Below are 72,089 nucleotides of genomic sequence, written 5' to 3' on the forward strand. Positions count from 1 at the left end.
AAGTGGAATATTCCGCCGTTTATGGCCGGGAAAGCACCATACAGCTTAACTCTTTATGACCCATTAGTAGAACATATTGGGGGGGGGCATTGACGTGCGCACACTCAGCGCAACGACACCAAAATGACAAGGCTATGTGTGCGTAAATACTCAGATGTAAGGAGAACGTTTACCGAGCGCTCTCTGACACACTTAGATGCTCATAAAAAAAAAACACGAGGCCTGTGAGGTGGACGGTTATTGTCTTTTTTCAGGGCTGGGGAGTCTAGAACCAGAGGGTATAGATACAAGGTAAGGGTGGGGGCGAGGGGGGAAGACGGGGAAGTTTATACCTAGAATAAACTGCCAATGGAAGCTGGCCAGGCATGTACAATTAGAACATTTAAGATGCACTTGGGCAGCTATATGCAGGGGAAAGAGCATGGAGGGCTACAGCTAAACGCAGACAAATGGAACTAACAGGGAAGATTATGTGGCTAGCATGGACCAGTTGGCCGAAGGGCCTGTACCCGTGTCGTACGACTGTAAACCGTGAGTCTCCTTGACTTAAAATGAAAACAGGAATATAAGTATATTCTGAGTCTTAAAACTGCTCAGCTTTACTGCTGGAAGCTCAGCAAACATTATTTGATATAAAAAATATTGGAGTATACGCGGGCTTCTTAAGGATCCCTGCGCATAGAGGTAGGTGTAGAGGGGAATGAATGGATTGATTGTTTAGCTAAGAAAGCTGTTAAAAGTTCAACAGTGGATATTGACCTAACACTAAGCAAATCAGAAGCTAAGGGATTGGTAGGGTTGAGAATTGGGGGTTATGGCAAGACGTGGTATAATGTGCATAATGGAAGACACCTTTATAGAATACATAAAATTGTTGCGTTTACGGGAGAAGGAGGTAAAACAAAAAGAGAAAGAATCATTTAAAGAGCAAACACGAGGAAATCTGCAGATGCTGGAAATTCAAACAACACACACAAAATGCTGGTGGAACACAGCAGGCAGCCTTCGTTAGTCCTGACGAAGGGTCTCGGCCTCGAAACGTCGACAGTGCTTCTCCTTATAGATGCTGCCTGGCCTGTTGTGTTCCACCAGCATTTTGTGTGTATTGTAAGAATCATTTAGACGCGATTTAGAATTGGGTAATTATTCCTTGTATCTTGTTGGAAAACGTCATTCTGGGTTATGTATGTTTTATCATTATATAATAGATGAACAAATAGTATTATTGTGTGAAGCATATAAGGCTGAAATAAATCAAATGCGGGCTTCATTACAATCTTTGGGGGATTGATAATTTTCATTAAAACTTTAATTTACTGGAGTGACTTTAGTTTAATTTACAGTATTGTGTTTCATTAACTACAATCTGTGGGACGGCTTGAGGTAGTTTATGGTTCAACTGAAAGGAGAACGGAGAAAGGGACCCCCACCGATTCGCTACACCACACTCCAGTCCAGTTGGTGGCGGTAATGCACATTAAAGTTGGACTGCCAACCGCCATAAAAAGTCAGAAGAAGAAGAAAAAATATAATCTGTCTTTATAGAAAAGAAGAGACTGCTGGAAAGACAGAAACATGGGAGGGGCTTGAGGAGAAAGAGACAGAAAGAGAGACAGCCTGCCTTTGCAGTGAAGAAACTATCAGTCTTCGGAACTAATAATAAGAGACATAATGCTCCGAGAATGAGGAGCCTCAGAAGCTGACGGACCCATCACAATCAATGCGCGGCGGCGTGGCGGAATAGAGACGGTGGTGGACTAATGATGGTGTTAGTCTGAACGAGTGAGGAAATGACCTCGAAGGTAAAAATTCCCGCAAAAGCGACAGACTTTGTGGGAAAGTGGGAGGGTTATGTCTAATTTATGTCAGCGGGATAGGCTGTTTAACCAGGGAGAGGATATAGTAACTGAGGAGCAATTATGTATAATATCTGTCACGTCTGTGTAACCAGAGCGAGGGATTAGAGATTAAGTCAGGTTTATATCACTAACATACTTGATGAAAATTGTTATGTAGTAGTATAGTGGAGGACACAAAATTGTGTTACAATAGAAATAAGTAGCGGAAAAAGTGAATACTGAGGTAATGTGCGGGTTCATGGACTGTTCATGGACGAATCTGATGGCAGAGGGGAAACGTTAAATTGTAGTTCTTCCGGGTCCTATACCTCCTCCCTGATGGTCGTAATGGGGGTGGGGGGCAATGTTCCGGATGCTGAGGGACCTTAACGTATTCGTGAGGCACCACCTTTTTGAATATGTCCACCTTTCGACGGAAAGGGTTGTGCCCGTGATAGAGCCGGCTGAGTCTCCAACTTTCTGCAGCTTCTTTCCGTCCTGTTATGTGGTGATGCTGCCAGTCAAAATGACTTAACGGTCTATCTGTAAGAATGTGCTGGGGAACAATTTTGTGTAACATCTGTGAGTGGGTCAGGTTTAACTAGGGAGAGGGAATTGGGGACTGAACAAGATATGTTGGTTTATTTATTAATTCATTTGTTGAGCCCTTTAAGCCTCGCTGCCCAGCAATCCCTTCATTTAATCCCAGTTTAAGCACAGGGTAATGAACAATGGCCAATTAACCTCCCATCGAGTACGTCTTTGGGCTGTAGGAGGAAACCAAATCACCAACGTGGTCACAGGGAGAGCATACAAGCTCTTCAGAGGCAGCGGAGGGAAATGAACCCAGGTCACCAGTACTGTAAAGTTATGTGTAATGTCTATCAGTGGGACATCTCTACGTAACCATAGGGAAGGAATAGGAACTGGGGAATAGTTAAATGAATAATACCTGCTAGTGGGACAGATCTGTATAGCTAAGGGGAGAGAATAGGGACTGGGGGATAAATATGTATAATATGTTAGTAGGACTGGCCTGTGCAACTGTGGAGAAGGGACTGTAACTGAGGGACGATTATATATGATATCTGTTAGTGGAAAGGGTTGTGTGAAAGCAGTAGGTACCTAGGAACAAGTATATATTATCTCCACTCTTCCCTGCACTAAGGCTGCTACTGTGGACCTGCTCCGTTTTCGTGTCTGCAAGCTCTGTAACGTTTTGCTTTGCTGTGTGATGAACCGAAGCTGAGGCTGAGGGCCTGCTCTGGCTGCTCAGGGTTTCCTGTGTATGGACTCACTTTTGTTTTAGATGCAGTCGGTTGCTTTTACTGATTGCATGATTTGTGCTTTCTCTCTCTCCCCTCCACATTGGGTGTCTGTCAGGTTTTTTAATGGGTTCTTTTGGATTTCTTGACTTGTGGCTGCCTGTAAGGAGACAAATCTCAAGGTTGTATAATGAGCATATACTTACATAATAAATATACTTTGAACTTTGACTTCTCTGTCAGCAGGAAAGGTTTGTGTAACCAGGGAGCAAGATTAGAGACTGAGGGAAAATTATATATATTATCTGTAAATGGGACTGGTCTATGTAAACAAGAAAAGGGCTTTATAACTGGCAATTACACATAATTTTTATCGGGACTGGTCTATTTTGCCAGCGAGAGAGAGAATAGGGACTGTGGGACAGTTATAAATGGTGTCTGTCAGAGGGTCAGGTGTATGATCGGGGAGAGGAATAATTAGTTCTAAAGTACATTTATTATTGAAGTATCCATACAGTATACAACCCTGAGATTTGGCCTCTCGCAGGCAGCCACGAAACAAAGAAACATCATGGAACCCATTTAAAGAAAACATGAAAAAAAACCCACAGATCATGTAATCAGAATCATGTAGTCATCAAACCGCAGAGTCTCTGGAATGGTCCAGGAGCAACAGCCACCGAGTCTTGTCAATGGCTGCAGAGCCAGTTCCGTGCCAAAGAGCCTCGTTCCAATTGCGCAGAAAGCAAAAAAAAAACAGTAACCAGAAACAGATGGACCATGAACCGCAGGGTACCCTGAAAATGAGCCCACAACTGTGGTCAGCGCTAAGGACATTAAACATCAAAAGTTATATATATTTTCTGTTAGTGCAGCAGGTAACTAGGGATACAAAAAAGCTGGATGAACTCAGCAGGTCGTGCAGCAGTCAACTTTTTGGGTTGAGATGTTGACTGCTTCTTTCAACGGATGCTGCCTGACCTGCTGAATTCATCCAGCTTTTTTGTATGTCCTGATTTGACCACAGCATCTGCAGTGCACTTTGAGGTAACTAGGGAGAGGGGTCTGTAACTGAGGGACAATTCTATATATCTGTCAGTAGGACAGGTGTCTGTAACAATGTTCCCTCTAATTTTTTTTTACGGCTGCGCAGACCAGCCATTGCTCTGAGCCGGGAATTTTCACGCGTCCTGAAAACTGTGGGGCACTTTATTATAAAAGAAAACTCCAGCTGTGCGGCAACAAAGGCTTGGTGCACGGGAGCATTTCAGTTACTGCGCTTGTTACCATGCAACCATGCAGTTTAGAGGGAATTGTGGTCTGTAACCATGGAGAAGGAATAGGGACTGAGTAACAATTACATGATTTCTCTGAGTGGGACTAAGAGTGAATAGGGACCGAGGGACAATTATATGTGATATGTCAGTGTGGGACAGGTCTGTGGGACCAAGGAGAGGGAATAGAGATGGAGGGACAATTAAGATATCTGAGTGGGACAGGTCTGTGGGACCAAGAAGAGGGAGTAGGGACTGAGTAACAATTATGTAAGATATCTGAGTGGGACAGGTCTGTGAGACTAAGGTGAGGGAGTAGGGACAATTGTAACTAATCATGATACCATTAGTTTCAAAGTAAATACGCAAAAAGGAAGGCCTCGTTGTCGGGTAGAGAAAGGCCGATTTTGTTGGCATCAGAAAGGATCTGGCAAGTGTGGATTGGGACAGGCTGTCTTCTGGCAAAGGTGTACAGTAAGTGAGAGGCTTTCAGAAATGGAATTTTGAGAGTACAGAGCTTGAATGTACCTGCCAGAATAAAAGGTAAAGATAACAGCTGCAGAGAACCTTGGTTTTTAGAGATATTGGGGCCCTGTTTTTTTTTAAAAAAAGAGGTAGACAGTAGGTATAGGGAGGGTAGGACCAAATGAGGTGCTTATGGAGTATAAAAATGCAAGAGAGCACTTAAAAAATAAATCAGGCAAACTGAAAGAATGCATGATGTTGCAGACAAGGTGAAGGAGAATCGTAAGGGATTCTGAGAACCAGAGGACCAACTTTGTGGTTGCAGTCCTTTGGAAGATCAGAATGGTATTCATCTGTGGAGCCAAAAGCGATGGGGTTGATCTTAATTTTTTTTTGTGTCTGTCTGTGTAACATGCTGTAAGGTTTCACTGCTGATGTAATGTTTCTCTGAAGCAGCAATGTTTGGGTTATGACTAGAGATAATGGGGGCTTTGGAATGTGTGCTAGCCGATGAGGGGCATGTTGTTCTTTCTTGTGGGTCTGAGCGCAGGGGTTTTGTGGTCTTTTTTTGGTGAGAGTTGAGGGAAGACGCGAATAGAGGGGGTTGGTAGACTGCTGGACGGAGTGCACTAGGAGCGAGGGTGCGAAGGTCAGCGACACTCGGAGGAGGTTGACTTGGGATGAATGGACAAATCTGTGAGCTCCGATGTGCACGTCAGACTGCTGCATTAAAATGGGCCCCCTTTCAGATTAGGATTTATAAAGTTCAGTAGTTTAATTGCATATGGTGTACTGTCTGATATTTTGTGGTTCAGATTTGCAACTGGGCAACACATCATGCAGCATCCACACAAACGAGATTTCTCATTTTGGCTGGGCCAGAGGCTGTCTTCCCCTAGACAAACTTGTGCTGGTCGAACCTCAGGGTCACATCTCTATTTACTCAGGAGATGAACAAAGTGTCTATAGGTAAGGAAACTAATGGTATTATATGAGCTACAGTTGTCCTTGTTCCCTCATCTTAGTCCCACAGACCTGACCCACTCAGAGATATCATTTATAATTGTGCCTCAGTCTCTGTTCCCTCTGCTTGGTCCCACAGATCTGACCCACTCAGACAGAGCACATATAATTGTCCTCCGTTCCAATTCGCTCAATGACTTCATGGGCCCTATACGGATCTCTGAGTGGGACAGGTCTGTGGACTAAGGAGAGGGAATAGTAACTGAGAGATGATAACGTTATTCAAATCTCTCTGGGTAATCAGTCAGTTTATTTACTGAGCTGATTTCTCTTTCACGTTGTCCATTTGTGGACCTTTTGTGTTTTGAAGGTCGATGATCTAAATTAATGTACAATTTTGCAGGTGGATCCACACGTTCGGCTATTTCCTCTTGTTGAATGGAAAGACCCTCGGCCTTGACCATCTGAGGTTCCTTCTCTCCACCGCCTCCCCCCCGCTGTTGACCTTGGACTCTCTGTCTGTGCAGAGGCTCACGCTGCCCTCAGGATGAGCTGTGTCAGGTGTTTCCGGGCACTCCGGAGCCACGTCTTTACCCCCTGGCCCGCTCCTCTCTGTAGACTGCCGGCCTCTGCAGCTTGGAGAGCCACTTCACTGCAGGTGAGTTAAGAACACAGAACACTACGGCACAGGAGCTGGCCCTCCGTCCAACATGTCGTACTGAACCAAATAAATTAGTCATCACCTGGCCAACTAATCTAATTCCCTTTGCCTACACAATGTCCACATCCTTCCATTTTCCTCACATTCATGTGCCTATTTAAACATCTTAAAAGTCTCTAATAGTGCAGGCAGCACATTCCAGACACTCTACTCTCTCTGTGTTTTAAGAAAAACTTGCCTCTCACATTTCCTTTGAAATGACCCCCTTTCACCATAAGTCATTCCCCCTGGTAATGGAGATTTCCACTCCGGGACAGAAAGTTACCAGCTGTCCACTCTATTTTGCCTCTATGAGATCTCTCCTTAGCCTCCACTGCTTCAGAGAAAACAGCCCAAGTTTGTCCGATCTTTCCTTGCAGCACGTCCTTTAATTCAAGGCTGATGAGCCTCTTCTGCACCCTGTTCAAAGCCTCGGCATCCTTTCTGTAATGGGGCAACCAGAACTGTATGCAGTACTCCAGATGTTGGCTAACTAGAGTTTTATAAAGCTGCAACATAAACAGACTTTTGTTAGTGGACATTTCATCTCCTCACTGTTCATCCCACCTTGAACCAGAGGTGCTCCCTTCGTGTGATCGAGGGGAACCTTTGTACTTTTTTTTCCCCCATTGGGTCTTGTATGTTTGCAACCACTTTCGAGGTTTGTAAAGAAGGCATACCTGCTTTCGTCAAACGGGCTTTCATTACAGGAGCCAAAAAGTCACTCACACAAGATGCTGGAGGAACTCTGGAACTCAATAACCGGTTGAGACTGTTCATCAGGACTGGAAAGGAAGGGGGAAGAAGCCAGAGCAGGAAGTTGGGAGGAGGTGGAGGATTACAAGCTAGAAGGTGATAGGTGAAGCCAGGTGGGTCGGGCAGGGGATTGATGCAAGAACTGGGAGGCGATAGGTGGAAAAGGTTGGAGAAGAAGGAATCTGAGCTGAGAGGAGAGTGGACCATGGGAGAAAGGGAAGGAGGAGGGGAACCATGGGAGGTTATAGGTTGATGAGGAGAAATCCTATTCTCCTGTAACCTTTGACATCCTGACTAATCAAGACTAATTAGACCTCTGCTATGAATATACTCAATTGAGCTGGCCTCCACAGCTGTCTGTGGTAATGTATTCCAAAGATTCACCACCATCTGCTTGAAGAAATTCCTGCTCGTCTCTATTCTAAATGGATATCCCTCTATACTGAGGCTGTGCCCTCTGGTCCTAGACTCCTCCACTATAGAGAAACATTCTCTCCATGTCCACTCTATCAAGGCCTTTCAACATTCGATAGGTTTCAATGAGATCGTTCCCCCCCCCCCCACCGTTCATTCATCCAAACTCCAGTGAAAAGTGTTTAGAAACTTCTTCACTCAGAGGATGGTGTAAGTATGGAATGAGCTGCCAGCAGAACTGGTGTATGGGGCTCCACTTGCAACATGTGAGACATTTGGGAAGGGTCATGGATGGGAGATGTTTGGAGGGAAATGGTGTGAGTGGTGAGAGGGGATATCTTGCGGGAGGGGGAATATGGTCTGGGCAGAAGACCGGGTTGGTATGGGCCAGATGGGCTGAAGGGCCTTCTGTGCTGCAGAGCTCTATGACTCTAATCTTCGTCTTAGCATCCTCTCTCCCGTGTCACAATCCCTCCCCCCCCCCCCCCCCCGCAAAGTTCTTCCCCTCTCCTCCCTCCTCTACGTGAGAGATCCTTCCTGGATTCTCAGCGCCCAGCTCTTGTGGATGCCTTGTCTCCCTGACAGCTTAGGGACCCATAGTGGATGACAGGGACTAACCCAATAGAGTGTAAGAGAGACAAGTCCATGTCTGCACAGGAGCAGTGAAAAACTTCCTTGCAGCAGCATCACAGGCCCAGAGCAGAAGATTCACAACAAAAATAGTTTTCAACTTTTGGAAGGAAGAACTTAATTAGAACAAAAAGAAAGCCAAGTGCTCACAGTGTTGCTGTACTGAGGTAGTGATTGATTCAAGAGCAGAATGGTTGAAGGGCTGCTGTTCCTGAGCCTGGTGGTGTGGGACTTCAGGTTCCCCACCCTCTCACCCTCTCCCTCCCTATGTTCTCCCCACCTCATCACCTGTCCTCTCCTCTCCTCTCCTCTCCTCTCCTCTCTCACACGTGGTCTGTTTGTCTCTCTCTCCCTCTCACAGACACTCTCTGTCTCAGGTAATGCATAGTCAGGTACAGTGGCACGTGCACACACATATACGAGAGCAGATGGCAACAGACGTCAGGATACAGCATGGCTTCTGTCTGGCACAGTGCGTGTGTGATGGGATGGTGTGGTGGGAGCCTCACTTTGTGTCTGATGCTGGGAGGGTGTATGGGATGGTGTGGAAGGAGTCTCGCTTTGTCTCTCACCATGGGAGTGTGTGATGGAATGGTATGGAGGGAGATTCACTGTGTCTGATCCCGGGAGTGTGTGATGGGACGGTGTGGAGGAAGCTTCACTCTGTGTCTGATCCTGGGAGTGTGTGATGGGATGGTGTGGAGGAAGCTTCTCTCTGTGTCTGACCCGGGCAGTGTGTGATGGGATGGTGTGGAGGGAGCCTCGCTCTGTGTCTGACCCCAGGAGTGTGTAATGGGACAGTGTGGAGGGAGCTTCTCCCTACATCTGACTCTGGGATTGTGTGATGGGACGGTGTGGAGGGAGCATTGCTCTATGTCTGACCCCAGGAGTATGTGACAAGACTGTGTGAAGGGAGCCTCGCCCTGTGTCTGTTGGGGTGATGTGGAAAGATGCAAGTATTGAGTGGTCCTACACCGGTTCACTAACAATCCCCTCCTGCTCTCTCTCAATCTCCTACACTCCTGCAGGATTCTCCAGGGCTCCGACCAAGCTTCCACTCCGGCCCCCGCCTGGAGAAAGAGCCCTCAGTACCACTCCCTGATGTGGATGGGGCAGCTCGAAAGGAGGAGCACCCTGCCCCGCTCTCAGCTGCCGACGACGTCTTCTCCCGGGCGGCCTCCTCGGCCCAGTGGGACCAGGCCACCTTCGAGAGGGTGCTGTCCACCTACTGCCGACAGGAGGCCCGCCGGCGCGGCCACGTGGAGTTCATCTACGCCGCCCTGCGCCGGATGCCCGAGTTCGGAGTGGAGCGGGAGCTGACTGTCTACAACCGGCTCCTTGACGTTTTCCCCAAGGAGGTGTTTGTCCCGCGCAACTTCATCCAGCGTATGTTCAACCACTTCCCGCGGCAGCAGGAGTGCGCCGTGCAAGTGCTGGAGCAGATGGAGAATTATGGTAAACAGCCCGGGAGGCAAGGAAACAGGGAAATGTTGGTGTGGGGGTAGGGGTATGGTTCTGAGAGCGAGGTGAGGGACGGACGGGATAGAGATGTGGTGAAGAAGGACATGGTGGAAGTGGTGGCTGGGAGTGTGGAGTGTGAGGGGAAAGGGATGGCAGGGAGGTGGAGAAGTGAGGAGGCAAGATAAGGGGTTGGGGGAAGTGGTTGGCGTTAGGGGAGGGGTGGATGGTTGAGAAAGGGTTGAGGCAAGGGACAGGTTTGAGGTGAGGTTCAGAGGGGCGCAAGGAGGGGTCTGGGGTGAGGGGGTGGAGTGGAGCCGGGGCTGGGAGATGATGGAGGAGGATAGAGGGTGGAGTTTGTGGCCGAGTGAGTGATCTATCCCTATCCTCCGCCTGGTGGAGATGTCCCATAGGAAACTGTTATACTTTCCTGTTAGGGAGGGAATACCAGATGGAAATGATCCCACCTGCCTTGAAGGAGGGAGGTTCCACAAGGAGAGATCTGACCATCCAGCACAGGAGGTCACAGTGGGATCAGTCCCCCCCTCCCAAAGGGAAAGGTTCCATCAGAAATCATCCTGCCTTCCTCGAGATGGGGAGAGATCCTAATGGAAATGGCCCCACCAAATCTGGAGGGAGAGAAGCCCCAGTAGGAGCAGTGCCACCATCCAGCTAGGAGAGGAACATCTAAAATAGGATCGATCTCACCCTCCCAGATCTGTCCTGAGGGAGAGGTTCCCATGAGGACAGATCCAACCCCTCATGAGAGTTATAGAGGTTCCACTGAAGGGTGATCCCACCCTACAGCACGAGGAGAGGTCCTATCAGAAATGGTCCCACAATCCCGATGAGGGAGGCATCCTGATGGACAGAAGGAAGTACCAGTGGAGACACTCCCACACTCCCTGAGTGTCAGAGGTCCCACGAGGAATGATCCCACCTTCTTGTGGGGGGGGGGGTAGGTTTGGGGAATCTGGGTTCCACCATCCTAGAGAGACGGGAGATCCTTGTGGACACACCACCATGCTTGAGGGAGCAGCGTCCCACTGACATGATCCCACTTGTCACTGGAAGTGGGGGATGTTTCCAACGGGACGGGTACCAACACCCCCGAGGGAGGAACGTTCCAGTGGAAACAGCCCCAGACACTGTGAGAGGGATAAAGATCCCATTGGGAACGATGTAGCCTCTGTCAAAGGGGAGAGTTTCCACTATGATCAGTCTCACTGTCCCAGCGAATGAGAAGTCCCACTGGGAGTATTTCCCCCCCCCCCCCCCCAATGGGAGGGTAGAGACTGTTCTACTCTTCCTGAGGGCAAGACGTCCCACTGGGACAGACAGATGCCACCCTCTCTGAGATAGGGAGGGGGAGAGAGAGATTGCATCCCTCTCCGATGGACAGAGGTCCCATGGGAATCAATCCCTCTCTTTCCCAAGTGAGCCTACTCTGCCACTAAATGTTCCAGCTCATACAGACTCAGAGGCATCCCAACAGAATGAAACACGGTCAACGAACCTGTTGTACTTTTGTGTCTAAATCCACTATCATTCTTCTCCTCCCTCACCACCTCCTCTGCACCTCTTCCCCTCCCCCCTCATTTCACCACCTCTTCTGCCTGTCTATCCTCTCCACTCCCTGTCTCATCCACCCCTCCCCATCTATCCCACCCCTTCCCTGTTTCATCCACTCCTCTTCGACCCTCCCTTCCCGATCACCTTCCCCTGGTCGTTTGGACCTTCCTCTCTCTTTCCCAATCTCCTCACACACTTCCTCCCTCCCATCCCATCCCTCTTCTCCTCCCCGTCCCCACAGGGGTCCTGCCGGATGTGAACACCAAGGTGCTGCTGGTGCAGATCTTCGGCCACAAGAGCCATCCGATGCGCAAGTACCAGCGGATGCTGTACTGGTTCCCTCGCTTCCGTCATGCCAATCCCTTCCCTGTGGCTGAACCCTTGCCACAGGACCCTGTTGAACTGGCCCGCCTCGCCCTTCTCCGCATCGCCCCCGATCTCGATAGTGAGGTCACCGTCTACCAGGTAAGGGGGCAGATGTAGAGAACTGTGGCACAGGAACAGATCCTCCCACACATTTAGTCTAAGCCCACCTGATCTTCTGCAGAATCCCATCAGCTTGACTCCTCTTCTACATGTACTCTGCGTATTGTTGTGTGTGTATCTTTGTCTTCCTCTCTCTCGTACTCATTCGTAAGCCCAATGATGTTGTGGGGGTGGAACTGGACTCTCTGATGTTGCTGTCAGGAAAGAGGATGCTGTCCAAGCTGTACACCATCTTGGACAATGTCTCCCATTCACTCCATAATGTACTGGTTAGGCACAGGAGTACTTTCAGCAGAGACTTATTCCACTGAGATGCTACACTGAGTGTCATAGGAAGTCATTCCTGCCTGTGTCCATCAAAATTTTAAAGTTTGATGGCCACAGGCAGGAATGACTTCCTATGACACTCCCTCGCAGTGTCAGACACCTGAACCGATAGGCTGGTCCTGGACCTATTTCCACTTGGCATATTTTACTTATTAATTATTTATGGTTTTATAATGCTATATTTCTACACTATTCTTGGTTGATGCGACTGTAATGAAACCCAATTTCCCTCGGGATCAAAGTATATCTGTCTGTCTGTTTGTGCATGCTGCACCCTCTCTCAGCATGCCACCCCTCTGCCTTTGCTCCTCCTTATGCCCCCCTCCGTCCTCGCCTCCCTACACCCCCCACTGTCTTTCCCCATCTCTCACCCCATCTTTTACTCCATCTCTCCCTCTTTCTTTCCCTCTTCTCTTGTTCTGTCATTCTCTCACCATGTTTCTCTCTCTGTGTCTCCATCTGTTTCTCATTCTCTCTCTCTCTGTCACCATCTGTCAGAGGTCTCTTTCCGTCTCTCTTTCTGCCTTTTTCTGTTTCTTGCTGCCTCTATCAAAAACAGTGCACGTCAACAGATGATACAACAGCTTGAAAGTACTTCCCATCAAGCTCAAGGACAGCCTGTACTCTGCTGTTTTCCCTGGTTAACAGGACTCTGAAGACTTGCTCTCATTTCTCTTTTATTTACTTGTGTACAAGAACAACTCTTTGTTACTGAACCAGTATGAAACTCAGTTGTGAATTGTTGATTTGTGTACATATCGATATGTGTACATACTCTGCATTTCCAATTACAGTCTTTGCATGTATAAGGCGGTTGCCTCAAGAAGGTGGTGCCATCATTAAGGACTCTCACTATTCAAAACATGCTGTCTTCTCAACACTACATCTTAAAAGGTGATATCTCAAAAAAGCAGCAACTTTCATTTCGGACCCTCATTACCCAGGTTAAGCCTTCTCAGCATGGAGGAGGTACAGGAGCCTGAAGACACCCACTGAAAGTTTTAGGAACAGCTTCTTCCTCTCTATCATCAGATTTCTGAATGGTCCATGAACACCACTTTGTTATTCTTCTTTTGCACTATTTATTTTATTGCAATCTATACCTTTATATGCAGTGCAGTGCATTGCACTGCTGCCACAAAACAAAAAATTGTCGACCCATGTCAGTAAAAAGGACCTCTGATTCTGTACAAAAATCATCTTACTCTCATTATCCAGACTATTAATATCAGACTTTGTCTCGAATGCATTGCCAAAGACATCTACTACCCTCCTTTCGTCTACCCTCCTGGTTCTTCTCTGAGGATCGTCACCTGTTGCGGTGGAAAGGCTTGGGAGCTCCTGAGAGCAACCTCGCCTGGAGTTTAGTGATCTGGTGCTTAGCTCCTGTTAGGGTCACCCATGATGGCAACAAGTTAAAGGGGCAGGTTCCAGGCAAAGATCAAGACCCCATTGGAGGAGCTGGTGAAAGATGATGTTACATCACAACTACAGTGAAGACGGAAGGAGGCTGCGGCCGTGCAGGGGCCCAGTCGTCTTGCATTCCGTGCCACTGAGCTCGTGCATCAGACTCATCCCATGTTAAATAAAGTCACGCACATGTATTCCCCATTTAAGGGATTCCTCCTGAACATGCTGGATATATGGATCTCAGATCATTGTCTTCAACCACCTAAAGAAGCACCTTAGAGACAACCCCTTAGGAGAACGTCATACTCAGTTTCATTGATCGCACTTGTGCTACCCTCATCCACCTCAATTACTTCCAAGAGTGTCAGACATGATTTCCCAGACACAAAGCTACACTGACAGGAATTGGTTTATTATTGCCATTTGTACAAGTACAGTGCAAAGCTTGTCGTGCACACTGTCCATACAGATCAGATCATTGCACGGTGCATTGAGGTAGAACAAGGAAAAACGACAACAAGATGCAGAATGAAGTGTAACAGCTACGGACAAAGTACAGTGCAAGTAAACAATATGGTGCAAGGTCAAAACGAGGTAAATTCTGAGGTCAAGGCTCTTATCATACTAGGGAACCGTTCAATAGTCTTATCACAACAGGTTACAGGCTGTCCCTGAGGCTGGTGGGACGTGCTTTCAGACTTTTGTATCTTATGCCTGATAGGAGGGGGAAAAGAAAGAATGTCCTGTGAGGGTGAGTGTCTTTGATTTTACTGCTTTACCGAGGCAGTGGGAATTGTGGATAGAGTCCATGGAGGGGAGGCTTATTTCCATGCTGTGCTGAGCTGTATCTTCAAATCTCTGGTTTTTTGCGGTCACAGGCAGAGCAACTGTTGTACCAAGCCATGATGCATCCAGTTAGGATACTTTCTGTAGTGCGTCGATTTAAAAATTGTTGGTCAATGGGGACATGTCATATTTATTTAGCCTCCTGAGGAAGTAGAGGTGTTGGTGAGTTTTCTCTCGGCAGTGATGCCAGCGTGATTGGACCAGGGCAAGCTGTTAGAGATGTGCACTCCTGGGTATACTGTGTCCCAGATCACATCCTGTCTGACCAAGTGTTGGTAGATCCTGTTCCAACAAACCCCTCCAGCATTATGCCCATAACTGATTTCAAGCTTGCTGTCCCACCCTTTGGGCCTCTCTTCCTTCCACTTCCCACTTTCCCCTCACTCTATCTCCCTCCCTCTCTCTCATCCTACCCATCTCCCTCTCACCCTCCCCATATCTTCCTCTCCCCCCTTCACACTCTCCTCTCACTCTACCTCCCTCTCTCCCTTTCTCTCACCCCTCTCCCCTCCTCATGTCTCTTTCTCTCTCTCTCTCCCTCCCTCTCTCCCACTTGTCTCCCCCCACTCTCCGTCTCTCTCTGCCTCCCTCTGTCTCCCCCCACCTGCCTCTCCCGCTCTCCTTCCCTGTCTTCCCCTCTGCCCCCTCCCCCTCACTGACACTCTGTCTCTCCCTCCCTGTCAACCCATACTCTTCATCTCTATCTGCCTTCCCCTGTCTCCCCCAACCCCCTTCCCTGCCCCCTCCTTGCCTCCCATCTCCCTTTCTCCTGTCTCTTCTTCCCTCCTGTCTCTTCTTCCCCCCTGTCTCTCCTTCCCTCCTTCCCCTCACGCTCTCACTTTCTCTGTCTCTCACTCTGTAGCATCCCCAGGAAGAGGAAGGACCAGATGGACGGACAGTCTGCGTCCCACACCTCGTGGGTGAGTGATATCTCGAATGTGCGGGGAATATTTTGGGTGGGGAGGTCTTGTTTCGCTGGAGGAATGGACGTGTGCACAGGCTTGTGTTTGAGCGCATATTTGTCTGTCTGTCTGTGCACATGTGTGCCCGACTCTAGCACAGAAACGGCCCTTCCGTGCCAACAGACGTGCCTTTATAACCTGGTCCCATTTACCCCAGTTTGGCCTATATCCCACTGATCCCCTCATCATGTACCTGTCCAAGTGTCATTTGAACGCTGTAGTTCAAGAGATTTAATATTCCTTATTATTGATCAGTGCACTGTAAAGGCGAATGAAACAATTGTTACTCTGGATCTGATGCTGCATAAAAAAACAAAATAAGCAGCAAGGCATAAATATAAAGGGAATCCAAGACAACCCAATCTCCTGCCACAAGCAAGAATTCCTGGTGGCCAGTCATTTCAATTCCCATTTCCGTTCTGACATGTTGATCCATGTCCTCCTCTTATGCCAAGACTAGGCCAGCCTCAGGGTGGAGAAGCAGTGTGCTATATTCTATCTGGGGTGCTCTCCAAGCTGATGGCATGAAAATCGATTTCTCCTCTATTCTGACCTTTTACTTCTTCTCACCTGCCTACTACTACCTACTGTGTGACCCTTCTCCCTCCCTTTCTCCTATAGTACTCTCCTCTCCTATCAGATTCTTTCTTCTCCAGCCCTTGACTTTTACCACCCAATTGGCTTCACCTCTCACCTTCCAGCTAGCCTCCTTCGCCTCCCTCCACCATTTTATTCTGGCATCTTTCCCCTTCCTTCTCAGTGCTGAAGAAGGGTCTTGGCCTGAAATGTCGACTCTCTACTCATTTCCATAGATGCTGCCTGCCCTGCTGAGTTTCTCCTGCATTTTCTGTGTGCTGCTTTGGATTTCCAGCACCTGCAGGCTTTCTCTTGTTTATAGTAAACATGTATCATTTATCATATTTTGTGATTCCATACAAATATTAAATATAAAAACTATGTTACCAAATATAAAAGGCACAAGAGCAGGCCATGGACTGACTTGTTGGAACGGGAATCAGAATTACAATGTTTGGCCACTGGAAGGTCCTGCTTGTGGCATATGGTGTAGAGGTGTATATTATATATTTTGTGAAACTAAATAATATTTTATATTGGAATATATGTTAACTGTAGATAATAATTCTAGGTAGAAATTGTCTACATGTTAGATTAAGTTGCAAATATATTAAGTTACTATAATTAATAGATTAAATGTAAATAATTTAAAATCAAAATTCTTTGTACAATTCTATTCAAAAATCATATTCTTCTATTTACTATCATGAATACTGTTATAACAATGTTATAAAAAATAATTAACAAAATACAGTAGATTCCGGTTAATTGGGACACATCAGGATCAGTATTTTCTGCCCAATTAAGTGGCGGCTCCAGTTTGCCAATGTTTCATGGAAGTAATTAAAAAGCTATGAAAATGGCAAACTACTGTTTGGCTGAATAAAGAATTATGTATTAAAATGAAATATAGAACAAATTAGAATGTTACCAATACTACTACACTAAAATAAAACTGTGTGCTGGTTCCTAATATTTATTGACAGAGGAATGCTGAAAGCTGCCATGTTCTTTTGATTGACTGTGAATGAACAAAATCAGCGCAGCCACCAAGTGTAGACAATGGGCTACTTTGATACAATGCTTTCGATGATTGCATCCTCCCAATCATCATTTTCATTATAACATTCAAGTTGATTGTCAATAGCTTAAAATTTGTTTCAGTTCCTCACTTTCCAAAGTTGTAAAATCGTTTCATTTTCACGCTTAGCCGTTTCACCATCTCCAAGCCTGAATGCTTGAAACCACAAAACAAAACTGTTTAGAACTGTCTTACTGCTTATTTCTCACCAGCTATCCATGACAAAAATCATAAACACAAGAGATTGTGCAGATGTTGGAAATCCAAAGCAACATAAACAAAACATTCATGGAAATGAACAAACAGTCGGCATTTTGTGCTGAGACCCTTCTTCAGGACAGAGGACCCAGGGTCATGACCTGAAACATCAACTATTTATTTATTTCCATAGATGCTGTCTGACCTCCTGAGTTCCTCCAGCATTTTGTGTATTTTGCTAATGACAAAAATCACTACTTGAAAACAAATACACACAACTGATGCTATTTTAAAAACTGTTTTCTCTTAGGACGGTGTACAGTCTGGTGGCCACACAAGTACACATGACTGATGCTGGTTTGCCAACCATCTCTTGTCCCAATTAAGCAACATGACGTCCCAAATAAACGAAGGGGGTCCCCGCCATCTTTTCGATCAGTTTTTGGTCTTTGAGTTGTCCCAAATAAGTGGCTGCCCAGCTTAACTGATGGCCAATTAACTGGAATCCACTGTATTGAATACATTTTATAGTATTGAATAAAATGAAACAAATATATATATAATTTTAAATGTAAGAATAATTATTATTAATGAACAAATAATTGAGAAATAATCAAACCAGGAACAAATTAAACCACCGCTCATTGCTTCTCCTGCCACTCCCTGTCGCAGGTCTTCAGAGTCCGGAGCAGCGGGAACTCCTGGCACAGCATGACCCCCACCGGCCCGTCTTTGTGGAGGGACCCTTCCCCCTTTGGCTCCGCCGCACCTGCCTCCACTACTACTTGCTGCGCTCTGACCCCCTGCCCCCTGAGCTCAAGGTGAGAGTTGTAGCGGGTGGGAGGAGGGAACAACATGATCCTTGCGCGATCTGTGGGGAGGCCTAACTCAAAAAGGAGCGGGTCGCGCCGGTGGGAGAGGGTGAGCGGCCTTTGACGAGATACACGGGGATCTTGTAGTCCGAGTCTGTGGTTCCCTGAAAGTGACCGTACAAGGCCACAGGGTGGTAAAAATGGGCTTATGGGCATGCTTGCCTTTATTAGTCAAGGCATTGAGTTGTAGAGTCAGGTGGCTACATTGTAGCATTATAAAACTGCTTAGGTTAGACCCATTGTTGTCAAATTAAACCATAAGATATAGGAGCAGAATTAGGCCATTTGGCCCATCGAGTCTGCTCCACCATTTCATCATGGCTGATCCTTTTTACGTCTCAGCCCCAATCTCCCGTCTTCTCCCTTTATCCCTCCATGACCTTCCATCTCACCTATCGCGTTCCAGCTTGTACTCCTTCGCCTCCACCCCACCTTTTTATTCTGGCTTCACCCGCTTCCTTCACCTACCACCTTCTATCTTCTACTGCTTACCATAAGATATTGGAGTAGAATTAGGCCATTTGGCCCGTCAAATCTTCTCTGACATTTCATCTTGGCTGATCCATTTCCATCCCAGCCTCAATTATCCTACCTTTGTCCCTTCAGGGTAACCAATCAAGAATCTATCAACCTCTGCCCTTAAATATGCAGCTGCCTTTGGCAAAGAATTCCACATTCACCAATCCCTGGCTAAAGAAATTCCTCCTCATCTCCATTCTAAAGGAAGGCCTCTCTATTCTGAGGCTGTACCCCCTCGTCCTAGACTCTACAGACACAGGAATTATCCTCTTCACATCAACTCTCTCAAGAGCCTTCACCACTTGATAAGTTTCAATTAGGTCACCCCTTAGTCTTCTGAATGTCATCAAATGCTTTTCAAATGACAAGTTGTTCCACCCTGGAATTATCCTCATAAACCTCCTTTGAACCCTTTCCAGTTTCAGCACATCCTTTCTAAGGGGCACAGAACTGCTCCAAGTGAGGCCTCACCAGTGTTTTATAAGGTTTCAAAATAGAGTTACATCTTTATATAGAGATATAGAACCGTAGAAAACCTACAGCACCTTTGGCCCACAACGCTGTGCAAACATACGTACTTTAGAAAATACCTCGGGTTACACATTGCCTTCTATATTTCTAAGCTCCCATTTACCTATCCAGGACCCGCTTAAAAGACCCTATCATATCTGCCTCCACCACTGTTGCCAGCAGACTGTTCCATGCACTCATCACTTTCTGCATAAAAAAAAACTTACTCCTGACATCTCCTCTGCACCGACTTATGAACACCTTAAAACTGTGTCCTCTCATGTTAGCCATTTCGGCCCTGGGAAAAAGCCTCTGACTATCCACACGATGAATACCTCTCATCACCTTATACACCTCTATCAGGTCACCTCTCATCCTACGTCACTCCAAGGAGAAAAGGCCAAGTTCACTCATAAGGCATACTCGCCAATCCAGGCAGCATCCTTGGAAATCTTCTCTGCACCCTTTCCACATCCTTCCTGTAATGAAGTGACCAGAACTGAGCACAGTATTCCATGTGGGGTCTGACCGGGTCCTATATAGCTCTCAGCTCTTGAACTCAATCCCACGGTTGATGAAGGCCAATACATCGTATACCCTCTTAACCACACAGTCAACCTTCACAGCAGCTTTGAGTGTCCTATGGACTCAGACCCCAAGATCCCTCTGATCCTCCACACTGCCAAGAGTCTTACCATTAATACTATGTTCTGCTATCACATTTGACCTACCAAAATGAACCACCTCACATTTTTCTGGGTTGAACTCCATCTGCCACTTCTTAGCCCAGTTTTGCATCCTATTGATGTCCTGCTGTAAATTCTGTCTATCTACACTATCTACAATACCCCCAAACTTTGTGTTACCAGCAAATTTACTAACCCATCCCTCCACTTCCTTATCCAGGTCATTTATAAAAATCATGAGGTGAAGGGGTCCCAGAACAGATACCTGAGGGACACCACTGGTAAATACCTTGCTGAAATCCATATACACTACATCTACTGCTCTGCCTTCATCAATGTGTTTAGTTACATCCTCAAAAAATTCAATCAGGCTCATAAGGCATGACCTGCTTTAGACAAAGCCATGCTGACTATTCCTAATCATATTATGTCTCTTGAAATGTTCATAAATCCTGCCTCTCAGGATCTTTTCCATCAACTTACTAATCACTGAAGTAAGATTCACTGGTCTATAATTTTCCTGGGCTATCTCTACTCCCTTTCTTGAATAAGGAAACAACATCCACAACCCTCCAATCCTCTGGAACCCCTCTTGTCCTCATTGATGATGCAAAGATCATTGCCAGAGGCTCAGCAATCTCCTTCCTCGACTCCCACAGTAGCCTGGGGTACATCTCATCCTGTCCCAGAGACTTATCAAACTTGATTCTTTCCAAAAGCACCATCACATCTTCTTAATGTCCATATGCTCAAGCTTTTCTTCTTGACTAGATTTTCAACAGCCTTTGTACACCATGTTTCCTGTCCCCTACCACCCTTTCCGTCTCATTAGAACGTGCCTATGCAGAACACCTTGCAAATATCCCCTGAATACTTGCCACATTTCTGCTGTACATTTGCCTGAGCACATTTGTTCCCAATTTATGCTTCCCAGTTCCTGTTTGATAGCTTCGTATTTCCCCTTACTCCAAATAATGCTTTCCTAACTTGTCTGTTCCTATCGCTCTCCAATGCAATGGTAAAGGAGACAGAATTGTGATCACTATCTCCAAAATGCTCTCCCACTGACAGACCTGACACCTGAGCAGAATCTTTGCTTTTATAGTCTAGCCGTCTTGAAATGAACGCTAACATCCTCCTCACCAATGGCTCAACCTGAAAATTAACCTTTAGGGAAACCCGCACAAGGTCTCTCTGCAGAGGAGGACGAGAAGTGTTACAGGGAAAGTGCAGTGCAGGTAAACTATAAGGTAGAAGTGTCATGACGAGGTGAGGGCAAGAGTCCTGTAACCTTCAAAGTGATTGCACAGATCTACAGGGTGGTAAAAGTGGGCTTAAAGTCAGGCCTGCCTTTAGGAGTCAAGGAACTGAGTTGTAGAGTCAGGTAGCTACGTTGCAGCATAATAAAACTCCGCCTAGGGTTAGACTCATTTCTAACCCTGGGGATAAAATCTGTCCCTGAGTCTGGTGGGATGTGCTTTCAGGCTTCTACCTGATGGAAGAGGGGAGAAGAGAGAACGTCTGGGGTCAGTGGTGTTTTTGATTACCCTGGTTTCTTTAGGGTAGCAGTGATAAATGTAAGATGTGCATTGTGTTTAATATGAAAGGGTGCTTTAGGACTGGTGTGGACAGAGTGGGACCAATGGCCTGCTTCCATGCTGTATGACTCAGAATGCAAATCATTGAACCACCAGCCAAGGCTGAAAATGCCTGTTTCCTTGTTTCTTTGACATACCTCTGACATTCCCTCATTTATCTTAAAATGATCTCCTCTTGTATTAGCCATTTTCATGCTGGGAAAAGTCTATGGCAGCCCATTCTGTCTTTGGCTCATTTCATCTTGTACATCTCTGTCAAGTAACCTCTCATCCTTCTTCGCTCCAGAGAAGTAAAGCTCTAGATTGCTCAATCTTTGCGCTGTGGAGGAAAAGAGGGATCTTGGTTCCACATTTACAGATCCCTCAACATTGCTGTGTAAGTTGATAGGGTGGTTAGGAAGGCATACTTCCAAGAGGACCACAACTTTGTTTTTGGGTATGGAGCCTTTCATGCCGCAATGACCAGAGAGCTATGTTGGCTGTAGTCAGGGATTTATACTTTGGCTCTTGGTAGGGTCATCAAACTAGTCAAAGGGTAGAGAACAGACTAAGTGGTCCACCAGTTCTCCAGGTTTGGGGTTCAGTTCAGGGCCGATAACCCTAAATGGCAAAACAAAGTTGTTAAGGAAAAAGCAATGTCTGTGTCTTCACCCGAGTGTGACAGTATTCCTGTGTCTCCACTTGAGACTTGCGCAGTTGACTATAGTGAAAACCGAAAGGAAGCAACTGATATGATGAAGGAAGCCCTGAATGCCACCAGAGGTTTTGCATAGTTGGGAAATTAAGGGTTATGGGGAAAAGGCAGGTAGGTGATGAGTCCATGGCCAGATCAACAATGATCTTATAAGAAGTAGGAGCTGGAGTAGGCCATCTGACCTGTTGAGCCTGCTCTGCCATCCAGTGTTAATATGTTCTGAGATGAAGGACCTTCATTGCTCTCCTGAATGCCAGTTGTGTAATGGGCAGTAAGTAAGAAGGTGTAAGGGATGATTGATAAGTTTGTGACCCAAGACAGAAGGAGATGAGTTATTAACTTCAAATTTCCTGCATGATCACTCAAAGAGTTGACCTGCATGTGGGTGTAACGAGAGCTGTATAACTCATCTCCTTCTAACATAGGCCACAAACTTATCAATCACCCCTGCTGTGGACACTTTCTGGAGGTCCAAGATCCGTATGCTGCATGACCGCTGGACTAAGTGTGTAAATGTAGGAGGGGACTATGTTGAAAAATAAATGCGCTAGGTTTTCTAAAATTGACTCCTTCTACCTTAGGCAATGGACTTATCAATCTCCCCTCGTAACATTCATCTTGAGAGGACATTCATTTAGTACCGAGAGGAGGAATTTCTTTAGTTAGAGGGTGGTGAATCTGTGAAATCCATTGCCACAGAGGGCTGTGGAGGCGGTCATTGAGTACATTTAAAGCGGAGGTTGATAGGTTCCTGATTAGTCAGGGCATCAAAGGTTATGGGGAGAAGGCAGGTGAATGGGTTTGAGAGGGAAAATAAATCTGTCATGATGGAATGGCAGATAAGACTAAATGGGCCGAATGGCTGAACTCTGCTCCCATGTTTTATCGTCTAATAGAGGTGCTTAAGAGGCCCATGAATGTGCAGGAAATGGAGGTTTACGATCATGCATAGGGAGAAGGGATCAGTTTAAATATGGAACCAGCTTGACACAAGCATGGTGCAGACAATGTACTGGAGTTTGATTTGCCGCACTAAACTGTGATACGACCAGTCAGGGCATCTTGAACGCGACATGTGCAGAAGGTTATTGCACTGTTTTGTGACAAACCACACCTCCTTAAACTTTTAACAAAGTTGAGGTTTTCACCTCTGCTGCTTGACACAGAGGGAGCAAACAACAGGTACAGAGGTACCGATGCAGAGAGAGGAATCTACAGGTGCAGAGGTACGATGCATTGGGAGAGAAGTGCAGGTCCAGGGGTTCTGATGCATTGGGAGAGATTTACTGGTTCAGGGGTATTGAAGCATTGGGAAGTAACTGCAGGCACATGTTCTGATGCAGGGGGAGGTTAAATATAGGTATTCTCTGGATCATTTACTCAATGTGACACTGTAACTCCCTTCCCCACCAGGTGACCAAGCCATTGGATCTTGAACGAAACCTGTTCTACCCCATGGAGTTGGACCTAGAACTGGAGCGGGATCTTGGCGAGGATGATGAGCTGGAGGTTGAGGAAGGTAATCCTTCATGGGGCAACAGGGCAAACCAGCCCCCTCCGGTGTTTCTGGGCTTCATCTCTCCTCCCTCTGTTCTCACACCCCGTCACCTCCCCTTTCCTTTTCTGCCCATCTGTCCATCAAAATGAAGACCAAATAGCCACTCAAGCCTCTGCCTGCCTCCAAGGGAATACATGGGAGTTTTGTTGCTGGGGGTGCTGAGGGGAAAGTGGAGTGTGATGCCTTTCTGCTGGGGTAGTGGTTGGCTGAATGGGCTGTGAATGGTTGTGGCTGGGAATTCTGTGGTGATACATCCACTCACTGTCTCTCTCCCTCTCTCCCTCTCTCCAACCCCACCCCAACTCTCTCTATTCTCTCCCCCCCCCCACCTTATCCCATCTTGCCTCTGCCTCCCAACAGTTGAGGAGGGTCCAGTGTTCGCGCTGTGCCAGGCTGGATCAGGTGACCCAGCTTTGCTAACCCGCTGGATCAGCGGTCTACAGGAGACCAACCCGAAGCTAGGCCTCACGCCGGTCCTCTTCCGCACTGCACCTGCCTCCCGCCAGGTAGAGCCTGCTTCAGGCTTCTCAGATCGGACGGCTGGGAAGGGGGACGAGAAAGTGTCAGAGCCGGGTGCCTGGAGAGGGCCGGATGGTCCGGGCGGCCCAGAGCCGATGGCTGAGGAGCAGGAGGAAGCGGAGGAGCCAGGTGCCCGAAGAATGCACCGCTGAGTCATGGCCTCTCAGAGTCAGCAGCGTTATCTGGACATCTTGGAGCTGGCAGTTGAGGGGGAGCAGCAGGATCCTGGATCCAGGAGAACGCAGCACTGTTCAGGAGACGTGGAGCCAGTGGCAGGGGAGGGTAGGAGGAGCTGGGTGGCTGGGAAATGCACAGCTGACTCTGGGCTTGGGGGTGGGGAAGGTCTAAAGCCTCCCACATCCCATCACTCCCACTCCAAATTTCCAGGGTCTGGGAATATCAGGAACATAGGAAGTAAGCTGGGAAGGAGAGGGTGGGATCATCTTGCAGGAAACCTGGAGCCAGTGGCTGAGGAGGGGGGAGGGGGAGGCAGAAGAGGAGGAGCTTGGTGGCCGGGAAATACACAGCTGACTCTGGGTCTGGGAATATCAGGAACATAGGAAGTAAGCTGGGAAGGAGAGGGTGGGATCATCTTGAAGGGTGGGAGGTTTAGTCCTGTGACATCCCCTCTTCTGTTCCTTCATTCCAAAATACCCTCCCTACCTCCTCTGTTCCCTCTTCTCTGTCTGCTTCCTTCCCTCCCCACTATCTTATTCCCTGTTTCTTCCCTCCCTCTGACTACCTCTTTTCTCTGAACCCCTACCTCCTCTGAACCCTTCCTTTCTCTAGCCTATGCTCCCTAAAATCTGTCCCTTTCCCTCCCTCATCTCTGACTCCCTCTACCTGCACCTCTTTTTTTACTCTCACTTATGGACTTTCTTCCCCTCCCTCTCATCTACCTCCTCTTTCCCATCTCTCATTCTGTACCCCCTCACCTTGCCCTCTTGCTCCCCATTTCCCTCCCTCCTGCCCTCCCCTGTGGCACCATCCCTCCTTCCTACTTAGTGAATGACACTGTGTATATACCAAGGTTTGAATAAACGTGTGACTAAACCTGTTTAGTCTTTGCCGTGTCTCTCTCCTCCACCAGCTTGTGGCCTCCTGTAGGTTGGAGCGAGGCAGGCCACTGGCATGCACCCACACAAAGAGCCTCTGGGTCCTGACTTCCATCCACGGCCCTGAACCGTCCTCTTGTGCAGTGCAGCCAGCCACGCCAGCACAGAGGGTGAGAAAGGCCTTGAAGGCTCTCACCAGAGACAGCAGAAGCTCAGATCCAGAGCTGAAAATGATGCATTGGTGGAACTCCGAGGAGGTTATGATACAGGGTTTCGCCTGGAAACCGTGATGGTTTCTTCCTGTAGATGCTGCTCGACCTGTTGAGTTCTTCCAATGCAATGTTTGTTGTTGCACCTTTAATTACTAAGCACAAGATCCCACAGGATGTCACATGGCATGGAGACAGGCCTTTCAGCTCTGATTCTCCCTGTGAATGCAATATTTTCCTATCACCAAATTCTCCGGGTAACCCAAACAGATACACCTCTTGTGCTCCTTGGTGCGGGTTTCCACCATGCATCCCGTTTGGCAGATAAATGCTGCCCCGCGTTCACAGGGAATCCTGTAATACGGCCAACCTGAGGTCCAGGTCATCTACATCATGCGTAATTGTAGTATTTCCTTGGGGAGGCACTCCGGATCAGAAATAGTTTTTGCATGGTTAATCAAAGTACAAGAAATTTCCTGTACCTGGACATTCTTATATGACGAAAAGCAGACGGTAGCCTCGGATACAGCGTCTATCAGAAACCCATTCACACAGACTTGTACCTCAACAATGACAGCCACCATCATGCCCCAAACATAGAGCAGTTCTTTCTACTTTGATTAATAGTGTGAAAACGAATTCAGACCTGGAGAGTCTCCCTTTCGAAATAAGATAACTACACATGATGTTCCTATAGAATGGCTACAAGCTGAAGGAAATCAATCGAGCCCTTAAAAGGGTCAATGGAAAAACTAGGACACCTAACAACAAGGAGGAACCTGTTGCTAATGCCTGTCTTTTGTATATCGTTCTGGAAGGATTGCCAGGATCCTGAAAAAATGTCTGATTAATAACCTTCCATAAACCTGTAAGGAATCTCAAATCACAACTTATGTGGGTCAAAGATGACTTGGGACTCTGGCTCATTACAGGATTCCCTGTGAATGAGGACCAGTGAATATTAGCACAGTAGAAACCTGCATCATCGATCACAGGAGGTGTATCCATTTGGGTTACCTGGAGAAATCAGCTGCAGTAGAAGTTAACATTTGCAATGGCCATAGGATTGACTTCAGCACAAAATTACTGTGCCACGCTTAAGGTTTTCGAGACTGTAGAAAAGGAAGCCATTGAAATAAAACTAGAGGAAAAGAATTTTAACAAAGAAGCTCTCACTCAAAGTAGGAACTGGAATTTGTTTGTAAACAAGGTGAGAGAATGGAAACTTTATTGGAGGAGGACTAACCAATCAGGTGGGACGGACTATGGGGTCATAAATACCACTGGACTTGACATGTCAGGTGTCATCCCTGATGAAGCTGGAGTTTGTAATCAGGGCATTGGTTATAATCGATACCTGTACCTGACTCAAAGCCCAAGAAGAGTTTATTCGCCATTCATAGAAACACAGGAATCTACAACACTTCTACAGGCCCTTTGGCCCACAAAAGTTGTGCCAACCATGTAACCTACTCTTAGAAACTGCCTAGAATTTCCCTATCCCTTTTTTATTCTGAGCTCCATGTACCTATCTAAAAGTCTCTTAAAAGACTATTGTATTCGCCTCCACAACCTTCGCTGGCAGTTCATTCCATGCACCCGCCACTCATGCACCTCAAGTCCCAGGAAAAAGCCTCTGGCTATCCACACGATCAATGTCCCTCATCATATACACCGCTCATCCTCTGTTGCTCCAAGGCAAAAGGGCCAAATTCACTCAACCTATTCTCGTAAGGCAACACCCTGCTATTGATAGTCTATCTGTCTAACTTGTATCACCAGTTTTATGCATTGAACTGCACTGCTGCTATGAAAGAAATACCACGACACATTCAGTGGCGATAAAACTGATTCTGACTAATCTAGACGTACAACTCCATAGTCCCATGAAAGTGGGAACGTATGTTTTGAAAGACCCGTGAAGAAGGTGTATGGCATTGTTACCGTACTATGTAGAAGCATAGAATAGAAGAGTTGGGTACATTGCTATCTTCATACAATGCTTGCTAGGCTGCACTTGGGAATACTACATGTGCTTTCTTATTGCGTGCTGGGCCCTGATGGGTTCTCTGAAATAATATCACAGAAGTTTAAAGTTGCTGGCCCTCTCCACCTTTGATCCTCTGATGAACACTGGCCCATAGAACTATCGTTTCCTCCTCCTGATGACAATAATCAGCCCCTTTGTCTTCCTGACGTTGAGTAAGAGGTTGTTATGGCACCACTCAGCCAAATATTTTATCTCCCTGCTATATGCTGATTTGTTACCACCTTTGATTTGGCTGACATTAGCAACTTGAATATGACAATGGAGCTACACTCAGCTACACAAGCATGTGTAAAACAGTGTTTAAGCATCTGTGCTGATTTATGTTCTAAAAGAAATATAGCCCTCAAGTCCCCTTTAAAACCACGTACTCTCATCTTATTCCCTCTTGTTGCTGAAACACCTATCATGGGAAATTGACTGACCATCCACTCTCTCAATGTCTCTCATATTCTTACACATTGTTGGGACAGTTCTCAGCTTCCTTCACTCCGGGGTAAACAGTCTGGGCTGACTAAGTCTGACTCTGTGACCAAAGTTCTCCAACTCCAGGCAGTGTCCCGGGGATTCATCTCTGCACTCTTTCCAACGCCACAATTTTCTTTCTCTCTTTCTCTCTCTACTCTTCCCTCTCTGTGGGAGCAAGATTTTGAGAGGTATAGAGTGAGTAGATGGTCAGTTAATTTCCCATGATAGGGGGTATCGACAACAAGAGGGAATAACGTGAGAGGAAAGAGTTTTAAAAGGGACCTAGGGGTTATATTTATTTTAAAACATCGAACAACACAGGCGCATCACAAGGGTGTGTGCTTAGCCCTCTGCTCTACTCACTTTACACTACTGATTGCGTGGCTTATCTATATTCAAGTTTGCTGACTACAGCTGTTGTATGCTGAATCAAAGGTGGTGACAAATCAGCATTTAGGAGGAAGATTGAAAATCTTGCTGAGTGCTGCCATAACAACAACCTCTTATCAATGTGAACAAGACCGAGGGGCTGTTGTTAACTTCTGGAGGAGGAAAACAGCGGTCCATGAATCACTCTTCATTAAAGAATTAGAGGTGGAAAAAGTCAGCAATTTCAAATTCCTCGGTGTTATTATTTCGGAAGACCTGTCCTGGGCCTAGCATGTGGGTGCATTACAAAGAAACCGTGCAGTGCCTCTATTTCTTCTGGAGTTTGTAGAGATTTGGCATGACATAGAAACAGAAAACCTCCAGCACATTACAGGCCCTTTGGCCCACAAAGCTGTGCTGACCATGTCCTTACCTTAGAATTACCAAAGCTTACCCATGGCCCTCTATTTTTCTAAGCTCCATGTATTCATCCAGGAGTCTCTTAAAAGACCCTATTGTTTCTGCCTCCACCACCGCTGCCGGCAGCCCATTCCATGCACTCACCACTCTGTGTAAAAAATATTCCTCTGACATCTCCTCTGTCTCTATTTGCCCAGTTTGTTGTTGTTTGCATGCTGGTTGAACACCCAATTTGGAGTGACCTTCCATTCATTCCATCATCGTTTTATTCTATTAATGATTTATTGAGTCTGCTTGCAAGAAAATGAATCTCAGGGTTGTATATGGTGACCATATACGCACCATGGTAATAAATTTACTTTCAACTTTGAACTTTGAACAGTGCGGGTCTTTCAACCCTGGAGGATGCACTGACCTATACAAACCTACTTCATGATCCATCTGACCTTTCCGTCCTATGCAACCCAAAACCCTCAGATTTTTTTTCTTACAAGCATGTGCCAATCTTAAATGTCCCTAATGTATTTGCCTCTGCCACCATCACCAGCAGTGTGATCCAAGCACCTAAAATACCGTGTAATAAAACAACTTCCTCTGACATTTCTGCTAAACTGTCCTCCAATCCAATCTTAAACTGATGTCTGATTTTGGTCATTGCCGCCCTTGGGGAAAAAGAAGGTGCTGAATGCCCACTCTATCAATGCCTTGTATAACCTTATACGCCTCTTTCAAGTAGACCCGAATCCTTCGTAGCTGCACAGGAGAAAGTCCCAGATTGCTCAATCTTCCCTCACAAAGCACAGAGAGCGGTTGGTATGTGGAACACGTTGTACTTCTGTCTCTATCGCGCTCCCCTGACCTCTTATGTTTTTCTCTGCCTGCTTTTATCTATCTTCCTCTATCACTCTCTATTGCTCTGCGTCTCTCAATCCGTCCGTTAATTGGATTGGAAGCACTGGCAACGCGCGGAAGCCGCTTAACAGGAGGCGGGGTGGGGTGGGGTGGGCGTTGAGGGGGGGGGGGAGGAGGAGTCACTGAGCGCCTGTAAGAGGAGGGGGGAGGGCGGCCGGAGGCGGCTTCACGGGGGCTGGAGCGGGGTGGGGCATGGAGATCGCCGATGGCGATCAACACGCATCTGCGAGAAAGGCTGGAAAGTGCTCAACCGTGGGGCAGGACGGAACTGGAGGGAGCAGTTCATCCCCCCTCCCCCCATCACCGAGACACTGTTACGCAGGGATAGCGGTGATCGTTACACAGAAATGAGAAGCCTTCCATGTAATTTTGCAACATGAGATACAGTCATCCCGTGACTCAGTCTCCTTCTGACCGACGATCTCCGACCAATTCAACCGACCATAAATCTCCCTATTATCGAGTGCAGGTGGGGTCTCTACGTACTCTAATGGAGGAGGCGGGGGGGGGGGGCACAGGAAGCATCGCAGATTTTCTCAATTGACCAATGATGTGAATTTACTTCTCCTGATATTTAACCCCCACCCCCAAGGATGGAAACATTCTTCTCACTTGTCGGGAGAATTCATAAAATGTGAAGCTGGGGCAGAAGGAGTTTCACTGAAAGGAAGTTCGCTGAGACAATGTTGGAAATGCTACAAACGGGTTCCATCCCCGGACATGGCGGAAAGAGCGACAGGGGAGGGAAAAGGAGACACATCAGGACATCGATAATTCACTTCAGAAAAGAGTTAAATAAATTTTACATGAATCCATCTCTATGATGAATATGCTCATCAATGATTTATATTCCATCATGTAATACATTTCCCCGTAATCTAGTCTGTGATAACTTTCCCTGTAATTTAGTGTGTAATCCGGTCTGTGATATCTCTCCCTGTAGTTCGGCGGAATTTAACTAGCATTGATCTCGGGTGCGTGTAGTGTTTAACATCTCAAGAGCGGCTAATTTATTGACAAATTGATGACGTACCAATGTGTGAGGTATTTTTTTTTATAAAGAGATGTCGTATCTCTGTAACAAGTCGGAACCCGAAGTTGGTTACGGAGCATCTAAGAGACTATTTCAAGAGGACGTGGCAGTTGTAACATTAGGGTTTGTCAGCGTGTCCCTTAGACTGAGGATCACGGATTTGATTTTTTGGACAGATGCTATATAATAACAGGGAACATCGATCATGGAGCACTACAGTACAGGAAGAGGACCCAGGCCACCTGTGCTGTGTCAGTGGAACTGAACTAATGGCATCTAGTATCTTAAATTTACACATTCCTGCATTCTTTGCGCACCCACGTACTATCTAGCAGCGGTTTTAACACCTCTGTTTTGTACGTCTCCATCACCACTCCTGGCAGCGCTTTCCAGGCACCCGCCACTTTCTTTAGAGTCGTAGTGTTATAGAAAAGTATTGCACAGAAACAGGCCATTCGGTCCATCTTGTCCGTGCCGAGCAATCTGCTGCGCAGGTTGACTTCTTGGCCTTCATCAACCGTGGGACTGAATTCAAGAGCCGAGAAGTAATGTTGCAGCTATATAGGACCCTGGTCAGACCCCACTTGGAGTACCTGCTCATTTCTGGTCACCTCACTGCAGGAAGGATGTGGAAACTATCGAAAGGGTGCAGAGGAGATTTGCAAGGATGTTGTCTGGATTGGGGAATATACCTTATCAGAATAGGTTGAGTGAAGTTGGCCTTTTCTCCTTGGAGCGTCAGAGGATGAGAGGTGCCCTGACAGAGGTGTATAAGGTGATGAGAGGCATTGATTGTGTGGATAGTCAGAGGCTTTTTCCCAGGACTGAAATGGGTAGCACGAGAGGGCACAGTTTTAAGGTGCTTGGAAATATGTAGCAAGGAGATGTCAGGGGTAAGTTTTTTACCCAGAGAGTGGAATGGGCTGCCAGCGATGGTGGTGGAGGAGGAGACAATAGGGTCTATTAAGAGGCTCCTGGATAGGTACATGGAGCTTAGAAAAATAGAGGTCTGTGGGTAACCCGAGGTAATTTCTAAAGTTAAGTACATGTTCGGCACAGGATTGTGAGCCGAAGGGCCTATATTGTACTGAAGGTTTTCTATTTTTCTATGTTTCAATTTAAGCTGCTTATTTCCATCAACCTACACAGGGACCATAGAGCTCTATACCCTTACCCATGCTCGCATGCACCACATACGCTGGCAGTACGTTCCACACTCTCATGACCCTCTGACTGAAATTGTTTTCCCTCATGTTCCCCTTAAACTTTTCACCTTTCATTCTTAACTCACGACTTCTGGTTGTAGTCCCACCCAACCTCAGTGGAAAAAACCCTGCTTTCATTTACCGCATCTATACCCCTCATCATTTTGTATGCTATCAAATCTGTGCAAAACTTGCGGATCCAGCTAACCACATTGCCATCCAGATCATTGATATAGATGGGAAAGAGAAACGGAACCAGCAGCACGTTCCTGCGGCACTCCACTGGCCACAGGCTTCCATTCAGAAAGGCAGCCATATACTACATTCTCTGGCTTCTTTCATAAAGCAAATATCCAATTTACTACCACATCGTGAATGCAGACGACTGAATCTTCTGGACCAGCCTCCAATGCGGGACCTTGTCAAATGCCTTGCTGAAGTCCATGTAGACAACACCCGGTCCCTTAGAATGTTTTTCAATGACTTCCCCGCTACTGGTGTCAGGCTCACGGCCTGTAATTTCCTGGTTTATTTTTAGACCCTTTCTCAAACAGCTGAAAAGCATTCACAATCTTCCAATGGTCCGGCATATTACTTTTTACTGAGGAGGTTTTAAATATCTTTGCTAAGGCGCCCGCAATTTCTGCACTTGCCTCCCACGTGGTCTGGGGTGGGATTCATCCACTAATTTGTCGCAAGACAGCACCTCCTCCTCTGTAATCTGCATAGAGCTCATGAAGTTTTGCCTTACTCCTTCCCCATCTCTATTGGCTCCACGCACCGATTATCAATCTGATCTTCCAGAGGATCAATTCTTGTCCCTTAGAATCCTTCTGCTCTTAGCATATCTGTAAAGTCCCTTAGGATTCTTTTTCACCTTGTTTGCTAGGGCAGCCTCATGTCTTCTTTTAGCCCTCCTGATTTCTTTCTTAAGTGTTCTCTTGCTTTCCCTCCACAAGCACCTGATTTGTTCTTACCTGCCTATACTTACAATGCAACTCATTTTTTTCTTGAACCGGGCTTCAATATCTCTTGATAACTAATGTTCCCTACACCTGTTATCTTTTCCTTTTATTCTGACAGGCTCATACAAGCTTTGCACTCCCCAAAATCTCTCTTTTGAAGGCCTTCCACTTACCAAGTACACTTTTGCCAGAAGACAGCCTGTCCCAATCCACACTTGCCAGATCCTTTCTGTTACCATCAAATTTGGCCTTTCTCCGCGAAACAGGCCTACCTCTTTTTGCATATTTACTTTGAAACTAATGGCGCTGTGATCACTAGATGCAAAGTGTTCCCTTACACAAACTTTTGTCACCTGTCACGTCTCATTCCCTACTAGCGGATCAAGTATCGCACACTCTCCAGTTGGGACTTGTATGTACTGAAAACAACTTGTCCACTTTGAACTCTTTACACATACGTAAATTGACTTTTTCTGTTCTAATTGCGTTTTTGTTGTAAAATGTTGTTTTATTTATCTATAATTTATTCTTTCCTTCTGTATAATTATACACAAAAGTTTGTTATAACCGGGGGTGATAATGAGATCAAGCTCCCACTGCCTATTAAATACTCCCAATGATGTGCGTCTGAAAAACACTCTGTCAACTAAGTTCATCTCCGGTCTTCACGTGTGGTTCAGCTGCTAAGTCTGGTGGAACCGTTTCCACTGACAGGAGAAGGGGTACAGGCGGCCTAAAATCAGTCGCTTCGGGCAGATGGGGTTCGTCAGTCGTGGTTGGCGGTTCGTCTAGGAGAAGGAGAGGTCTGATTTCAAACCTCAGCTGTCTCGCGGCAATATCCACTCTTGGGGAAAGGCTTTGGGAGTAAAACCAAAGGGAAAAAAATCTGGAGCTGGAGTCTGTAAGGCAACCAGAGGTTGAGTTCAACGATGACTGGCAAATCCTGTGACTCTGCTGGATTCTGTTTGACTGCGCCTCACTGTATCAGTCCCTGCCGTTCTTTTGGGTTCACTACATGCATGGAGAAGGGGTGTCTGCTGGATGGGCAACACCATGCTCACCGTATCATACTGCTCTGTCTTGTATATCCAGACAGCTCAGACGCAACATCAATGGTCGACCCAGAATCACGGACGCCTCCGAAATATGCATCATTTTCTTGTTTATAATTATGTATAATTTATACTTTTCTTAACAATTTATGGGCATATAATTACTCTACGTATATAAGTTATCTACTGTATTTATACGTATTATTATTATTATTCAGTTCTTTTTCTTTTGTGTTTTCTTTTTTGTGCTGCATCGGATTGGGTGTAACAATTATTTCGTTCTCCTTTACTCATGTGTACTGGAGTATGAGACCAAACAATTCTGAGGCTCGAGTGCTGCTAATACATTGCGAAGTGTTTGCGAAGCTGCTGCAAGTATGTTTTTCCTTGCGCCTGTACACATATGTACTTGTTCAGGAGACGATGAACCGTCGACCTTGAAGCTGACAGCACTCCGCGCCAAGTCACTGGAACGAGACAGGGGAGCCAAACACTGGGTTAACGGAGGGACTGAGTTGTGCTGATGGGGAGGGGTTGCTGATGGGAGGTCTTCCATCTGATAAGTTGACTCTGTTTTCCGCCCCACAGATGCTGCCCGACCGGATGAACGTTTACAACAGTTTTAATTTTAACTCCAGTAGAGAAGGGGGCCGGGCGAAGCATTGGAGCGCTGTGAAGGGCATTTAACTGAAGATCGCAGCGATCTCTTACGGAGATAGGGAGGGGTTGAGGGTTGTAGATGGGTTTAAATATAAAGAAAGCGAAAATGTTCGTGTATTTTACAGAAATGAGGAGGTAGGAAGGGCTACGGGGGATTTGAATAGGAAGACCTGGAATGCAGAGCTACAGGGGGTTACAGAGATAGGGAAAGGCCGATGGCCGTGGAGGAGTTTGGGCAGGGAGCGTAGATGCTGGAGAGGGTGACTGAGATAGGAATAAAGAGAGGGCGAGGGTTGCAGAGACAGGGTAGGATTGAGGGCGTGGAGAGGTTTGGACGGGGAGTGCAGGGGCTGTAAGGACAAGGAAGGGGTTTACAAGAAAGGGAGAGGTTTACTGATATGGGAAAGGAACTACAGCGATTGGGAAGGATCAACGGTTTGGCGAGTGTCGGCGCTAGAGGCGTAATAGTACCAGACGGGGGTTATAGGGACATGGAAGAGTTACAAAGAGAGAGAGAGAGAGATAGAGAGAGAAAGAGAGAGAGAGAGAGAGAGAGAGAGAGAGAGAGAGAGAGAGAGAGAGAGAGAGAGAGAGAGAGAGAGAGAGAGAGAGAGAGAGAGATTGAGATTGATTCGAAAGGAGTTACAGTGAGAAGGCTGAGTTTATTTAGGGAGGTTTACAGACAGAAGGAGGGCCAGGGAAAGAATGAGGGAAGGTTCAGAGATGCGGAGAGGTTTGGACGAGGAGTTCAGGGGCCGTAGGGTTAACAGAGACGGAAAGGAGTTTACAGATTTCGGTGTGGTTACAGAGCGAAGGAAGGGTTACAGATATAGGCAGAGGTTTGTACAGATCCCGAAGGGAATGGGCCGTTGACAGCTACATGTTCATCTCTCGATTGCCCCATTCGACATGACAGTGACGCTCTGGAGCTGGCTAGGAGCCACCAGCATCCAACCCCCACCCTGATCCTCCTGCTCCCTCCATCCAGGTTCCTGGCTCAGGACCCCTGGCAGGGGTGCGACGGGAAACCGACGGCTCCGCCCCGCAACTCCACGCCGTCCGCCGTCCACATCAGCAGATTGCCGACTGCCCGGACCTCGCAGGCCGTCAGTTGGCGCACTTCCGCGGGCTCCAGCACTCGGTCCCACATGTTGAAGTCCGACAGGTTGCCCACGAAGGCTTGCGTGGCGTCGAACAGTCCACCCACCGAGTCCTGGGGAGAAGAAAGGGGAGAGCGTGTAAAATATCCTAAGCCCGGCAGAGGATCGAAAAAAAGCTGCAAATGGTTGTAAACTCAGCCAGCTTCATCATGGGCACTAGCCTCCCCAGCAATAAGGACATCTTCAAAAGACAATGTATTAATAACAGCGGTTACATGCTCGGCACAGCAATCTTTGACAGATAAGGGTTCGGCAGCCTATGTTGCCCACACAGATTTAACCAGATGTTGAGCGAGTTCCTTCACGATAGGCTGTGGTTAGAAGGTTAGGATGTACGGGATCCACGGTGAATTGCCCGTTTGGATTCAGAATCGGTTTGCCGTAGTCAACAGGGTCGCAGTGGAAGGCTGTGACTTTGGTTCTAAGTCCGTAAACCAGTGGTGACCGGCGGATATTGGTCCTGGAATTCCTCTGTTTGTGATATTAGTTATATCTTAGTATCTGTTGTCTAAATGCTTCTCATAATCTTATAAACTGACCAGTTTCCCCTCAACTTCCGCAGTACCAGACAGAACATCCCCTCCTTATACCTCATACCTACCCACAGAAAAGATGTAAATAAGGTTGAAAGAGCACAGTGAAAATATGCAAGGATATTACCGGATCTGGAGGACCTGAGTTATAGCGAAAGATTGAAAAGCTTAGGACTGTCTTCTTTAGAACATAGAAAATTGAGAGGAGATTAGGTAGAGGTGTACAAAATTATGAGTGGTATAGATATGTTTAAATGAAAGCAGGCTTTTCCCACCGAGTTTGGATAGGGTGGGATCATGGGTTAAGGGTGAAAGGTGAAAAGGTTAAGGGGAACATGAGGGGATACTTCTTCACTGAGAAGGTTGTGAGAGTATGGAACGAGCTGCCAGCACAAATGGTGTATGCGAGCTCGATTTCAACGTTTAAGAGAATTTTGGTTAGGCACATGCATGGTAGGGGTATGGTTATGGTGCAGGCCGATGAGAGTAGGTAGTTTAAATGATTTCGGCACGGACTGATGCGCCGAAGGACCTGTTTCTGTGCTGTACTTTTCTATGATTCTATGACCTTCTAATGGACACAGCATCCCTCCCGTTGAACCTCATCATGGTGAACCTCTTCAATGGCAGGTCTGGTGTGAGGGGCCGAGTGGTTTTCTGTCTCTATTTTCCCGCAGACTGATAGTTTAATCACGAGGCTAGGTTGCAATTACTTTGGCCTTGCGCTACCCGGGTTCAATAGATAGCAAGCTTATCCAATTGATGTATGTAAGACGATTAAGGGCTTTACTGTTAAAGAGAGAGAACCTATATCTCTGCCTCACTATCCAGATGTCCATTAGCCTGAAACACACCTAATCTTTTCAGCCTATGAAACCATCGGTAACAGTTTTACTTCATTCTGTATTCTGATATTTCTCTTTCCCTCAATCGGCTGTTGTAACGAAATGACCTATACGGATGGGCCACAGTGACACGCAGGAACACACATGCACCTATAGACGTCCAGACAAACACAGACACAAGAAAGCATACAAGACCGCACGGTGGCACACAAAGGAACGCACAGGCGCATTCATAAGACAGAGAATGCACACAGATACTCCAAATGCACACAGGCACACGAATAACACATGGTGTAGTGGAGTAGTTCCTAGGACAACGCTCTATAATACCAGTGACCCAGGTTCAATTCCCCTCGCTGTCTATAAAGAGTATGCACGTTCTCCCCGTGACCGCGTGGGTTCCCATTGTGTGGTCCGGCTTCATCCCACAGTCCAAAGACGTACCAGTTGGTAGATTAATTGGTCATTGTAAATTGTCCCGTGACTAGGCTCGGGTTACATCAGGTTTTGTTGCTCAAAGGATTAATTCCGCGCTGTATCTGAATAAATAAAAAGAACGCGCACACAAGAACACGTTTAGACACACGCAGATACAAGAACACAGCCGCATACATACAAGAACCCACGAAGAACCATAAAACGATCACAGAGTAAAGCAGGCAGACAGTTACAGGTACAGAACAACAGACAGAGAAGAACCCGCAGATGCACATAAAAGAGCACAAGAAGGCACACACAGATACAGACAGAGGGAAAAAAGACGAACAAATACACAGACATACAGGCAGACGCCCACAGGTACTGTACACAAAATCAGACACAGTACACTTGCAAACACACACACACAAACATATAAAGTTGCACAGACACACACACCGACACACACTTACAAACACCGAAACGGGCACACTGATAGTGACTCATAAACACACACACACACACACACACACACACACACACACACACACACACACACACACACACGAGGTCGGTCAGACCCGTGGTTTTGACAGAGTGTGGGTTATTATCATCCTATTGATGGCGGAGCAGGGTGAAGTTGCCGAGTGCCGTACTCTCACTCCTAAATTTGAGCGTTCTTCCATTAATTCCCCCATCCTTATATTTCCTAATGATCACAATATTTCCTGGAAAACAATAACGCTCTGTCATTGGAAAAGCTACGCTAATTCGTTTCCGACTTTAAGGTGGGGGTGGTTGTGACAGGAGAGAGAATTGTTTTCTTTTGGGCGTTTGATTAACTTAACGTGGTTTTCGTGGAAAACACGCCTGGAGATTAATGCACTCAGTCTGATAAATCACTAACCGCGACGGACAGATGGAGGCAAATGACGGATATCACGCTCCGCATTATTGTCTCAATCAAGTAGGGGATTAACGTGTTTTAATTGGCTTTGGGAGCTGCTGCCAAGAAAGAAACGTGTCACGCAACCGCAAAACAATGCTGATCTGATATTCACTGTGTGAGGGAGGGAGGGAGGGAGGGAGGGAGGGAGAGAGAGAGAGAGAGAGAGAGAGAGAGAGAGAGAGAGAGAGAGAGAGAGAGAGATAATGCATGGAAATGGGAGGGGTGAGGAGAGATTGGGGTAGTGTGAGAGAGGCGAGAGAAGCAGGAAAGGGGGAGAAAAGTGTGTGTCCATATGACAGGAAACACAGTGGTGAGGAGACGGAAAGAGAATGGAAGAGGAAAAGATATTGGGGAAGAGAGAAAAAAGGATAAAGAATCAGGATTGGAGAGCGAGAGACAGAGAGAGGAAGGCGAATCAGAAGAGAGGGGACGGAAGCATTGTGTGTCAGTGATTTGAATGAAGGAATTAATGACTTTGTGGGCAGGTTTGCGGACGATACGAAGATTGGTAGAGGGGTCGGTAATACTGTGGAAGCAGGGAGGCTGCAAAAGGACTAGGAGAATGGGCAAAGAAGGGTCAAATGAAATATAGTGTCGGGAAGTTTAGGGTCATACACTTCGGTAGAAGAAATAAAAGCACAGACTATTTTCTAAATAGAGAGAAAATTAAAAATCAGAGGTGCAAAGGTACTTGGGAGTCCTCTTGCAGATAGTCGGTGGGGAGGAAGGCAGATGCAGTGGTAGCATTCATTTCGAGAGGATTATAATATAAAAAACAGGGATTCGCTGCTGAGGCTTTATGCACTGGTGAGGCCTCATTCAGAGTATTGTGAGCAGCTTTGGGCCCCCTATTTCAGAACGGATGTACTGACACTGGAGAGGGTTCAGAGGAGGTTCACGTGAAGGGTTCTGGGATTGAAGGACCTATCATATGAGGAGCATCTGACGGGTCTGCGCCTGTATTCGAATTCAGAAGAATGACGGGAGGGGTCTCATTGAAAGATATCGAAGGTTGAAACGCCTAGATAGAATGGATGTGGATAGGAATTTTTCCATGGTGGGGGAGTCTCGGATTAGAGGGCGCAGCCTCAGAATAGAGGGACTTGCATTGTGAACGGTGATGAGGAGGAATTTCTTTAGCCAGAGTGTGGTGAATCTGTGGAATTCATTCCCGCAGAGGGCTGTTTAGGCCAGGTGATTGTATGCATTCAGGACAGAAGTTGATATGTTCTTGATTAATCAGGATATGAATGGTTACGGAAGTAGGCAGGAGAATGAGATTCCGAGGGATAATAAAGCAGCCACGATGAATGGCGAAGAAAACTCGACGGGCGAATGGCCTAATTCTGGTCCTATATCTTATCGTCTTATAAGGGGAAGAGAGAAAGAACAGCATAACATTTGGCCAGAGAGAGATGAGGAAGAAAAAAATGGAGAGAAGATGGGAAGAAAGTGAATGTGAGAGAGAATGAGAGGGAGAGATGGGAGAGAATGAAACGGCGAGAGAGGAAAGAGAAAGAGAGTGCTGTGGCAGAGAGAAAGAGAGAGGGGGAGAGAAAGGGGATGGAGCAGCGAGGGGAAAGGTGTGAGGAGAAGCGAAAGAGAGAGTGAGATAAAAAGAGAGTGAGAGTTAGGGTAGAATGTAGAGAGGTCGGAAAGATGAAACGGAGGAGAGAGGGAAGAGAGGGTAGAGAGGACTGACAGAACGGATAGGAAAAAAGGGAAAGAGAAGAAAGATAGGTTAGAGGGCAGAGAGAGAGGTACGACGAAGGAGACAGGAATTGGAGAGAGCTGAGAGGGAAGTGGGATTGACAGAAAGAGGGAAGAAAAATGAGAGAAAAGAAAGGTACGGAATAAAGCTATTGGATACCGAAGCAGAAAAAAATGAAAGGAAATGAAATGGGAAGGAATAGAGATAAAGGAGAGACAGAGAAATTGAGAGTTGGCTGATAAGGAAGAAAAAAGCACAAAGAAACGTTCAGCCCATCTAACCTCGTATACCTCCTCCCATACTAGCCACGCCCGAGACTTTATCCTGAGAAGGGAAGGGCCGGGAGAAGCGACGCTCACCTGCTCCTGGCCCAGGATGAAGATGCCGCCCAGTCCGATCGGATGCCAGGGAGCCAGGCTCCGCCCGCAGCCCCGACTCACTCCGTCCTGGTAGACCTCCCAGACGCCGTCGCGCGTTGACCAGGTGACGCAGACGTGGTGCCACTTCCCATCGTTGAGCACCAGCGGCAGCGTGGCGACCTGGAAGCAGGCGGAGGCTCTAGTTAATTTCCATTGGTGGAAAACCAACGGGAGTCCCACTCCATCCGGTGCCTCCCACCCTGAGTTACAGGTTCATAGTCACAGTCACAGAGTAGTACTGCACAGAAAGAGCTCCTTCGGCCCATCTGTTATCTGTTTATTTCCAGCGACCCACCCCTGGAACATAGCCTTCAAACTCCCGCCCATCCATGTACTGATTCAAACTTTTCTTAAATATTGCAATCGAATCAAGCATCATTTCCGCTGGCAGCTCGTTCCACACTCTCATCACCCTCTGAGTGATGGAGTTACTCCCTCAGGTTCCGCTTAAATATTTCATCTTTCACCCTTAATCTATGGCCTCTAGTTCTATTCTCACCCAACCTCAGTGGAAAAAGCCAGCTTGCTCTTACTGTATCTATACAGTACCTCTGTCAAATCTCTCCTAATGATCTTAGACTCCATGGAATAAATTCCTAACCTATTCAACCTTCCTTTATAACTCGGATCCTCAGGTCCCGCAGACATCCTCGAAAATTTTCCCATGAACCCATCTGACTCCACGAGCCAAGAAAAAGACCAACTGGAGACCCCGTCGTCGCATAGCGGTAATGGACTTCAGCTAAGACTTTGACAACGTCCTTCATGGCAGGGATATAACTCATGCGATCCACGTGGTGTTAACTGGCTGGATTCACAATTAGACCAGTGGTGAGAAATAGAGGGCGATGTTCGAGGGTTTTTTTCTTAGACTGGTGGGCGGTGTCTAGTGATATGACACAGGTGTCGGTACTAAGACCTTCTCTGCTCATAACTTATATAAAGGAATTGGATGTGAATGTACAACGTATATTGAGTAAGTGTGTGGATGATACTAAAGTAGGTGGTGCTGCAGATTCTGTAGAAGGTTATGAAATTTAACGGGGGGAATCTTGATGACCTCTGTGGGTGGGCTGAGAATTGTAACCCAGGTAACATGTGAGGCACTGCAGTTTGGGAGATGTAACCTGGGTCGTCCTTTTACAGTAAGCGTTCGATAGCACTCTCCAAGTAGGACCATGGAGCGTGTTATGAAACACAGAGAGATCGATGAGTGCAAGTGTATAGTTCACTGAAAGTGGCGTCACTGGTGGATAGAGTGGTGAAGAAGGTGGTTGGACCTGAAATATCTCGCAATGAAGTACCGCCCATTTTGCCCGCCGCAGGAGATTACTGCGATCATTTTGTCCCGAGGTGTGGGTCGCTGGAACTAAACAGAATTACAGATGGGCCGAAGGACCTGTTTGGTCATTTCCATTTATGTCCATAAACATGTCCATTTATAACGCAGACAGGGGGGAATTTCTTTAGCCAGAAGGTGGTGAATATATGGAAATCATTGCCACAGGCGGCTGTGGAGATCAACTCATAGGGCATATTTAAGGCAAAGGCTGATAGATTCTTTATTAATTATGGCATAAAGGACATGGCGAGAGGGCAGGAGATTGGAGCTGAGATGGAAATGGATTGACCATGATGAAATGGTGGAGGGGACTCAATGGGAAAATGACCTAATTCTGATCCCATGTCTTATGGTCTTATTATTATGGGTGTTTGAGGTTTACAGGTCAATGGGCCAAATGCGGGCAGATGGGACTAACTCACCGAGCAACACGGTCTTGCAGGGCCAAGTAGGGCTTATTTCCATGCTGTAGGACTTTTTGACCCCGTCAATGCTCATAATGTCAAGTACTGTCAGACCCTCCTCGACCTCCTTCGCTCCAGGGAGAACAGCCCTAGCCTCTCCGATCTCTTCTCAAGACGAAATTCCTCAATCTAGAGAATATCGCTGCGAAAATACCTCCAATATAATGAAACTCGTCCTTTGCATGGTACTGCATGTTTCCCTAACGCCTCTTTACGTAATCACCTCTCTTTTATCTCAGGCAGCGACTCCCCTCCCCCAGTGCTTCTTAACTGTAGAGATTGTGTCTGATTTTATTGGACACCAAACACGAAGTAGATGTCAGAAAGTACCGCACAGAAAATGCCAGAGGAACTATATTTCCAGCATATCTTGTGTTTGTGGTTTAAAGGGCAACTGGTCAAAGCCCGCAGGGCAAAACAGTCAAGGGCCTATTACTACACTGTAGCATGCTACTACTCTATGACAAGAGGTCGTATGGCAGGAATAGGTTGAAAGGTTGGCACATAAATGTGGGCCGAAGGGCCTGCACTGTGCTGTATTTTTCCACAAGGAGGGGACAATACTTGCAGTTCGTCCACCGAGGATTAGTGAGTATGTAAATGTTCTTTTCTGATCATTGAAGGGATTCCAGCTCTACAGGCTGAGCCAGAATTTAACTTCGCACCCCCAGATGGCCATGAGCATGTGGTCTAACACTCAGCAGGTCAGGCAACATCTATGTGAAGAGTCATTGCTTCGTCTAAACAAGAGGACGGAAATCAGCTGGCAAAGTGGACAATGCAATGGCAAATGGAATTGAAATCCGACAAGTTAAAAGCTGCGCTTAGTGGGTTTAGGATTTATAGTAAATTCTGGGGCCTTTCTGGCTTCTTCCCCTTTTTTCCGGTTTAGATGAAGCGTCTCGTCTCGAAACGACGGTACTTTATTCCTCTCTGTAGATGCTGCCTAACCTGCTGAGTTTATCCAGCAGTTTGTGTACGTTACTTTGGATTTCCAGCACCTGCGGAATCCTTTGTGTAAAATGATAGGGCGCCGGGGAGCGTTGAAGAACAGAGAGACCTATGGTTACAGGTAACCGGTTCTCTGAAGTTCCAACGCAGGGAGGCAGGATGGTGAAGGCATTCAGTACAACAACTGGGGTGTCATGTCACAGTCGTATCAGTCGTTGATACAAATTGGAATTGCTTTATTATTGCTGGGGTACTGTATTGCTTCATACAGTAGAGGCGACTCGGGTTCGATTCTTGCTGCTGCGTGTAAGGAGTTTATAGGTTCTCCCCGTGCCCGCGTGGGTTTCCTCCGGGTATTCCAGTTTCCTCCCTCATTCCAAAGACGTACTGGTTGTTAGGTTAATTGATCATTGCAAATTGTCCCGTGATTAGGGTACAATTAAATCGAGAGAATGCTGGGTGGTGAGGTTTGAAGGGCCAGAAGAACCTATTCTGCGCTGTATCTCAATAAATAGTTGCACCGAAAAACAGAGACAATCTTTCCTTGCACACTGTTTATACAGATCAGATTATTACACAGTGAACTGAGGTGAAACAATAACAGAATACAGAATAGAATATAACAGCTAAAGAGAATGTGCAGTGGTAGACAATAAGGCGGAAGGTCACATCTAAGGTGGATTGTAAGGTCAGGAGTCGATCTTAGCGTACTGTTTACCATTTAATAGTCTTATAACAGAGGAATAGAAGTTATCCCTGAGCCTCGTGATATGTTCTTTCAGGCTTTTGTATTTTCTTTCCATAGGAGAAGGGAGAGGAGAGAAAGTGCGGGGTGACTGGGGTGTTTGATTACGTTGGCTGTTTTATTGAGGCAGCGAGTAGTGTAGACAGAGTCAATAGAGGGGAGGGTTGTTTCTGTGATGTGCTGAGCTGTGTCCACAACTCTCTGCAGTTCTGGAGGTCACGTACCAAGCCACGATGTATCTGGCCTAAGATGCATCGATGCAAATTGGTGAGGGTCGGCGGGACATATTAACTTTTTTTAGCCTCGTCAGCTAGAATACACATATAGTTCTGGTCATCACACTATAGGAAGGATGTGATTAAGCAGGAGACAGTACAGAAACAATGCATAAATATGTTACCAGGAGTGGCGAGGAGTGATCGGATAGGCTGGGATTGTTTTTCATTTGAGTGAAGCCGAGCGTGATCTTAAATAGACGTGTAACATCACGAGGGGTGTAGAGAAGGTGACGGGTCACTGCGTTCGACGTCGGGTAGGGGAATCTAAAAGTTGAGGCCCTGAGTTTAAAATGAGTGGGGGAAGCTTTAAAGGGGACCTGAAGGGCAGATTTTCACCCAGAGGGTGATAATGTGAAACGAGCTGCCAGAAAAAGTGATAGAGCCGGATACAATTATTCTATTTATTTATTAAGAGATACAGCACTGCAACAGACCCTTCTGGTCCAATGAGCCCACACCGCCCATCTACGCCAATGTGACTAATTAATCTTCTAACGCGTAATTTTTTGGAATGTGGTAGGAAACCGGTGGAAACCAATGTGGTCACGGGGAGAACATATCAACTTCTTACAGACGACATGGGAATTGAACCCGTGCTGCTACAGCTGCAATAACGTCACAATAATCATTATGCTACCGTGCCAACTCACGTTTACACCACATTTTGACAGGTACCTGAATAGGAAAGCCTTAGAATGGGCCAAATGGGGCTAGCTCAGGAAGGCATGTCCAAAGGCATGAAAAAGTCGTGCAGAAGGGTTCGTTTCCGCTCAGTGCTACTCAACAAAGCGCTGTACCTTTTCACACGTAGTGAAGTCGTCGTCCAACTCACATTAAAATAGAATTCTACATCAATGCGCGATGTAATGCTTTGATCTGTATGAACTGTAAGCAAAACAAGCATTTCACTGTATCTCGGTATCATCATCATCATCATCATTATGTGTGTGTCAAATGACGTGGTGATCATGGTCTATGACCACGATTGTTCTTGGCAAATTTTTCTGCAGAAGTGGCTTGCCACCTCCTTCTTCTCGGCAGTGTCTTTACAAGACAGGATATCCCGGCTATGATCAATACTATTCAGAGATTATCTGCCTAGGGTCAGTGGTCGCATAACCAGGACTTATGGCATACATACAACTGTCCGCCACTTGCTTACATGGCTTTACGCGGCCCTGGTTGGGGGGTGGGGTTAAGCAAGTGCTACACCTTGTCGAAGGGTGAGCTGCAGGCTAGTGGAGGGAAGGTGTGCCGTACACCTCCTTTGGTCGAGACCTGTCTCTACCCTGCCACCCATTCAGTATATGTGACAATAGCAAACTAATTCCAATTCCAATACCAATTTATTTTTGCACTGTTTCTTTGTTTGATTCATTAATCTCATTCATCTTTGACGCGCTTCCTGAAGTCAGATAAATTTCTTTAATCCAGTGAAGACTCCCTCCTCCCGGCAGGGACTAAAACTACGTATGTTGATTACACCCTCTTTAGTTCTCTGCTTTCAAATAGAATTCATTTTGTATCTCAGTACATGTGACAATACCAAAGCAATAGCAACATCAATAGCAAATATACCCCTTTGTCCCCCCCAAAAAGTGTCCCAAATTAGCTTCTGTGCAAACTTGTCTCGTATCGATCTTATTATCCCCTCCCCACCCCCGGAATGAAAGAAATATAATCATAAGGAAGTCGGGCCAGCGTCTTCACTTTCTTGGAAGGTAAAGAAGGTTGGGCTTGTTGGAATACTCTGACAACTTCTACAGACGTTCCGTTGAAAGTGCCCTGACTGGTCTGGTATGGTAATTCTAATACGAAGTTGGACGGAGCAGTGGGCTCAGGATAGTACGTCACGGGCACACAACTCCCCCAAATTAGAGATTATAGCATTTAATTTTCTTGGATTAGGAAATCAGGACATCATAATAATTAGGAATTATCAAAAAATAATTAGGAAATCAGGACAAGCAAGACATCAGGAAAGGCTGGGCATCCTTGAATTATTCTTCCACGAGCGTCGAAGGCTGAGAGAAAACCTGTCCGAGCTTTTCTTAAAAAGAAAGTTTAAGGGGAATAGTTATCAACCAAAATCGTTTCTCCAGGGCAGCTCTTGTACCCAATAAAGTGGTCACTCAGTGCATGTCCGTGGTCCTCTACTGCTGTTACACATCCATTTCAAGGTGAGACGTGCTGTACGATCTTATATGGTCTTCTCCTTCCTGTTAGTTTGCACGAGTCTGGCCATTGTCCACTGATCTAAATCATTAAAAAGGCATTTTCGCTCACACAATTGATTTTTTTTTGTTTTTGCACGCTATTCTGCGTAAACTTTAGAGACTGTTGCATGTTTGTGAGAGACCCAACCCACCCCGTCTGCGTCATCATTCCACGCTCAAAGACATTTTGATCGCGTTTCTTCCCCATTTGGATGTTTAGTCTGAACTTCTTTGTATTTGTTAAAACATGCAGTTTGTTGGAGTTTATGAGTTTTATTTACATATGAGAAAAATGGAGGGATAGGGTTGAGACACAGTTACCAGCTGGCAGCAAGATTGGTACAATATCATGGGTCTATGTGTGCTTGCCTGGTGTTTACAGGAAAGATAAAAATAAGGTTCGAAGAGGACAGAGAAGAATTAGACGGGACTTGACGATCTGAGTCATTGGGAGTGGCTGACTACGTGAGGATTTTATTCCCTGGAGAGTAGGAGAATGGGGAAGATTTGATACAAGGAAATAAAGTTATGGGAGGTATAGTTAGGGCTGAGGTTGGGTGAGACTAGAACTAGAGGTCATGGATTAAGTGTGAAAGGTGAACTGTTTAAGGGGAAAATGATAGGGACTTGCACTCAAGGGATGGTGTGAATGTGGAAAGAGCTGCCGGCGCAAAAGGCGGATGTGGGTTCATTTCCACCATTTAGATACATTTGGATGAGCGCATAGATGGGACCATTATGGAGGGCTATGGGCTATGTGCCATATGCAGGTCATTAGGACTAGGCGGAATAGTAGTTTGGCACGGATGCTAAGGGCCGAAAGGCCTGTGGTGCTCTAGTGCTCTATTACTTTGTGACTATGACTGTGCTCAGTTCTGGTCACCTCACTATAGGAAGGATGTGAAAACCATAGAAAGGATGCAAAGGAGACTTATAAGGATGTTGCCTGGTTTGGGGAGCATGCCTTATGAGAATAGCTTGAGTGAACTCGACCTTTTCTCCTTGGAGCGACGGAGGATGAGAGGTGACCTGATAGGGGTGTATGAGACGATGAGAGGCATTGATCGCGTGGATAGTCCCAGGGCTGAAATGGCTAGCACTAGAGGGCACAGTTTTAAGGTGCTTGGAAGAAGGTACAGAGGAAAGGTCAGGAGTAAATTTTTTATGCAGAGAGTGGTGAGTATGCTAAAAGGGCTGCCGGCGACGGTGGTGGAGGTGGATACGATAGGGTCTTTTAAGAGACTCCTGGACAGGTACATGGAGCACAGAAAAATAGATGGTTCTATGTAACCCGAGGTAATTTCTGAGGTAAGGACATGTTCGGCACAGCTTTGTGGGCCGAAGAGCCTGTATTGTGCTGTAAGTTTTCTATGTTTCTATGTATGACCTGTCCAGTACTGTATCGTTCTGTGCTTTTTTGTAACCCACCGCAACCGCCTCTCTCAGCCATGCACACCTTGTCATTAATGACGAGTTCCATGGGGTTCGTTCCCCACTCGGCCAGAACGAGTTCGTTGGGCTGTCCGGGCACGGCGTAGGAGAAGGGTGTCCCAATCCCAGGGGTTTCCGAGGTCTTCAAGCGCAGGCAAATGGTGAAGGCGAAGATTTCCTGCGACAGGGTCTGTGTCATCCTGGCGAACATGTAATTGGTCCTCAGCGGGAAGGCCACTTGGAATTCGTCGTGGCTGATCGCTGTGTCTTCCTCTGCTGGGAAGTGAATTACAGAACTGGTTAAGCATAGCTCCGAAGGGAAACCTGGGAAAACTGACGAGCTACTTGGGTAGTCAGAAGGAGAGATGGATTAGGAGGCGACGACACAAAGGCAACGATAAACTAGGGCGGAAGGTAAAGAGGAGAGGTATAGATCATAAGACCGTAAGACATATGAGCAGAATTCGGTCAATCAGCTCATCATGGCTGAATCAGGATCCCACACATTCCTATACACCTGCCAAATATCGCCAAATCCTTTGATGTCCTGACGGCAGTATATCGATGAGACAGAAGGAAGGGTGAGGGTGAATGCAAAAGATGGAGCGATACGGTGAGTGTAAGGATGTTTAAATAGATGGGTGCAGAGTACAATAGACGGACTCGGTTTAATGGGTAAGCTTCGAATGGAAGGGCGGATGATTGGATGGATCAATAACGAACAACAAGGGATGGATAGAGAGTTCCATGGATGGGCGGGCGAATGCAGTGGGTAGAAAAGCAATGGGACGATAAATTCATTACTGGATGGATAGACTGTTCGATGGATAGTTGAAGGAATATGGAGTTAAAATGGAGGGATGGTTAGACGGAAGAGTATAGATAGTGGATGGGCGAGGCGATACTGGATGGTGATAGTGACTCGGAAGGGACAAAATGGAGGAATAAGTGATAGATAAAGAGGTACAAAGGAAGGTTAAAAGGTTATAAACACGGGAAATTCTGCAGATAATTCAAATCCAGAGCAACAAAATGCTGAAGGAACGCAGCAGGCCATGCAACGTCTGTCGAATTTAAAGAAAAAACAACATTCGACGTTTCGCCCGAGACCCTTCTTCGGGACTGGAAAGGAAGTGGGGAGACTCCTGAATAGAAGAAAATCTAGAGGGAGGGAAATGAAGGACATCTAACCGGAGTTAGGCGAAGACAGGTGGGTAGGAAAGGTTAAAGGCTGGAGAGGAAGGAATCTGATAGGAGAGGTGAGTGGATTATAGGTGAAAGGGAAAGAGGAGGGGTCCTAGGGGAGGTGACAGGCAGGTGAGAAGGGGTAAGAGGCCAGAGTTGGGAATCGAAGAAACGGTGGGGATATGTTTTTTTTTAACCGGAAGAAGAAATCGATATTCTTGCTTCAAGTTTGAGGCTACCCAAACGGAATACAAGGTGTTGCTCCTCCTCCCTGAGCGTGGCCTCATCATGACTCACGAGGAGACCATGGAACGGCATGTTGGAACGGGAACGAGAATCGGAATTACAACATTTGGCCATTGGGAAGTAACGCTTTTGGCGGAAGTTGTGGAGGCGCTCGATGGAACAGTCCCCAATTTACGTCGGATCTCACCAATGTAGAGGTGGCCGCATCGGAAGCACTGTGAACAATAGATGACCCCAACAGATTCGTAGGTGAAGTGTTGCGTCATCTGGAAGAGCGGTTTGCCGCCCAGAATGGATGTGAGGGAGGAGGTGAAGAGGGTTAGTCGGATGGGTGGGGATAAAACAGAGATATGGATTACATGGATAGACCGAAAGATACCAAGGATATTAAGAGGGTTCGATGTTTGATCGAGAAAATGTAGTGAATGAAAAAAGATAACACGTAGGGATCGATGACTGGATGGAGATATACAAAGGATGGATGGAGGGCAACATAGAAAGGCGGAAGATACGATGGATGGGTTGAGATGAACTGAAAGCATTGATAGAGATTAAAGGGTGGATAGAGTGTTCGTTGGAGGAGCGGAGAATGCAGTGGATGAGCAGAAAAATGGATGGAGAGTTAGACTGGGGTGGAGAGTTAGAAGCTTTGGTGGATGGGTGGTAAATAAAAAGGATGTGTATAATGCATGACGATTGGCGGTGAGATAAGATGTGAGTGCATAAAGTTAATGTTAACGGCGGAGAGAAAGTGGAAGCATAGAAGTACAGAAGTATAGACAGGGTTTGGGGCGCTCTTGTGGATGGCGAGATAAAAACCATTGATATAAGTTTGGATGGGTAGTTGGTGATTATCTCACACCAGTCTCTGTAAGCTCTAGAGCAGGGACCCCAAGTTGGGAACCCTTCGTCCACAGTCTGTTATGCGTGAAAATCACAGGAGATCCAAACTTTCCGAGTTACTCAAACCACCCCGTCTTCCATCAACAATTATTCCATGTTCAAAGTCACTTAGATCTCGTATCTTCACCATTCCGCCGTTTGGTTTGAACAACAGCGGAACCTCATGACCATGGTTGCATGCTTTTTTGTATTAAATTGCTGCAGCATAATTGAATGATTAGACCTATGCGTTAAAGAGCAAGTGTATAGATGTACTTAATAAAATGGCCACTGTATCTAAGATTCTGTTTTCACCCACGCGTACAAGTAGTCGGGCTAATGACAATAAAACCAACGTTATTTTGACGTTGATAAAACTGGAACGGTGGAGGTTCATCAGGATGGAGCGTTTCTGTTTTGAAGAGAGACTAAAGAGACTGGGTCTGCTTTCCCCGGGGAGTTGAAGAACAGACATAAATGAGAAAATATCAGCGTTTTAGGTAGTGTAGATAATAAGAAGCTACCCCTTTTACCATTGGAAAATTAAACAAAGTTGGGTAGATTTAGGCATGGTGGCGGGGTGAGATTCAATGTCGACCTAAGGTCTTCAGCCTGAGACTAGGCAGTTCTCGGAACGCATTGCTGAAGAGAGCAGTGGAAGCAAATTCGTGGACAGGTTTTAGAAAGTATCTAAACGACATCTTAACCCTGGCACAGCGTGCCACAGGCAGTCGGTACTAATGGGGCGAACGCTGTAAGATGATATCGATAGGGATGGGCGCTGACACGTTAGCATGCACGTTGTTGGCCTAATGACCTATTTACACGTTACAGGACTCTATGATAATCAGTGTACGGTATGTCGTTGTATGTTAAGAACACAGAACAGTGTAGCACAGGATGGGCTTTATGGCCCACGATGTTAGGCCGACCCTTTAACCCACTCTATGTGCAATCCGCACAACCCATAACCATCAATTTATCTTACATCACTGTCACTATCTAACAGTCTCTGAAATGTCCCTATTGTACCAGCCTCTGCTGTAACCCTCGGCACTGCGTTCCAAAACCCACCTCTACTTCCGTCAAAAAAGTTACCTTACCTCTGGCATTCCCCCTAAGCTTTCCACCAGTCTTAAAAGTTATATCATCTGTATTAGTCACTGCGTCCCTCGGAAAAAAAGGCTTTTCCCTCTATCCATGCCTGTGATAATCTTATCCACCTCCATCAACTTTCCTTTCGTCCTTCTCGATCCAAAGAGAAAAACCCTGTCTCCTTCAACCTTTCCTCACAATGCTTTCTAATCCAGACAGCATCCTGCCGATTCTCCTCCACACCCTTTCTAACGCTTGCACATCCCTCCTATAAAGACGAGATCAGAACTGAACGCAGTACTCCGTGCGTGGTCTAAACAGAGTTTTGTAGAACGACATTATCTCTCTGCTATCAAACTCACTTAATCACCCTGACAACTTGCGGGACAAAATTCAGAGATCTATGGATTTGGAACCCAAGATCCATCTCTTCTTCCACATGCTAAGAATCATGCCTTTAACCAAGACTTATAGTTCGTGCCATGCGGGAATTGTTAAATTCTTGTGTAAAATCATGTAATATTTATCAATATCCGCCCACACACAACCGCCCCGTCCGTTCCCTGCGACCACCTTGCTCTCACCTGCTGTGAATCTGGGCTGCTGCTTCGGGTTCATCTCGCTGAGGACGGTGTCCAGCTTGAGGTGACCCCCGCGGAGCGTCTCCTCGGTGCGATTGGCCGCTCGGGCCCTCCAGCTTCCGGCCACCCTGCGCTGCGACTTCCACTGCGGTTGAAGGAGGCTGAGCAGAGCCTTGGCACGTTCAGGGTCTGGGCCTTTCCCTTTTTCCTGATCAAAAAGCGAGGAAGCGTGTCAGCCGGACTCCCCTACTCCCAGCCCTTCCGATATCGCTTTGACTCCCCCCCCCGCTGTCCAATTCCCCGATCTCCTTCTCCTCGTAGTCTGATATCTTACTCGCAGCCATCCTTGATTCTTTTCCTTCCCCCGTCTCCCACTCCCTGCGGTTATTAGACTGTTTCCTCTCTCTGTCATATTTTCATTAACTCTGTCTCTTGCACCCCGCCCTTATCCATCGTTCTGCTCATCCTCTCATCCCCGGTGTTATAAGCCATAACTTCATCTTCCGCCCTCCCTTCATAATTCCCCTGCTCTCCTGCTTATTACTTATTCGCAGAACAAGAACTGTAATAGAGCAGTAGGCTTGAAAGTTTTAACCGAGTCATCTTAGTAAGGGCACACAATAGGGCAAGTTATGTTGTAAAAACAGCAGATCGGGAAAACGATAAGAAAGGACACGAGCACTGGAAAGTCGGCGTGAAAAGGGAAAACCCCCAGCACTTAGGAGGCCCAATCGATTCACTGCGTGATTAATCAGCTCATGCGCCGTTGCAAAATTCCCACAAATGAATCGGTACGGTTTACTCCCACCTTTTATTCTCCACTTCGTTCCTCTCCTTATTCTTCGCATGAAAATTCCTCTCCCCCCACCGAAACCATTGCTCGCTGCCTCGTTCTCCTTCTTCTAATCTCTTCTCCCTCAGCTAATCCCTTGCAGAATCTTCTTCTCTAGAAGGCTCCCTTGCTCTCCTTCTCACCTTTGATCCATACACTCCTCATTCTTTGCATTAATTTCCCTCCTCATCCCTCATGTTCAGTCCTCCATCCGTAATTTAACTCCTGATGGCTCCTTCAACGTCTTTCTCCTGTCATTCATCTCTTGTTCCATTCCTTCCGTGCGCTCAGCTCATCAAACACTCATCTTTGCATCAAAAGAGATGTCCTCCCTAGCCCACATCAGAGTCCTCGGTTGATGGGTGCAATTCACTACACCGGCGCATCCCACTCCACACCCAACTGGAAACGTCATAACTTTTAAAAAAATCTGTTCGTCCTCTGACCATAAGAACAGAATTAAGCTATTCGGCCATCGAGCCTGTCCTCCATGCCCAATTTATTATCCCTCTCAATCACATTCTCCTCTTCGCAACATTTGATACCCTTATCAGAAACTTATAAATCTCCACTTTAGACACACCCAATGACTTGGACTGCACAGTCGTCTGTGACAATGAATTCTGCAGATTTACGACCCCTAGGTGAAGAGATTCCTCGCTATATCTGTACTAAAATATTGCTCTTGTATTCCGAAGCTGTGCACTCTGATCCTAGACTCCACCACTTTAGGAAACATCCTCTCCACGCCCTTTTTATCGAGGCCTTTCAATATTCGTTAGGCTTCAGTGAGATTTTCCGCTCATTCTCTAAACTCCAGGCTCACAGCCATTAAACGCTCCTTATACATTAACCTTTTCATTCCAGCGATCATTCTCGTGCACTTCCTCTGGATCCTCTCCAATGATAGTATATTTCCTCTTAGTTAAAGGGCCCCAGACTGCTTACAATAGTCCAAATTCGGATTGAACAATGCATATAAATCCTCAGCGTTACATTCTTGCTTTTATATTCTAGTCTTGTCGAACTGAATGCTAACATCGTATTTGCCTCCGCTCTTTCAGCAGGTTTTATCTAGGTTACCTTCTTCCCTCCCAATCATTAACCCAAACCCAAACCTTCTCTCCCACTCTTCCGCCGTTTTTTGCCCCTCAGAAGGAATGAAAACCATCAAAATGATCCGCATTATTTTGTGGCCTCTCTGCATTTGGGAACAGAGTTTGGAAATTAAAAATAAAATATCCCGCAGCCATACTAAATTTCACATAAACAGAGGAAATGCTAGAAATTCTCAGCAGGTCTGTCAGCGTCCGAGGAGGGAGAAACAGAATTAACGTTTGATTTCTATAAATAACAACACAGAATACTGCAAACACCCAGAATGTCAGGCAACATTCAAGACACTGACATTTACACCTAGTGGTAACGTTATTAGGAACACTAGTACATCTGCTTGATAATGCAAATAACTAATCAGCCAATCATATAGTAGCACTCAGAATCAGGATATGCAAAGGGCTTTTGTAGTGAAGTATGTTGTTTCGCGCAAGCAGAGCATTGGAATACATAATCAAAACTATAAATTGCATATATTATTGCACATGGGTTCAATGCCAATTTAGAAATCTAATGGCGATGTGGAGGAAGTTTGTGTAACTTTGAGTGTGTGGCTTCAGGCTCCTGTACCTCCCCCTGGATGTTAGTAATTAAAAGAGGGCATGCTTTTTTTTTGAGGCATCGCCTTTAGACGGAGTACTCGATGCCGTGGAAGCTAGTGCCCATGATGGACTGGACCAGTTTGCAAATTTCTGTTCAGTGGCCCTTCCCTGCCATACTGTGATGCAACTAGTCGGAATGCTGTCCACACTACATCTGTAGAAATTTGCAGGAGTCTTCTCAAACTACTGCTGAAATATCACCGCTGTTGTGCCTTCTTTGCATCGATACGTTGGGGCTAGGATAGGCAGAGTCAGAGAGTCACAGAAAAGTACAGTACAGAAACAGGCCATTCAACCCATTCATCCGAGCAGAGCCATTCAAACTGCCTACTCCCATCGACCTGCACCATTACCTCCTTCCTATCCAAGCCTCACTTCAAATTTGAAATCGAGTTCGCATGCTCCACCTGCGCTGGCGGTTCGTTCCATAATCTCACGACTTACTGAGTGAAGAAGTTTCCTCTCACGTTCCCCTTAAAATTTCACCTTTCGTCCTTTAACGATTACTTCCGGTTGTATTCCCACCCAACCTTAGTGGACAAAGCCTGTTTACGTTTACCCCAACATAATATTGTATTCCTCTATCAAATCTCCTCTCAATCTTCTGCGCTCCAAGGAATAAAGCCCTAAATATTCAATCTTTCCATATAACTCAGGTCCTCCACACCTGCAATATCCTTGCAAAAATTCTCTGTACTCTTTCGAACTTATTTCTTCAGAGGTGTTGACTTCCAGAAATTTGAAACTGGTTACCCTTTCGACGATTGATTCCTCGATGGATACTCGTGTGTGTCCCACTCAACTTCCCCTTCCTGAAGTCCACAATCAATTCCTCGCGCTCACTGATGTTGAATGCAAGGGTTTGTTTCGGCACCACTCAATCAGATGATCAATCTCGTTCTTGCACGCCTCATCGTCACCATTTGAAATTCTGCTAACAATATCTGTGTCTTCCGCAAATTCATAGACGGTGCTTGAGCTGAGCCTACCCACGCAGTCGTGGATGTAGAGAGAGCAGAGGAATGCGCAAAGCCTTTGAGTAGCAGCAGTATCGGTGAGTAAAAGATGGTATTTCCGATCTGCACTGACCATGGTCTCCCGATGCACTGACCGTGGTCTCCTGATGAGAGCTTTAAGTCTGGTATCCAGTTGCAGAGGGAGGTCCAGAGGCCCAGCTTTTAGAGCTTGAAAGCTGACTTGTAATCAGTAAGCACCTCCTGACCTAGGTTTTGTTATTGATCAGTTGACCCAGTGCAATTGCACCCGCTCTGGACCTATTGTGGAGATAGATAAATTGCATTGGTCCAGGTCCTTGCTTAAGTAAAAACTTATTCGGGCTATGACCAACTTTTAAAAGCACTCCATCACATTAGATGTAAGCGCATCTGGGTGATAGTCATAGCTTTCCTGATCTTCTTGGGCACTGTTGTGATTGTCGCTCTTCTGAAGCAGGTTGGAACCTCTATCTGCGGCAGTGAGAGGTGGAAGCTGTCCTTGAACAACCCCGCTTCTTGGTTCTCACAGGTTTTCCACGCAAAACCAGGTACATTATCAGAGCATGACACTTTGCGAGGTTTCATCTTCATAAAAAATGTTCTGACGTCGCCCTCAGAGACAGAGAATAGAGGATCACCAGCTGCTGTAGCAGTTCGGACAGGCGTAGTTTTATTCTTTTCAAAGCGTGCATACAAGGTGTTTAGGTCATCTGAGAGTTAAACATCACTTTCATTTATGATAGTAGGTATCTCCCTGTAGAAAGTAATGGCTTGCAAACCCTTCCAGAACTGCCTTGGATCCGATTTCATCTCTAACTTCAATTAGAATAGTTTTTTTTCGTTCTTAATACACCTTCCGCAAGTCATTTCTGAACTTCATGTACAGTTGTGGGGATCACGGCTCTTGAATGTCAGACTACGAATATCCTGATTCATCCACGCTTTTGTTTTGCTGATGCCCGGTATGTGCTCGAAGGCACACACTCACCCACTCAGGTGTTGATGAAGTCCGTGACAACTGTGATGTACTCATTCAGATCGGAAGATAAGTCTCTGAATATTGTCCAGCCCACCAACTCAAGCTCTCCTTCTCTCCCTTACATACCCTCTTGGTCCACTCACTGATGCTGCAGTCTTTGTTCTCTGTACGTCGGGAGTAGAAGTACAGCCAGGTGATCAGACTTCCCAAAGTGTGGGCGTGGGATAGCACTGCACGTGTTGTTGATGTTGATGCAACTGTGATCAAGTATGTTGTCTCCCCTGATTCCACAGCTCATATGTTGATGGTAGTTGTTCAGGAACTTCTTCAGGCCGGCTAGGTTGAAATTCCACGCAATGACAGGGAAGGAATCAGAGTACGCTGTTTCATGGCTGCTGATCACGGTGCTCACCTCCTCCATTTGGCCTGTGGTTGAAAGCATCAACCAGGATGATTGCGGTAAAATCCTCGGCAGATAAAGTGGACACCACTTGATGGCTGGATGTTCCAGGTTGTGTGAGCACGACTGAAACTGAAACATCACGTCTGTACAGCACGATGAGTTAATGATGACGCGTACCTGTACCATTCTGCTTCAAGTTCACTTAGATCACATTAAGTACTCCACCCCTCTGACTTTAAAATACACAACTGGCGTGTCTGTGGAGAATGGGGAAGCCTTCAGGCCGCAGCTGTGCGTCCGAAATGGAGCCATGTTTCCACGAAACAAAGTACACAGTAGATCCAGATGTCGTTCTAGAATCTTGCTCTGAAGTCTTCAGTTTTGTTTTACAGATACTATACTATCGCCAGCAGGATAGTCGGGAGTTGGTGGTGGGGGGGGGTGGCGGTGTTCAAAGGTCTCTGCATTTCAATCTGACCTGTACAATTCGCGCAGTTCCCGCTTCTGTTTTTTTTTAAAGGGGAAATGTACTCGCGACCTGAGCCTTCTGTCCGGTCTCCGTCGATTTTGAGGATCAATTGCTGCTTTAATTGTCCTAAAACGATGTTGCTTGCTGGTCCCATGACCATGACTGTGGATTTTAGCTGTAGTAGTCCTAAATGGGAATATTTGATGATTTCCATCGAGGCTACACACAAAGTATAGCCACTTATCTGTGCCATCTTAGTAAACACATGCAGAGATGGTCAAGAGATTCAGTTGCTGTTCAGACCAAGTATAGGAACGTCATATGATCTAAATGAATTTGATCGTGGAATAATTGATGAGCAAACCGATTGTTGTAATTAACAGACTGCCTATCACCTGGAATTTGCACACGCAACTGTCTCAGGAGTTTACAGAGAATGGTGCGAAAAAAGTCGTCAAGTGAGCGGCAGTTTGGTGGGCGAAAACGCCTTGTTAATGAGAGAGGTCAAAGGGTAATGAGACTGTTCCAGCTGACAGGAACTAACGCGTTACAACAGAGGTGTGCAGAAGGACATCTCTAAAGTATAACACGTCGAACCTCGAAAAGGATGGGCTACAGCAGCAGAAAATTATGAACATGCAGAAGTACACTCAACGGCCGCTTTATTAGGTGCAAGAGGTTCATACGTTTCAATCAGATGATTTTTATTCAGCCCTATTTCTGGAACTTAGGCAGTCCACCGCTGCCTAGTTGTGTCCGCTATCGACCACACTGTGTTGAGTTTTCTTCCTCACTCCCTGCTTTAGCGGCCGCAAGCCAGTGGAGCTTCAGTATCATTGTTTATGTCCTGTGCCGTTCGCAGGAGACAGATGGAAATTTCCCTAATTGAATTATCTCCTTGATTCTTGATCTCTCGTACTTATCCCTTGGCTCTACGCCCCTCATTTCCTGTTGTTCGCGCCCACTTAATCCCATTTTCATCTTCTGCCTCTCCTCACTCTCTCGACTCCTGTCATTTTGCGCTCTTTCACTTCCCCCTTTGGCATTTACTGGCTTACCATCCTGGGTCCGGTGCTCCCGGTGTGGCTTCCTATTTGTGATTGGCTCACCTTCCTACTTCTTTGTCGAATTTTAATTTCTCCCCTTATATCCCACAAACTTTCGCTAATTCTACCCCTTCGTTTTTCCATTAATTCTCTCCTCTTTTTCCTCTCTGTTCCAATCTCTTCCATTTTTCATAATTTTTTTACATCAATTCGCTGTGTTTGCTCTGGTTTAGAACAGTAAATGGTTAAATTTCTTTAGCCGGAAGGTGGTGAATCTATGAAATTCATTGCCAGAGACGGTTGTGCAAGCCAAAGAAGAGGCTGGTCATTTCGTGGTCAGTAAGGGCGGTCAAAGGTTACGGGGCAGGATGGTTCATTCCTTCCTTCCTTCCTTTCTTCCTTCCTTCCTTCCTTCCTTCATTCATTCATTCATTCATTCATTTATTCATCCATTTATTTATTTATTGAGAAACCCCGCGGAAAAGACCGTTCCAGCCCTTTGAGCCGCACCACCTTGCAATCCCCCGATTCAATCCTAGCCTAGTTACAGGTAAATTTACAACAATCAATTAACATACATACTGGTGCAACTTTGGACAGTAGAAGGGAACCGGAGCACCCAGAGGAAACCTACGTGATCACGGGGAGAACGTACAAACTCTTTTCAAACAGTTGCCGGATTTGAACTGCAAAGCGTTAACTTAATCACTACACTACTGAACCACCCTCAGTGGTGTTGAGGGTGTTAACAAATCAGTGATGATGAAGTAGAGTTGATGGGCTGAATGGCCGAATTCTGATCCTACGTCATATTGTCTTATAGTTCTAACCCATCGGTGTTTCTTGCTTTTCCCTATGCACTCACTTCTCCCTAATACGTTCACACCTCTCTCCTGGTTCTACCTAAGTCGCTCTTTCTCATTATCTCTCCTAACTCCTATTCTTTTTGAATAAACTCTCCTTGGGCTTCCAGCCGGGTATAGTACCGATTTTAACCAAATTTGCAATGACAAACTCTGCCGTCTTCATTAAGGATTCATATGTCTTACACAATTCTTTCGGAAGTTCCATAATCACGGCGTTACACAGGGCAGGAGTGGAATCTCCCTCGCAACTCTTCTAAGTTCCCAAAAAAGCTGATCCCATCGGCCCACATCCCTGTAAACATTTTATACTCATGCTCCTGTGTAAATGTGCTTTAAATGTTGTAATTGTTCAAGCTGGCATGTACTCTGCAGCCCGTTCCGGATATATGCCATAACAGATTTCCATAGATACTGCTTGACCTGCCGAGTTCGTCCAGCGGTTTGTGCATGCTACTTCGGATTTCCAGCATCTGCAAAATCTCTTGTTCTCTCGATAGCTGTCACCTCCACCACGTCCACATTAGTTTATTCTTCTCTCCCTTTAGCTCTACGCTTTCTAGTTTTGCCCGCCACTGCTGCGGGATAGAAAGACTGTGACCATTCACCATTTATATGCCCCTCAAGATGTTATACATCCCTGTCGGGTCTCCCTCGGCCTCCTACGCTCCAGGTGAAGCAACCCATCCAGCAACTCTGACATTCCCATTGTTGCTTGATTTCACCTATCTCTTCCTACAGACCATAAGTCACAGGAGCAGACAGGCTGATTTTACTATCCCTCTCAACCCCATTCTCCTGCTATCTCCCCGCAACCTTTGACGCCCTGGCGAATCAAGAATCTATCAAACCCCGCTCTAAATGTACCCAATGACGGCCTTCACAGCCACATGCGGCGATGAACTTCAGAAATTCACCACCCTCTGGCTAAAGAAATTCCTCCTCATCTCCGTTCTAAAAGGACGCTCTTGTCTTCTGAGGCTGCGCCTTCTGGTCGTTGACCCCCTCATTATAGAAAATATCCATTCTACCTCTACTCTATCTAGGCCTTTCAACATTCGGGTTGGAAAGAGATTCAGGCCCAGAGCCATCAAACCCTCGTCATACCTTGTCATAAGCTTCTCTTTATCTCACTCAGTGACACATGACCGCCCCCCCCCATATGCCGTAATATTCGGTGCCTTTGGTTCAGATCTTGCCAGATGTGTAAACGGATGTCAGTTTACCCAGTCATGCCACCCCAGCATCTTGTATGAATTGAAGACATCAACCCTCTCATAAACTCCAGGGATTCTCTGCCTTACAGTTTAACCCTTGTGATACTAGACGCCTAAAGTGTTCACCCCCTCATTTTTCTCTCTGTTTTTAGTCAAGCCTCGAACATTGTAGTCCTCTCACCTCGCTTTCACTCGACACAATTACACATTGGCTTCTCTTCCCTCCATTCTATTCCCTCTTTCTCTCTCCTCTGCCCCTCTGTATTACATTCTCCCTTCAGACGCTCTCTCTTTCCACTCCTTATCCACCTCGAGCCTCTGTATGATTGTCACTAATTCAGCTCTGTTTCTATTCCTGCCTCTCTTACACCCCTTCGTTTTCCTCCTCCACCCTCGCTCCTGTCTCTACCTCTTACTTGTTCCAATTCCTTATTTTCCCTTCTCTTTCAATCCAGGCCATTCATTCACTTCCCCATGTTCATGCTTTGCTTACCCCTCTGTCAGTCTTTCCAACCTCTCTCCTCCAACGTATGCACACGCTCTTTCGTCCCACTCTCTCACTTCTCATCGCCTTTCTATACTGTCTGATTGACCCTCCTCATATCCTCTCCGCACAATATACCTTCCTGAATCTCGCTGTTTACTGCTTCGAAGGACCGTCGTTTCATTCCCTCCTCTATTTTGTCCGCCGCGACCCCTCTCCCCACTGGTTTGAATTCCCCCTCCCCACCCTCATTCACCTGGCCGACGTGCGAGTCGGAAGTGGTTGGCGGGTCTCCCATGGTGTTCCGAATTTTGCCGAATCCCTGTCGGTGATCCTTGTGATAGCCGGAGCGGTGGTGAACCCGCTCCATGCTGGGGTCAGAGCCCAGGTCGTGGCCGTGCTCCAGGTGAGCCGAGCCCTCGCACAGAGCCAGCTTGGCCATCAGCTCCTGGATAGTCTCCCGCTGGTCCAACAATGACTCTTTCTGCTGGACCAGCTCCTCCCGCATGTGGAGAATAACGCTCTTGGCGTGATCCGATACCCTTGGCTGCGCTCCTCCGTGCTCCCTGTCCCGTGTCACTTGAGTGCAAAGGTAACTGGTTGGCTGGCTGTTGGCCGCGCAGCAGACGGCCAGCCAACACCAGCAGGCCGCCCACATGGCCCATAGCTGTCGCATCTCAGGGGTTCCCACCGTCCTTCGGTCACCTCGAGGGGAGGATATCTCCGGTTTCTCTCTTCAATCTTTGTGACACTGCTGTGCCCTCGATTAAGGGATTAGCTCAGTCCGCCTCTTAGTCTGCATTGCCTGCGTCAGCTTCCAAAGCAATCCCGTTTCCATGGCAGCCGCGTCGATTTAAAAGAGAGAGGGCAGGACTAAGAATAAATCTTTAAACGGTGGCTAATTGAACCTCTTTAATGAAAAACGGTCGTCATTCTCCCCCTAGATGCTCGGACTTCAGCACCGTTTCGTCACTTTTGCCTGTCCCGGGAACATGCGTCCAGTAGCCACCTTATTGTAATACCCAACACTTAATAAATTTATCACTGTGTATGATCACGTTCTTTTGCAGCTCCAGCCCATCCACTTGTCGTGCTCTCGGCATGTTGTGCGTTCAGAGATGCTGTTCTGCACACCACTGTTGTAACGCATAGTTGTGTGAGTAACTCTCGGCTTCCTGTGAGCTTGGGCCAGTCTGGACATTCTCCTCTGATCCTTATCATTAAAAAGCAGTTTTCGCCCACGAAACTGCCGCTCACTGGTCCATTTGTTCCTGCCCACTGATATCCTTCCTGGCACTTATACTTGAAAGCGGAACAAGTGTTACACCTGCCCCTACTCCTTATCGCTCAGTACCATTCAGGGTCCTAAGCAGTCTTTCCAGGTGAGATGACACTTCACCTGTGAGTCGGTTGGGGTCACATCCTGTGTTCGGTGCTCCCGGTGTGGCCTGCATAATGGTGAGATCCGACATAGATTGGGAGACGGCTTCGCCGAGGACCTACGCTCCACCCACCAGAAAAAGCAAGATCTCCCAGTGTCCACCCATTTTAATTCAACTTCCCATTCCCATTCCGATATATCCGTTCATAGCCGCCATTTAAATCTATTCTCTAGCTTTTTTTCTCCAGTCCTGTCAAAGGGTTTCGGCCCGAAATGTCGAAAGTATCTTTTCCTAGATGCTGCCTGGCCTGCAGATTTCGTCCAGCATTTTGTGCTGTGTTGCTCACTGCAGAGTATTTATTCTCTGGAAACCCTGGTGTTGTGTGTGAAAATCCCAGAAGATCAGAAGTTTCTGAGATACTCAAACCACCCCGTCTGGCAACAACCATTCCACGATCAAAGTCACCTTGATCACATTTGGTTCCCTCTCTGATGTTTGGTCTGAACGAGGACTAATGACAATTAAAGAGGTGGAAGTACTGGCGCTTTTAAGAAATTTAAAAGTGGATAAATCTCCGGGTCCTGACAGGATATACCCCTGTCAGGAAGTTTGTGTAGAGATAGCAGGAGCTCTGACGGAGATCTTTAAGATGTCATTAGAAACGGGGATTGTGCCGGAGGATTGGCGTATTGCTCATGTGGTTCCATTGTTTAAAAAGGGTTCTAGAAGTAAGCCTAGCAATTATAGACCTGTCAGTTTGACATCAGTGGTGGGTAAATTAATGGAAAGTATTCTTAGAGATAGTATTAATAATTATCTGGAGAGACAGGATCTGATTAGGAGTAGCCAGCATGGATTTGTGCGTGGAAGGTCATGTTTGACAAACCTTATTGAATTTTTTGAAGAAGTTACGAGGAATGTTGACGATGGTAAGGCAGTGGATGTAGTCTATATGGACATCAGCAAAGCCTTTGACAAAGTTCCACATGGAAGGTTAGTTACGAAAGTTCAGTCGTTAGGTATTAATGCTGGAGTAATAAAATGGATTCAACAGTGGCTAGATGGGAGATGCCAGAGAGTAGTGGTGGATAATTGTTTATCGGGATGGAGGCCGGTGACTAGCGGGGTGCCTCAGGGATCTGTTTTGGGCCCAATGTTGTTTGTAATATACATAAATGATCTGGATGATGGGGTGGTAAATTGCATTAGTAAGTATGCCGATGATACTAAGGTAGGAGGTGTTGTGGATAATGAGGTGGGTTTTCAAAGCTTGCAGGGAGATTTATGCCGGTTAGAAGAATGGACTGAACGTTGGCAGATGGAGTTTAATGCTGAGAAGTGTGAGGTTCTACATTTTGGCAGGAATAATCCAAATAGAACATACAGGGTAAATAGTAGGGCATTGAGGAATGCAGAGGAACAGAGAGATCTAGGAATAACAGTGCATAGTTCCCTGAAGGTGGAGTATCATGTAGATAGGGTGGTGAAGAAGGCTTTTGGAACGCTGGCCTTTATAAATCAAAGCATTGAGTACAGAAGTTGGGATGTAATGTTAAAATTGTACAAGGCATTGGTAAGGCCAAATTTGGAATATTGTGTGCAGTTCTGGTCACCGAATTATAGGAAAGATATCAATAAATTAGAGAGAGTGCAGAGACGATTTACTAGGATGTTACGTGGGTTTCAGGCACTTAAGTTACAGAGAAAGGTTGAACAAGTTAGGTCTCTATTCATTGGAGCGTAGAAGGTTGAGTGGGGATTTGATCGAGGTATTTAAAATTTTGAGAGGGATAGACAGAGTTGACGTGAATAGGCTGTTTCCATTGAGAATAGGGGAGATTCAAACGAGAGGTCATGATTTGAGAGTTAGGGGGCAGAAGTTTAAAGGAAACACGAGGGGGCATTTCTTTACTCAGAGAGTGATAGCTGTGTGGAATGAGCTTCCTGTAGAAGTAGTAGAGGCCAGTTCAGTTGTGTCATTTAAGGTAAAATTGGATAGGTATATGGACAGGAAAGGAGTGGAGGGCTATGGGCTGAGTGCGGGTAGGAGGGACTAGGTGAGATTAAGAGTTCGGCACGGACTAGGAGGGCCGAGATGGCCTGTTTCCGTGCTGTGATTGTTATATGTTGTATGGTTATAAAGGGGTTTCCTATCGTCCATCAATGCTGCCCTCAGCAGCATCTCTTCCTTTTCACGCACGTCTGCTCTTACCCCATTCTCCCGGCACCCTACCAGGGATAGAGTTCCTCTTGTCCTCACCTACCACTCCACCATCCTCCGCGTCCAGCACATAATGCTTCCACCATCTTCAAAGGGTTTCCATCATCAAGCACATCTTTCCCCCCCGCCCTCCCCAACTTACTGCTTTCCGTAGGGTTTACTTCCTATGCGACTCCCTTGTCCATTCGTCAACCCCCCTCCCACTGACTTGGCATTTATCTTTGTAAAGGGAAAAACCGCTTTACCTGCCCCTACACCTCCACCCCTCACTACTATTTAGTATCCTTCCATTTGAGGCGCCACATAATCTGGTAGTTTTTTGGGGTCATATACTGTGTCCGGTGTTCCAGGTGTAGCCTCCTGTATATCAGTGCAACCCGAAGTAGGTTGGGAGACGGCTTCGCCGGGCACCTACACTCCGTCCGCCAGAACAAGCGGGATCTCAAAGTGGCCTCCCATTTTATTCCCACTTACCACTCCCATTCCGATATGTGTATCCATGACCTCCTCCACTGTCGTGATGAGGCCACCCTTAGCTTGAAGGAACAACATCTTATATTCCGTTTGGGTAACCTCCAACCTGATAACATGAGCATCGATTTCCTGAACTTCCGGTAATGCCCACCTCCCACTGCATTTCACCATTTCCCATCCCCTTTCCTCTCTCTCACCTTACGCTCTTGCCCGCCTATCGCCTTCTTCTGGCGCTCCCCTCCCTTTTTCTTTCTTCCATGTCCTTTTATCTCTTTCACCAATTTACTTTCCAGCTTTTTACGTCATCAACTCTATATTCAGTTTTCACCTTTGAGTTTCTCTCTCCCTTCTCCCACCTTTCATATAACCATATAATAATTACAGCACCGAAAAAGGCCATCTCGGCCTTTCTAGTCCGTGCCGAGTTTCTAGTCAACACCTGGAATTATGATACTGTAGCCAATATTGAAACTTGGTTGTAGGAGGGCCAGAAGTGGCAGCTCAATATTCCGGACTTCCGTTGTTACCGACTCAACAGAGCGGGAGGGATTAAAGGATGAGGGGTGGTGTTACTAGTCAGGGAAAATGTCAAATGTCACAGCAGTGCTCAGTCAAAACAGACAGGAGAACTCATCTAGTGAGGCTTTATAGGTGGAACTGAAAAATAAGAAAGTTATGACACGTTAATGGGGCAAATATGGGATTCCACAAGTATGTTAAGAGCAATAGGATTGCAAGCGACAAAATCGATCCTCTGGTAACCAGAATGGTAATCCATATGTGGAGCCAGTACAGATGCGGGAGGTCTTAAATGCATTCTCGTATCTGTATTTAGTCGGGAAACGGATACAGTGGCAAAGCGGCATCAACTGCGTGGACCTTGCACCGATTACAAAGGAGAGGTGTTTGCTGCCCCGAGGCAAACCAGGCTGGATAAATCCCCAGCGCCTGGAAAGCTGTTCCGTCCAAAGTGAGGCGAGTGGAGAAATTTTCGGAGCCCTAGGAGAGATATTTAAAACATCCTTAGCGGCTGGAGAAGTACCAGAGGATAAGAGGATAGCTATTTTTGTTTAAAAAGTGCTCTAAACATAAACTAGGAAATTATAGGCCAGTGAGTCTTGCATCAATCATGGGAAAGCTATTGGAAGGTATTCTAAGGGACTGGATATATAAGTTTTTAGATAGACATGGACTGATTAACGATAGTCAGCATGGCTTCATACGTGGTTGGTCATGCCCAACCAACCTTGTCTGCTACAGGAACTTCATGCTTCATCTTCGCCTTCCTGATTTTTTTTGTTAAGTATTCTCTTGCATTCCTGTACTCCATAAGCAGTCCATTTGTTCCTACTTGCCTATACCTGTTATGCACCACCTTTTTTTCTTTTAACCAGGGCCTTAACCTCTTTTGAAAACGAGAGTTCCATACATTTGTTATCTTTACCATTTATTCTGACAGGCGCAAACAGGGCTTGTGATGTCACGATTTCGATTTTGAAGACCTCCCACTTTCCAAGTGCCCCTTTTCCAGCAAGAAACCTGTCCCAATAAACACTTACCAGATCCTTTCTGATACCATCAAAAGTGGCCTTTCCGCAGATTAGAGTCTCAACGCGGGCCAGACCTATCTCTTAGCATATTTACTTTTAAACTAATAGCATTGTGGTCACCGGATGCAAAGTGTTCCCCACACCAACCTTTGTGACTTGTCCTGTCTCATTCTCTAATAGTAGATTTCAGTATCACACGCCCTGTCGTTGGGACTTCTATGAAAGAATTGTTACTCACACATTTGACAAACTCTATCCCATCGTCCTGAAGAAGGGTCTCGGCTCGAAACGTCGACACTGCTTCTTCCTATAGATGCTGCCTGACCTGCTGCCTTCCACCAGCATTTTGTGTGTGTTGCTTGAAATTCCAGCATCTACAGATTTCCTCGCCTATCCCATCTAAACATTTTACAGTATGGGAATCCCAGTCAATATGTGGAAAGTTAAAACCACCTACTGTAACAACCTTTTGTTTCTTGCAACATTCAGAGATCTCTTTACATATTTGTTCCTCTAAGTCCCTCGGACTGCTGGGTGGTCTGTAATATAGCTCCACTAATGTGGCCATAACTTTCTCATTTCTCAGGCCCACCGATAATGCCTCAGTAGTCGAGCTTTGCAGTCTGTCCTATAACGCCCCCCTCCTCCTTTAATCCTTCCCCCTCTGTCAGGTCAAAAAGAACGAAACCCCGGAGTATTGAGCTGCCAGTTCTCTTCTTTTGCATGAAAGTCTCACTAATGGCTACAACGAGATAATTCAAGGTTTTGATTCCTGACATGAGCTCATTCGCATTTCCGCCGATACTTCTTGCATTGAAATAAATTCAGCTCAGGACACCAGTCGCACCATGCTCAACCTTTTGATTCCTGACTTTGTATAAGGTCTTATCAATATCCGCCTCCACAACCTCTCCACTAACTGCTTTGGCACTGTGATTCACATCCCCCTGCAAATCACCGTGCAGCAGTACCAAACCTTCTCGCTAGGACAATAGTTCACCTTTAATTCAGGTGCAAACCATTCCTTCTGTACAGGACCCTTCTTCCTTGGAAGAGAGCCCAATGATCAAAAATCTACTGCCCTCCCTCCTACAGCAACTCCTTAGCCACGTATCGTCTTCCTAGTTCTGCCCTCTATAGCACGAGGCACAGGTAGCAATTATGAGATCACAACATGGAGCTTCTGCTCTTTAACTTAGCACACGACCCCCTGAATATACAATGGGTATAGGTAGAGCAATACATGCTGGCTTTTCTCACTAAGGTTGTGTGGGACTACAACCAGAGGCCATGGGTTGAGGTGAAAGTTTAAGGGAAACATGAGGGGACGCTTCCTCACTTAGAGTGTCCTGAGAGCGCAGAACGAGCTCTCAACGCAAGTGGTGAATGCGAACTCGATTTTAATGTTTTCGAGATGTCTGGATAGATACATAGGTATGGCACGCTATGGTCCTACTGCGGATCGACGGGAGTAGTCATTTTAAACGTTCGGCACGGTATAGCTGGGCCAAGGGCCTATTTCTGTGCTGTAGCTTTCTATGACACTATGACGCTGACTTCTATAACTTGGATTGTATTCTCTGGAGCTCAGGGGCTGAGGGGAGATGTTTAAAATCGCATGAAAACCGTCAGAGAGTATAAAAATGCAATACTCGTGGGTATATCTTTAAGGGGGAATATTTTTAAGGGGAAATTTAGTTCTGGTCTCTTCGTTGCAGAATGGATATGAAAGTTTTTGGAAGGGCTTGCAGGACTTTTGAGGATTGCTGCGTGGTTTCAAGCACTTGAGCTACGGCGAGGGGTTTAGAGGCAGAGAGTCATAAGACACTACAGCACAGAATCAGGCCCATTAGCCCATCTAGTCCATGCGGGACCAATAATATGTTTAGTTCCATCGACTTGTACCTGGAACATAGATCTTCATACACTTTCCTCCCACGCCCCTAACCAAATTTCTCTTAAATGCTAAAATCGAACTTGTATCTGCCAATTGTGCTGGCAGCTCATTCTAAACTCTCACCGCTCTCTGAGTGAAGAAGTGCTCCCTCATGTTGAGTGAAACATTTCACCTTTTATCCTTGCCCATAACATTTAGTTGCAGTCGACTTTCAACCTCGGTCAGAAATGACTCCTAAAATTTACCCCTTCTACACCCCTCAAAAATTTTTATAGTCTGGCGGGGTGGAGATACTTCTCTACCAAAAAGGGTGCAAGGCGCGCTGTCACACCGCTAGACTGCAGGTGACCATCGGGCAAACAGTCGCACCTGATTAGCTCCCCGATCCGGGTCAGATAAAGCCATGTGGAAAGGGGGTGGATGGTCGTATGAGCAGTTGTTGCATTTCAGAAGTCCTGGTCATGCAACCACTGCCTCTAGGCAGACAATCTCAGAAGAGTATTGATAATAATGTTTACAACCTTAGATACTATTGAGGGGGACGATCCGCCAGGGCGGAACTACCTGAATCTAGCCCTGCAGCTCAGAAGAGCAGAGAGGCCAAGAGGACTGCAATGTTGATATGAGATATCATATTCACATGAACAGAGACCTCTGGTGAAGGTAATGCCTGTACAGAAGGGTCAGGTTGTACCTGAACCCGAGGGGATCCATTTTCCGGTGAAAATGAAATCAAGTCATTATAAAGAGGTGACATAAGTGTGGACGGTGTTGAATCATTGTGGATAGATCTAAGGAACTGCAAGGGTTAAAAGATCGCGATGGGAGTAATATAGAGACTCCCAAGCAATAGTAAGGATGTGGTCTACAATTTACAAGAGTCAGAAAATCATTCCAAAAGGGCAAGGTTACAAAAGTCATGGGGGATTTCAATATGAAGGTAGATTGGGAAAATTAGGTTGGTGCTGGATTTCAAGAGGTGGAATTGTTACACTGCTACGAGGTGGCTTTCTAGGGTAGCCCGTGTTCGAGCCCACTCGGGGATCAGCTATTCTGGACTGAGTGTTGTGCAATGACCCGGAGTCGATTAGATAGCTTAACGGAAAAGAACCCTTGTGGACGAGTGATCATAATATGATCGAATTCACCCTGAATTTTAAGAAGAAGCTAAAGTCAGATGTTTCAATATTACCGTGGAGTAAAGGGAATTGCAGAGGCATGAGAGAGCGGCTGGCTAGAGTTGACTGGAACAGAAAACTGGCAGGGATGATGGCAGAGCAGCAATGGCTGGAATTTCTGGAAGCGATTCCGAATGCACAGGCTATACACAACGCAAAGAAAAAAACGTATTCTAAATGCAAGGTGGCAGAACCTAAGCCAACAAAAGACGACAGGCCAATATAAAGGCCAAGGAGAGGGCATATAATAGAGCAAAAACATTGTGAAATTATAGAATTGGGAGTTTACAAATACCAAGAGAAGGCAACTAAAAAGTAATTAAGGTAAAGGAATATGGAAGTAAGCTAGCGAATAATACATTTCTTCAGATACATGAAGTGTAAAAGAGAAGCGAGAGTGGATATCAGACCGCTGGAAAAGAATACTAGAGAGGTAGTAATTAGGACAAGGAAATGGCGGACTAACAGAATACGTATTTTGCAACAGTTTTCACTGTGGAAGACACTAGCAGTATGGTGGAAGTTCCAGGTGTTAGGGATTATGAAATTTCTGTAGTTACGATTACTGAGGAGAAGGTTCTTGGGAAAGTGAAAAGTCTGCAGTTACATAAGTGACCTGGACTAGGTGGTGTACACCTCAGTGTTCTTAAAGTGGTGGCTGACGAGCTAGTGAAGGCTTTTATCGTGATCTATCAAGAATAATTAGATTCTGAAGTGGTTCCGGATGTCTGCAAAATTGCAAATGTCACTCCACTCTTCAAGAAGCGAGAGAGACAGAAGAACGGAAACCCAGTCAATGGTTGGGAAGATGTTGGAGGTGATTGTTCGGAATGTGATTTCGGTGTACTTGGATGGACCTAATAATATAGGCCGTAGTCAGCATAGTTTCCTTACGGGGACGTCTTGACAACTTTCTTGGAATGCTTTGAAGAAATATCAAGTAGGATAGACAAAGAAAATCCGGTTGATGTTGTTTAATTGGAAATTCAGATAATCTTTGAGAAGGTACCACACATGAGGCTGTTTAACAAGTTCTGAGCCAATGGTATTATAGCGAAAATTCGAGCATGGATAAAGCAGTGGCTAGCTGGCAGGAGGCAAAGAGTGAGAATAAAGGAAAGCTATTGTGGTTCGCTGTCGGTGACTGGTTGTGTTCCACATGGGTTTGTGCCTGGACAGATTTCTGTTACGTTATATGCTGATGATTTTGATGATGGATTTGGTGGACTTTTTGCAAAGTTTGCAGACGATACGAAGGTAGGCTGGAGGGCAAGCGGTGTTGAGGATGTAGGGAGGCTACAGAAGGACCTATACAGAATAGGAAATTGAGCAAAGAAGTGGCAGATGAAATGCAGCATGTGCAGGTATATAGGTGGAAGAAATGAAAGGGTTGAGCATTTTCTAAATGGAGAGAAAATGAAAAAAGAACGAAGGCGCCAAGGGACTTGGGTGTCCTTGTTCTGGATTCCCTAAAGGTTAACTACCAGGTTGAATCTGTGATGAGGAAGGCAAATGCGATGTTAGCATTCATTAAAACAAGGATGTAATGCTGATACTTTATAAAGCATTGGCAAGGCGTCAACAGGAGAATTGTGAGCAAGTTTGGACCCCTTATTTTAGAAAGGATGTGTTGAAACTTGAAAGGGTTCAAAGGAGGTTCACGAAAATAATTTAAAGTTTGAACGGCTTGTGATACAATAGCGGGCGATGGCTCTGGACCTGTTCTCACTGGAATTCTGAACAATGAAGGGTGACCTCATTGAAACTTATCGATTGGTAAAAGGCCTTGATAAAGTTGATATGGAGACGATATTTCCTATGATGTCAGAGTTCAGAATATAGACGTGCCCTTTTAGAACGGAGCTGAGGATGATTTTTTTTTCTAGCAGAGAGTGGTGAATCTGTAGAATTCGTTATCAGATGCAGGTGTGGAGGCCACGTCTACATCTATATTTAAGGCAGAGGGTGATAGATTTTTGATTGAGCAGAAGATGGAGGTATACGAGGTGAAGGCAGGAGATTGGGACAATCTTTTACCTTCTAGTGAATGAAGTCCTTACCTATTCAGCTTTTTCCTACGGTTGTTTCCTTCAGAGGGGCGGAATTTGAGGTGGATTTCATAGAAGTTTTCAAAATTATTTGAGAGGCATAGATAGAAACGTTTGCTAATATCTCTCCTCTTTCCCCAAGAGAGAAATGCAAGTATTATTTGTTCATTGGGACATACAGTATGGACAGGACTTTCCGGCCCAATGAGCCAGCGGCCTCCAACCCATCTATTTAACACAACACGTAATCACAGGACAATTTCGAATGACTAATTAACCTACTAATTGATACGACTTTGGACTGTGGGAGG

General features: G+C 46.2%; 1 protein-coding gene and 1 long non-coding RNA gene across 2 annotated transcripts; both read left to right on the forward strand.

Moving 5' to 3' along the window:
* The first annotated feature begins 1,586 nt into the window (after positions 1-1,586).
* Positions 1,587-25,234, forward strand: ecsit (ECSIT signaling integrator). The gene is made up of 8 exons (XM_059949423.1): positions 1,587-1,802; positions 6,209-6,463; positions 9,334-9,760; positions 11,577-11,800; positions 15,267-15,324; positions 17,894-18,042; positions 23,514-23,619; positions 24,019-25,234. The coding sequence occupies exons 2-8, from the start codon at positions 6,353-6,355 to the stop codon at positions 24,327-24,329; spliced, it is 1,386 nt and encodes a 461-aa protein (XP_059805406.1). The 5' UTR covers positions 1,587-1,802; positions 6,209-6,352; the 3' UTR covers positions 24,330-25,234.
* A 4,028-nt stretch (positions 25,235-29,262) lies between these two features.
* Positions 29,263-30,472, forward strand: LOC132380553 (uncharacterized). Its single transcript, XR_009507813.1, has 2 exons — positions 29,263-29,558; positions 30,250-30,472. It is a non-coding gene; the product is annotated as an uncharacterized LOC132380553 (long non-coding RNA).
* The last annotated feature ends 41,617 nt before the right edge of the window (positions 30,473-72,089 follow it).

The sequence above is a fragment of the Hypanus sabinus genome, chromosome 24 (genome assembly GCF_030144855.1).
Source record: "Hypanus sabinus isolate sHypSab1 chromosome 24, sHypSab1.hap1, whole genome shotgun sequence".
NCBI classification, from domain to species: domain Eukaryota; kingdom Metazoa; phylum Chordata; class Chondrichthyes; order Myliobatiformes; family Dasyatidae; genus Hypanus; species Hypanus sabinus.

What these genes read in the sequence shown, in the direction of transcription:
- ecsit (XM_059949423.1), top strand. Translation starts at nt 6,353, where the DNA reads ATGAGCTGTGTCAGGTGTTTCCGGGCACTCCGGAGCCACGTCTTTACC. An exon ending in GGAGCAGATGGAGAATTATG is followed by an intron (nt 9,761 to 11,576) that starts GTAAACAGCCCG and finishes CCGTCCCCACAG; the next exon opens with GGGTCCTGCCGGATGTGAAC. An exon ending in CCCTGCCCCCTGAGCTCAAG is followed by an intron (nt 18,043 to 23,513) that starts GTGAGAGTTGTA and finishes CTTCCCCACCAG; the next exon opens with GTGACCAAGCCATTGGATCT.